General features: G+C 39.2%; 1 long non-coding RNA gene across 1 annotated transcript; it reads right to left on the reverse strand.

Annotated features, from left to right (window-relative positions):
* Positions 1-24,486: 24,486 nt before the first annotated feature.
* Positions 24,487-28,064, reverse strand: LOC145169247 (uncharacterized). Its single transcript, XR_013742388.1, has 5 exons — positions 27,679-28,064; positions 26,793-26,851; positions 25,088-26,699; positions 24,697-25,006; positions 24,487-24,598 (listed from the first exon to the last, which is right to left on the reverse strand). It is a non-coding gene; the product is annotated as an uncharacterized LOC145169247 (long non-coding RNA).
* Between the last annotated feature and the right edge of the window lie 44,025 nt (positions 28,065-72,089).

Here is a 72,089-nt window from a genome sequence, read left to right on the forward strand (position 1 = left end):
CCAGCCGGGTCAACCTAACCGAGTCAACTCATCCGGGCTGACCCAATATGAGTATGCGGGGCGTACACCGGAGGTATGCTGAGCGTACTCCAAACCCTTTGACCACCATCGGGGTGGTTGACCTCGTATGCAGGGCGTACACCTCGTATGCGGGGCATACTCTCGCATCCTTCAAAACTCAATAAGTGCTTAATGTCTTAAGCATTTACGTCCATATTTCAGATCCAAGGCTCAAATACATTCTAGAGTCATAAAGTTTCCAACTTTATGACTTTACATCCCCATTAATTGCTTAACTCAAGGTCTTAATGTAACACCTCGGTTTTCATGTATTTTCAAATTCATCTTTTGGTTTTACAGTATGTCATTTTGGCCCTTGTTTTGGAAGGAAGTAGTCGCAAGAAGCCCTAGTGGCAAGATCGTAATTTTGGGAGAAGGGGTGGTACGGTAAGCGTATATGTGAGTATGCTAAGTGTACTAGGGTGTTCCCTAGTACGCTGGGAGTACTCATGTCCAAAAGAAACCCTAAGTTTTAGGGTTTGAGGGGTATTTAAGCATCCTTATGGTCATTTATCCCCACCTTTTTTGCCTCGAAATCCTTAGAGTCGTTCTTGCAAAACCCTAAACCCCCTTGAGTGTGATTTTGATCCCTTAAGTGTGTTCTTGGTGTTTTAGAGGAAGGAAATGTGCATCAAGAAGCTTGGAAGCTTGAAGCAAGGATTGGATCTGGAAGTTTGGCTCTTTTCTTCATCATCTAAAGGTATAAAGTTCATACCTTTATGGTTCATTTGAAAGATCTCATGTTTGGGTCTTTTTATGCTTCTTTTTGGTCCCAAATGCTCCATCTTGAGAATGGAATGTTATGGATGTTTTGAGTCATCCTTTCAGACCCGTGGAGGGGTCCTTGGTCATAAAAATGAGGTCCCAATGGCTAGAAGTGTCTCATGCTTTTGGTAGAAGGGTCTTAATGGATTAAGACCTCGTATTAAGAGCTTTATAGATGTGTAAGGTCATAAAGTTGGAGATTTATGACCCTAGTATGCCTCAGGACCTTGGATCTGAAGTATGAGATTAAGTGCTAAAGCCATTAAGCACATATGAAGAAAATGGGATTTGCGAGGGTACGCATCGCGTAGGGAGGTGTACGCCCCGCATACCTAATCAACCACCTCGATGGTGGATTCTATGCAACCTCGTGTACGATGAGCGTACCTCCGGAGTACGCCCCGCGTACGCGACAATATTAGGCCTCTTCATTTTGGGCTCGGATTGTCTTGGGCCATGTTGTGCCATCTGGATTTTATGGTTTGGGCTTTTTGTCTTGTTGCACTTTCTTGGGTAAAGGCCCACAAAAGGAATTGGGCCCAATTTGGAAAATTGGGCCATATTTGGGCCTTATATGTTTATTTTGGATTTAGTCCTTTGGTCATCTGGTTGGGGCCTTAGCTTTAGGCCAAGCTTGAGAAGGGTAAAAAGGTCTTTTACCCTAATTTGAACTCATAGTGTGAGTTAGGGGATGGATGTTGATGGGTTGTCATCGTGGATTTGATAGCGCATTAATTTTAGCGGATCTGCAGTTTGTGGGATCAGCTGTTGGTGGGGTGTTGTCTTGATATTGGCAGTTCGGGGATCTGTCATCCAGCAGCCAGGGATCGTCTGTATTATTCGGCAGTGCGAGGTGAGTTGTACTCACTGTACTTGCGGGTCGAAGGAACCAATGTCGGCCCATTGGATTGATATCCTGTTATGCATGCTTTTGTGCTATTATGATCTGTTAGATCGATGTCCTTGTAGATAGGATGATGATATGCTTAGTGATCTGTAGATCTGCCTGATTGTCTGTTGACTTGTTATATGTTGATTGATGGTTGAGGTTTTACTGCTATGTACGTGAGCCAACAGACTGGGGGCATTCCAACCTGATAATTGATTGGACCCAAGGGTATTCCATCCCGAGGATGAATGGACCCGTTGTATATTGGCATTCCAACCTGATGGTTGATTGGGCCTGGGGTATTCTAACCCGATGGTTGATTGGATACGATATCATTGTATGACATATGGTGAGATTAGACTGCTTTGTGCATCAGTCAATAGGACAAGGGTATTCCATCCTGAGGATGATTGGACCCATACTATGTTGGCATTCCAACCTGATGGTTGAGGGCATGGGGTATTCCAACCCGATGGTTGATTGGACCCATAGTATATTGGCATTCCAACTCGGTGGTTGAGGGCCTAGGGTATTGCAACCCGATGGTTGATTGGACCCATAGTATGCTGTTATTTGTGATGTGTGTTATTTTTTGTGTGTTGGTACTTTGGGGAAAACTCACTAAGCTTTGTGCTTATAGTTTTGTTTATGGTTTCAGGTTCTTCAGATGATTCGTGACAAGGAGAAGGCGTGACCATACACATCCTTGGTTTTACAACAGGTTGGATCTTGGGAGACTCTAATTTTAAGTCATGTTTTGGAAAACAATGTTATTGTAAACACTTTTGTTAATAAATGGGTTGTTTTGAAAACTTTAAATTTTGCTGAAATTTTTGGGATGTTACAAGTTGGTATCAGAGCCTTGGTTTGAGTGAATTAGAGGAACACTCGTGTGAATCCAGTCTCAAACTAAGGAAAAAGGGTTTTAAAAAAATATTTTTCAAAGTAAAGGTTTTCAAAAAATAACTTTCAAAGTTGTTTTCAAAATAACCGAAAGAGGTTGCAATGTGTATGATCAGTCGGAGCCCGTAAGTTGACCCCAAATTACCACACTGTTCTTTGATATTGTGATATGTTAGAACAACATGCTAGTGATATGCTAGGGATCTTCAGGAATTGCATGATAGAATTTCCTGATTATATGATGCCTGATAGCCTATGGCTCTTCCTTATAAATGAAATTAACATCATTATTGTAGTTTCTTATTGTATGCATTATAGTTGTACATAAATAAGATTCTATAGATTGAGAATGTTTGGTTTGGCCTTATTTCCTGTTCTTGTTTGATGAAGGGCTTAGTGTAGGATCATATATTTGACTGTCTATAGGATCCAGTGTTATGTATGGCTAGCATACACGAGTGCTGCAGGGTTGGTGGGAGTTTCATGAGTGGGTGCAGTGTATAGCGGGTCAGCGTGAGGAATGATTAGCCACTCTGGGGAGAGTGAGAGCAGGGCGAAGGTGCACCCGTGGTGCGGGGAGTTTGAGATCGAGGATTTCGTATGAGGACCTGCCGATTTTATTGCGTTTTAGTTCTAGTCGGCTTCTCTGCTCGAATGTTGCTTGCTTTGTGCTTTGTGGGACCCATGTTGATGAAAGTTAACCATCAAATGAATACAATAAAATAACATGTTATGAAGGTTAAATAATCTTAGAATGAAGGACTCATACCTATTGCACAACTCTCGTTTGAATCCAACCGTTGTAGGGCTGGGCCCTTTAGTCGACTGATTATTTAAGCTTGGTAGCATGTAACTGTATTTGTGAAGTGATTAGCTGGCGTTGGTAGTGATTCTTCAACAGCTGATTGCAGAGGGGTGTGGGTGAGTCCTAGGAGAGCCTAGGAAGTATTTTAGTGCAGTTGTTTCGTTGTAGAGCGGGTATTGAGAGTATCTTCAAGACTAGGACTTAAAAGACTCGAGATGATTCTTGAGGAAAGTATGGATAGGTGTGGAAGGTAGTATTGGGCTCGTACTACTGGAAGCACATGATCCATACTCGAATCAAGGAAGGTTTTGGGGATTCTAAGGGCTGGTCAGGGGGGTTAGCATGGTTGGATACCATGATTTGTGGTAGTGTTTCTGTTCCTGTCAATCTTTTGGTTGTGGCTGCTCAGGTATGCGGATGGACCTGGTAAGTGTTCTTAGCCCTAGTGGCATTATCGATTTGGGTTGTGTGGTGCAGACCTAGTGAGCTTTGGTTTGAGGCCTCAGAGGTTTTGCTCAAGGTCGGGTATTCGAGTCGCGAGACTCAAGAAGGGGCCGATGATTATGATTGGTTTGGGTTTTGCAGCTGGAGGTGGGATGGTTGATTGATGGATTGGAATTTTGTTATCTATGGCGCGGATCATGCCCTCTTCAGTTTTCCGAGTTCGAAAGAGTGAACAGGCTTGTGACTTCCAGGGTTAGGATGCAACTCAGATTGGTGTCTGTTGGTCGCGGTGGTTGGTGACAGTATATTAGAGCCCGTGTGCACAGGTGGTTGATGTAGTATGGTGTAACGCCCGTAGATCCGGGCTAGTCAATTTAGAGATAATAGGGGTCGAAAACGACTTTTCGACAAAAGATTATTTAGAATAAATAATAGATTATTTAGAATAAATAATATTAACCAAGTTGTAGAATATGTCTCAAGGGTTCCGTACATATAAAGAACGCCGAAATCCGAGTTATAACGAAGAAGTTATGGCCCGTCGAAGTTTTACGGCAAAACTGGCACGACACCGGGAAGCGTAAATAGTGAATTTACGATAGAGCAACTTTTAGCCTTAATGATCTAAACAAGAGTTGTAGAATACGTTAAACCGAGAACATACAAAAAAAGAACGCCCAAATCTGACTTCGTATGAGGAAGTTATGAATTTTCTAAGATTTGACATAGCAGTGCACGACCCGAAACTCAAATTTTAGTTCGAGCGGTTTTTGGATTACGCGACCTAAATGAGAGTTGAAGATCTCATTAATAGGAACTCAACGGTAAAAAGACAGATGAAAACTGAGTCTGTATGAAGGAGTTACGAATTTTTCGCGGTCATTTAAGAGTCTAATCTCCTCCTACTGTTAAATTTAATATCGGTCGAGAATTAGCCAACGGAGTCAAAATGAACGTTGTAGATCTTGTTTTTACCTACGCGTGGATTTAAAAAACGTCGAAAACGGAGCTCGTATGCGAAAGATACGGGGTTTAGTAGTCGGCAGGGTGGTGTGCGAAATCGGGTGACGTGGTTGAATATGGGCCAAGGCTTTCTCCCCAAGGCAAGCCACCAGGTGGTGACACCTGGCCATGGACTCGACGAGTAGGACCCCCTACTCGACGAGTAGAGCAAGATTCCAGCCTATAAATAGAGGTGTCGGGTTCCCTCATTCTTCACACCATTCCAACTTCTTCTCTCTCTCTAAACTCTCTCTCTAGCCCCCAAACCCCCCCCCCCTAAAGTCTAGGTAAACCCCCTAGCTCCCGAAGGAAGCCCGGAGGCTCCCAAAGCCCCGAGAAAAGAGCCTTTCGGCTCAGAAACTCTGCTCCGGCGGAGCCCGGTTTTCGAGAAAACCCGTTGTAAGTGAGCTATGCCTTCCCTATCTTTAGTATAGCTTATGTTTTAATATAGTAACATTATTAGGACCTTAAAATAATTATTTGGGCTATTATTATGAGTTGTATAAGAGTATTGATTAACGTTTATATAATAGTAATAATAGTTAGACTATTAATTAGTCGCGGTTAACGTTAGACTAAACCCTAGTGGTATTGATACTAGGTTTTGTCAAGGGAAAATTGTTTTGAGATAACGAAGTGCTGTCCGAGTACCGAGTGACCACCTTACCAAGTGAGTGCATAGTTACTTTCATCTTACACATAGATATGAAGTATTTTATATAAACTACGTGTTATGTGTGAATATTATCTGTATACTTGCTATCTATGCTCGATGAACAATTTTATACATGTTTTAAATGATTTAAACTGTATATATATTTTATATCTACATAATATGTTGGGTAAAACATGGGTAGATGAAATATGAGTTGGATGATGAGTTGAGAGGTGATATAGACCATGAGGTAAGGGTGAGAGGTGGACGATGTGAGAAGCCTTGTTCCCAAATACTGGCCCTGTCATCTAGCAGAGTATGGATGACAGCCACCGACTATTCTAGACAGTCCAATGGAACACTAGCAGGCTCGCAACCTGTAGGTGTTGTGAACGATGTGTTCACCGGTGTACTCTAAAAACCCATTGACATGTATTGCGAGTGGACTCTCGAAAACGATACTGAAAATAAACGAGATAACCCTCGGCGACTATGGAGTTAGTGCCTGTTGAGTAAACCCCGACGACTATGGAGTTAGCGCCTGTTGAGCAAACCTTGGTAACTATGGATTTAGTGCCTGTTGAGAAAACCCTGGCAACGATGGATTTCATGCCGATTCCTTAGGATAATCCTTAGGAATAAATGAACGAGGAATAACTGATTTTTAGGGTAGATCCTTAAGAGTAAAGAAGATAATGGGGATGGGTAATTGGGTTGATTGTCTGATGTTTAAACATAATAACTATATTATTGTGGGTTGAAAACCCTATGTACTCACCAGGTTTCCCACCTGACCCACTCAGTTTATTTGAATCACAGGTGTCGATATGAAGTTACATTACACTGAGAGATTAAGGAGATATAAACCACTAGTGAAAATGAATGTAAGTTCTATTTATGCTTATGTTTCTGTATTGACAATGACATTCCAATGTTTTAAAACGAATAAATACATTTCTTCGGAAATGCATTGATAACGTATTTATCATGTTTTTCTGGGAACAAATTCCGCAACATTTTTATTAAAAAGGGTACTCTAATTTTTATAAAGTATAAACAAAATCGGTCTTTTCTGGCCGTGAAAATGGGGATGTCACAGTTGGTATCAGAGCATTAGTTTAAGCGAACTAGGAATAAGGATTTATTTCTAGACTTAAACTTAGAATGCTAAGAGATAATCGTGAGGAGTGTGTCTAATAAAATTTAGGTAATACACCTGAATTGACACAAGCACTAGCTTATTTAGGGAAAATGCCTAACATGGTTTATGTGCTAAATGATTTATGATATGCATTATATGATCGGATCTATGGTCTATTGCCGAACGGATCTGGAAACTTTATGTGTTCAGAATTCTAAACGTTTAATTACGGTATTAGAACTGTGTAACATCCCGAAATTCATGTACAACTATTTAGCCCTTCTTTTATTCAAAGTGTCAAGTTAAGCCCTTAAGAGGAATTGGTAGCAAATGAGTACGCTGGGCGTACTCAAGAGTACGCTGCGCGTACTCATGCGCTTATTTTGGACGCGGACTCGCCTGAGTACGCTGGGCGTACTCAGGGTTACGCTGGGCGTAATGTGTCCAGGTGCAAACCCTAATTTCTGACTTGTGCCCTATATATTGGATGCTAAGGCTCATTTCTCAGCCTCCATAGCAGTGAGTAAAACCCTAAGAGAGAACTTTTCATCGTTCTTAGTGAGTGTGTGTGATTTTGGAGCTAAAAGTGCCTTGGTGTGCTAGTGAAGAAGAAGGAGAGGAGTTTGTGGAGACTAGAGTTTGAAGTGCAAGTTTGGATCTGAGATCTACAGAGGAAGGAGCTGCATTTGGAGGTATAAAGTTCAAAACTTTCCTCTTCATTTGGTTCGTTGCTTCATGGACCATTTTAGGGTTAAAAGTCCCAAAGGTGGAGACTTTATGAGCGTAATGTGCTCCATGGACCTAGATCTGTCCCATTTCAGTGGTATTTGTGTTATAGATCCATAAAGTTCCCATCTTGGTCGTGGATATGAGATCATGCTTGAGTATTGGGCTTTCTAGTGTTAGGAAATGGTATATTTTGGGTGTTAGTGACTTGTTCAGCCATGCAAACGCTTAAAGTCATCGACTTTATGGATTAAGAGGCTTAAAAATGGTCAGATCTAAAAGCTGGACGTGAGTCTTAACTGTTTAAGACCTCAAGAGCTAAGGGACTGAAACTGGGATTTACGTCGGGCGTAATCCCAATACGCGCGGCGTACGGGGTGGCGTTCCCCGATTCTGAGAGACTGCCGGGTACGCCCAGCGTACACATCTGGTACGCGCAGCGTAACCCGGAGGGTTGACTTTTGGTTGACTTTTAGGGTTTGGTCTATAGTGGGGCCTTTGAGTTATGAGAGGGGTAAAATGGTCTTTTACCCTTCTGAGAGTACTAAGAGGAGGAATAGTCTAGCCTTGAGAGATGTATTGATTGAGAGTATTTATTTTACATGATTAGGCGGAGGCTAGACCTGATTTTACAGAGTTCGAGCTTTACCGAGTTACCCGAGGTGAGTCTTCTCACTATACTTTACCTAGAGTGGTAACAGAGTTATGTGTATTGTATGCTATCTATGTGATTTGTGGCACGACATTATTTCTATGTGATTTATGCTGTGTGTATACCAGAGTTAGGACCGGAAGGTCCAAAGAGCTAGGACCAGAGGGTCCACAGAGTTAGGGCCCAAGGGCCCACAGAGTTATAGCCTCGAGTGGCTAATGTGTGTTATGTTCTATAGTTATGTGCCAGTGTATTTGTATGCTATTTATGTGTTGAGATTTATTGTGATATGTGATATGCATGATCCAGAGTTATCAGAGTTAGGACCTTTGGGTCCATAGAGTTAGGGCTAGAGAGCCCACAGAGAGTTGGGACTGGAGGGTCCCACTGAGACACACTGACCAGAGGGTCAGCAGAGTCATAGCCTCGAGTGGCTAATATGTGTTAGAGTGGTATTTTGGGGAACTCACTAAGCTTTATGCTTACGGTGTTATGTGTTATGTGTTTCAGGTACCAGTGGTGATCGCGGGAAGGCGCCGGCATGATCTGTACACACACCCGCATAGTTTATTATGATTTGATCTTGAGATTTGTAGTGAGATAAAATTGATACATTGTTTTTGAAAGCAATTGTGGATGAATTTATATGGTTTTAAAAAGTGAAAAATTGTTTTGAAAATTTGGGTGTTACAAGTTGGTATCAGAGCCTTGGTTTGAGGGATTCAGATTCATCTTCGGGCGTATCTGAACTCAAACTGAGGATTTGAGAGAAATTTTGATGACTAAAAACTTTTTAAAAGAGTAAAAAGAGTTTTGAGACAAACAGAGCAGAGCCGTGTGTACGATCAGCCAGCGCCCGAACGGTGAATTCCCAAAATACCCTTGCAATTAGTGTTATGAGATATATTATGTTATGATATGCGATGAGTTATGCTATGCATGCTAGAGTAGACTAGGTATTCTTATTAGGACTAGAGTGGCCTGATATGTGATGCCTTAGTCTAGGAGTTTTGCTGCTAGGGATACTTGAGAGTGTTTAGATAGCAGCGAGGAGTTATGAGAGAGCTGCTAGTGAGTAGCATATGGTTAAAGAGAGTAGAGTACTTGGGACTTGGGATCCAAGGAGGAGGACTTAGAGTGAATACTGATGCGGTGTGGACGGTAGTATAGGGCCCGTACTACTGAAGACACCGGAGCAGCGCGCACCCTAAGTAAGAATCCATTGGGTACTCAGGAACAAGTAGGGTTGAGTTATCGAGTGCGAGTATACTCGATCGAGTCTCTGGTATCTTCATATTGTGTTTCAGAGACATCATGGTTGGAACACCGCACACGCCGGAGGGCAGCGGTATTAGCGATGAAGAGATTCGCAGTATGATTTTGACGAAATGACCGTGGCGATCCGGAGGATTGTGAGTAGCGGATCGAGGGGTGATGTCATGGTTCGAGTACCATGATTAGTAGCAGATCGAGAGGTGATGTCATGGTTCGAGTACCATGATTGGTGGCAAAATGAGAGGTGATGTCATGGTTCGAGTACCATGATTAGTAGCAGATCGAGAGGTGATGTCATGGTTCGAGTACCATGATTGGTGACAGATCGAGAGGTGATGTCATGGTTGGAGTACCATGATTAGTAGCAGATCGAGAGGTGATGTCATGGTTCGAGTACCATGATTGGTGACAGATCGAGAGGTGATGTCATGGTTGGAGTACCATGATTAGTAGCAGATCGAGAGGTGATATCATGGTTCGAGTACCATGATTGGTAACAGGTCGAGAAGTGATGTCATGGTTCGGGTACCATGATTGGTAGTAGATCAAGAGGTGATGTCATGGTTCGAGTACCATGATTGGTGGCAGATCGAGGGGTGATTTTGTGGTTTGAGTACCATGATTTGAGGCGGGTTGAGAAGAGAGGACATGGTTCGAGTACCATGAAATGTGGCGGTGAGTGCTTCTGGTTTTGCCGGTTATTCCGCAGCGATTATCTAGACCAAGGTCGGATGTGAAGGAGTATGGGCCCAGAAGGCCAGGAAGAACGAGTTTTAGTGGAGCATCCCATGATAACGAAACCGAGTTAGCTCCAAGGGATTGTTGGTGATATGTCATTCGAGTCGCAAGAATCAGAGTAGAGTAGGGACGGTGCGTTATGGAGGGATACGGTCTGAGCTGGAGAGCCGGCCGATAGTAGATATGTCACTTCCCGTGACCCGAGTGGTGCTATTTCCGTTTCTTGTGGGGGGCATAAGAGGTGTTGAGATTTCGGTTTCTGAGTTGGAGTGAACCCTGTGGGATCGCACTGATGGTGACTTTTCAATCAGAGTATCCGGCAGTAGGTCTTCCGCGAGGGAGTGATATAGTTTGAGCAGGTTGACAGTGGAGACTGAAATGGTCAAGGATCAGGATGCACCCTAATTGAGTATAATAGGGCAGGTGTTAGGTGCGGTATTGGGCGATCAAGAAGGGTATATCAGGGCAGTGACTCCTATTATTTCTGAGAGGTATAAGGGGTGGAAATGTGGTTTCGGCTCTTGTGATAAGGAGCATGTTGGAACGTTGGGCAAGGAGTCAAGGATGAGGAGTATGATGGTTCATTATTCCCAGATCCAGAGTTAGTGTTAACACGGGACAGTTGGGAGGTCCGGTGAGAGTATAGTGTGAGGTCCTGAATGACTAGAGGTAGTCACGATGGTAAGTTCTGAAGGTTGCATACGAGACCTTGGTATCTGGAGTTGTTTGATCCTTGTCAGAGAAATCATCAAGCGTTGCATAGCACCTTGCGGAATTAGGTGCGATGTTACTGGTGGAGACAGCATGAGGGATAGAGTGTTGGTGCACCAATTGGTGGTGGTTCGAACCCTAAGCGGGGAAGAACCGAGTATTTGAATTGAGGAATCCGCACCTGCTGCTAGAGTTACTGAGGTTCGGCCAGCGAAGGTCGAGGCACCGAAGGCTCGCGGGAGAGCTTTACAGTTGACAGCGAAGGAGTTCCGCGCATCGCCCGATGTTGTGGCTGGTACTTTTTTGTGGGTTCCGTACCTGTTTTGGTGATAATTGACTCGGGAGCGAGTCGATCATTTGTGTCAATAACGTTTGGTCGGCACATTAGTAGCCGACGAGAGGCGTTGAGTCGACCTCTACGAGTTTCCATAGCGGACGAGCGAGCAGAGTATGTTATGAATGTGAGTCGAGGATGTGTACTCGAGATCTTCGGTGTTGAGTCCCCGATAGATCTGGTCCCGATATCGATGGGGGACGTGTGTGTCATAGTGGGCATGGTTGGGTTAAGCCGATTTGGGGCTGTCATAGACTGCGAGCGACAGTTGGTGACGATACGAGACCCCAGTGGGGGAGTACTTACGGTGTACAACGAGGGTAACCGATGTGGGTCGGCGTTTTGTTCAACCGCCAGAGCGAGACAGAGTTTTCAGCAAGGCTGCAGCGGGTATGTGTCCCATGTGATGGACACACGAGAGGCCGCTGGGAGGCCAAGTTCGATGGATGACGTTCCGATAGTGCGAGAGTCCCCGGATGTTTTTCCCGAGGAGTTGCCGGGTGTGCCTCCCGAGAGGCAAGTAGAGTTTCGCATCGAGTTGGTTCCGGGGGCAGCGCCTATCGCCAAGGCGCCTTATCGCCTTGCGCCGCCAGAGACGCAATAGTTATCCTCGCAGCTTCAGGAGCTACTAGGGAAGGGTGTTGTGATGTTACGGGAAACCGTAGTACTCACTAGTCAGAGAGAGGTTGTTGTGATACTATGGGGAGCCGTAGTACTCACTAGTCAGAGAGAGGTTGTTGTGATACTATGGGGAGCCGTAGTACTCACTAGTCAGAGAGAGGTTGTTGTGATACTATGGGGAGCCGTAGTACTCACTAGTCAGAGAGAGGTTGTTGTGATACTATGGGGAGCCGTAGTACTCACTAGTCAGAGAGAGGTTGTTGTGATACTACGGGGAGTCGTAGTACTCACTAGTCAGAGAGAGGTTGTTGTGATACTACGGGGAGCCGTAGTACTCACTAGTCAGAGAGAGGTTGTTGTGATACTATGGGGAGCCGTAGTACTCACTAGTCAGTAGGAGGTTGTGGTGATGTTATGGGGAGCCGTAATACGCACTAATTAGCGAGAGGTTGTTATGAGGAAGCCTTCTTGATCTGAGCATGACACAGGAGGGTTTTAGGCTTGAAAAGCCCTACGTATGAGTTTTGGGAGCCTGGTGGTCGGACCAGGGGTGAGACCGGGGTCTCCTCAATGATTGGGAATCATTACATTCTGAGTAAGTGTGGACATCCAATCCGAAGGGATTGGATAAGTGAAGTACACATGGGTTGCGGGTCCCCAAGCTATGAGTTGAATGAGTCATTGGAACGAGCGATTCCAACTACGGGCGGACCAAACTCTTGAGTTGAGTTGAGTCCTGGTGATGTGTTGTACAGACCGGACCGAAGGGTCCAATGATATAGACCGGACCGAAGGGTCCAACGATGAGTATCAGATGATAGAGGTCGGGGTTGAGTCGATCTCCAGTTGGGTACGAGGTTGCATTTCAGTACCGCCTACCACCCACAGACAGACGGGCAGAGCGGGCGGACGATTCGGACGCTCGAGGACATGCTTCGGGTATGTGTATTGGACTTCGGAGGAAGTTGGGACACGTATTTACCCTTGGTTGAGTTTTCCTATAACAACAGCCATCATTTGAGCATCAGTATGCCACCCTTTGAGCTGTTGTATGGGAGGAGGTTCCGGACTCCCATTTGTTGGGGTGAGATCGGGCAGCGTGTCATGGGTAGTACAGAGATAGTACTTCAGACGACTGAGCAGATTCAGCGGGTCAGACAGAGGTTGTTGAACCACTCAGAGTCGCCAGAATAGTTATGCGGATAGGCGACGATCCGAGCTTGAGTTCCAGGTTGGTGATTTAGTACTCCTGAAGGTATCTCCTTGGAAGGGGGTGATCCGATTCAGGAAGAGGGGTAAGTTGGGACCTCGGTATATTGGTCCTTTCAGGGTGACTGCCATGGTGGGCAGGGTAGCGTATCGTTTGGAGCTACCTACGGAGTTGAGCCAGATTCACGATACCTTCCACGTGTCTCAGTTGAGGAAGTGTATCGCTGATGAGTCGGCAGTGGTTCCGTTAGAGGACATTCAGGTGGATGCAAGCCTGAATTATGTTGAGAGACCGGTTGCGATTGTGGATCGAAGGATCAAGACTTTGAGAAACAAGGAGGTGCCATTGGTTCAAGTCCAGTGGCAACATCGGAAGGGTTCTGAAATGACCTGGGAGCCGGAGTTAGAGATGCGCGAGCAGTATCCAGAGTTATTTGTTGAGTGAGACTTCGAGGGCGAAGTCTAGTTCTAGTGGGGGAGAATTGTAACATCCCGAAATTCAGGTACAACTATTTAGCCCTTCTTTTATTCAAAGTGTCAAGTTAAGCCCTTAAGAGGAATTGGTAGCAAATGAGTACGCTGGGCGTACTCAAGAGTACGCTGCGCGTACTCATGCGCTTATTTTGGACGCGGACTCGCCTGAGTACGCTGGGCGTACTCAGGGTTACGCTGGGCGTAATGTGTCCAGGTGCAAACCCTAATTTCTGACTTGTGCCCTATATATTGGATGCTAAGGCTCATTTCTCAGCCTCCATAGCAGTGAGTAAAACCCTAAGAGAGAACTTTTCATCGTTCTTAGTGAGTGTGTGTGATTTTGGAGCTAAAAGTGCCTTGGTGTGCTAGTGAAGAAGAAGGAGAGGAGTTTGTGGAGACTAGAGTTTGAAGTGCAAGTTTGGATCTGAGATCTACAGAAGAAGGAGCTGCATTTGGAGGTATAAAGTTCAAAACTTTCCTCTTCATTTGGTTTGTTGCTTCATGGACCATTTTAGGGTTAAAAGTCCCAAAGGTGGAGACTTTATGAGCGTAATGTGCTCCATGGACCTAGATCTGTCCCATTTCAGTGGTATTTGTGTTATAGATCCATAAAGTTCCCATCTTGGTCGTGGATATGAGATCATGCTTGAGCATTGGGCTTTCTAGTGTTAGGAAATGGTATATTTTGGGTGTTAGTGACTTGTTCAGCCATGCAAACGCTTAAAGTCATCGACTTTATGGATTAAGAGGCTTAAAAATGGTCAGATCTAAAAGTTGGACGTGAGTCTTAACTGTTTAAGACCTCAAGAGCTAAGGGACTGAAACTGGGATTTACGCCGGGCGTAATCCTAATACGCGCGGCGTACGGGGTGGCGTTCCCCGATTCTGAGAGACTGCCGGGTACGCCCAGCGTACACATCTGGTACGCGTAGCGTAACCCGGAGGGTTGACTTTTGGTTGACTTTTAGGGTTTGGTCTATAGTGGGGCCTTTGAGTTATGAGAGGGGTAAAATGGTCTTTTACTCTTCTGAGAGTACTAAGAGGAGGAATAGTCTAGCCTTGAGAGATGTATTGATTGAGAGTATTTATTTTACATGATTAGGCGGAGGCTAGACCTGATTTTACAGAGTTCGAGCTTTACCGAGTTACCCGAGGTGAGTCTTCTCACTATACTTTACCTAGAGTGGTAACAGAGTTATGTGACAGAGTTATTGTATGCTATCTATGTGATTTGTGGCACGACATTATTTCTATGTGATTTATGCTGTGTGTATACCAGAGTTAGGACCGGAAGGTCCAAAGAGCTAGGACCAGAGGGTCCACAGAGTTAGGGCCCAAGGGCCCACAGAGTTATAGCCTCGAGTGGCTAATGTGTGTTAGGTTCTATAGTTATGTGCCAATGTATTTGTATGCTATTTATCTGTTGAGATTTATTATGATATGTGATATGCATGATCCATAGTTATCAGAGTTAGGACCTTTGGGTCCATAGAGTTAGGGCTAGAGAGCCCACAGAGAGTTGGGACTGGAGGGTCCCACTGAGACACACTGACCAGAGGGTCAGCAGAGTCATAGCCTCGAGTGGCTAATATGTGTTAGAGTGGTATTTTGGGGAACTCACTAAGCTTTATGCTTACGGTGTTATGTGTTATGTGTTTCAGGTACCAGTGGTGATCGCGGGAAGGCGCCGGCATGATCTGTACACACACCCACAGAGTTTATTATGATTTGATCTTGGGATTTGTAGTGAGATAAAATTGATACATTGTTTTTGAAAGCAATTGTGGATGAATTTATATGGTTTTAAAAAGTGAAAATTTGTTTTGAAAATTTGGGTGTTACAAACTGGCATGTAACTTCGGAGTAATAAGGAGGATTATACGTCTAAATCTTCTCTGTCTATATTCTCGTCTCGATGCGCTGAACGCATGCTTCCGTGAACGTAACGTCATGGTGAAGGCTCGTAGCAAATTGAGTTAATGGAGGAAATGAAAAGGCTTATGATAGTGAATGACACCTATCGGAAGATATCATAAGAGTGGTATCTTGCCTTTAGAATATGTATGGTAAAATAACAGTGTGTTTAGAAGAGTACGGTACGTCCGAAGTACACCTTCGATCGGTGGGATGATGGAATGATTGGTGTAATTCCTGAGGTTATCCCATCGTATGGAGTTTCCACTGCCAACTGAGTTGAAGTAGAATTAATGATTGAACATACGCATGGAAGAAGTCCTAGTAGAGTCTAGGGAAAATTTTATGATTGTTTGGACACATTTATATGTGTTAAAAATTGTTTTTTTTTTGTGATAATGACTTGGAAAACTGCGAGACAATACTTTGGATGAGTATGAGTAGGTGTGAATGGTAGTAGAGGCCTATACTACCGGAAGCACAGGACTCACACTTGGATCAGGGAAAGTCACAAGGTTACCAAGAAGCTAGTAATTGATACCATTTTATTCAAGTATGTCGTTACCATTGTTTCGGTAATGACTAAGAAGATTGTTGTTATTCCGACCCTAATGGTCATATCGAATTGAATCCGACTAAGACGAGTATGTTACATGTTTCAGAGAACCAAGTCCGATGTAGCGCCTGACTTAAGTCGGAAGAATTAATCAAAGCGATTAGTAGAGGTATTGCGACAGTTACTTGTAGCTAGAAATGCTACCTTTTAAGATGATATTAGAACATGAAGGAAAGTATAGTCTGTTCTGGAAGACTCTAAGAGACCTGAGTCTAAGCGTTGCAACATACGATGATAGGTCATTACAATATGACACATCATTCCATGGTAGTAATTCTAAGATTGTTAAGAAGAAGAAGCAGTGTCCAATAAGGATCGAGATTGTGACTTGAAAGTCATAATTTGGAGTCCAACGTGAGATAGGGAGCAGGTGCAAGATCGAGCACCGCTTGTAGTTATAGAATCTGAAAGTTAGATACTCGTTTGAAGCAACATAGAAGATACGATTATTACTTGGGATGAAGAGATAACGTATGGAGTCATTATACAGCCCTGTTTCATTGATAATTCTGGGATGTAATCATCCTAAGGGGGAGATAATTGTAACGCCCGTAGATCCGGGCTAGTCAATTTAGAGATAATAGGGGTCGAAAACGACTTTTCGACAAAAGATTATTTAGAATAAATAATCTTAACCAAGTTGTAGAATATGTATCAAGGGTTCCGTACATATAAAGAACGCCGAAATCCGAGTTATAACGAAGAAGTTATGGCCCGTCGAAGTTTTACGGCAAAACCGACACGGCACCGGGAAGCGTAAATAGTGAATTTACGATAGAGCGACTTTTAGCCTTAGTGATCTAAACAATAGTTGTAGAATACGTTAAACCGAGAACATACAAAAAAAGAACGCCCAAATCTGACTTCGTATGAGGAAGTTATGAATTTTCTAAGATTTAGCATAGCAATGCACGACCCGAAACTCGAATTTTAGTTCGAGCGGTTTTTGGCTTACGCGACCTAAATGAGAGTTGAAGATCTCATTAATAGGAACTCAACGGTAAAAAAACAGACGAAAACTGAGTCCGTATGAAGGAGTTACGAATTTTTCGCGATCATTTAACAGTCTAATCTCCTCCTACTGTTAAATTTAAGATTGGTCGAGAATTAGCCGACGGAGTAAAACTGAAAGTTGTAGATCTTGTTTTTACCTACGCGTGGATATAAAGAACGTCAAAAACGAAGCTTGTATGCGAAAGATACGGGGTTTAGAAATCGGCACGGTGTTGGGCGAAATCGGGTGACGTGGCTGAATATGGGCCAATGCTTTCTCCCCAAGGCAAGCCACCAGGTGGTGACACCTGGCCATGGACTCGGTGAGTAGGACCCCCTACTCGACGAGTAGAGCAGGATTCCAGCCTATAAATAGAGGTGCCGAGTTCCCTCATTCTTCACACCATTCCAACTTATTCTCTCTCTCTAAACTCTCTCTCTAGCCCCCAAAACCCCCCTAAAGTCTAGGTAAACCCCCTAGCACCCGATGGAAGCCCCGAGACTCCCGAAGCCCCGAGAAAAGAGCCTTTCGGCTCAGAAACTCTGCTCCGGCGGAGCCCTGTTTTCGAGAAAACCCGTTGTAAGTGAGCTATGCCTACCCTATCTTTAGTATAGCTTATGTTTTAATATAGTAACATTATTAGGACCTTAAAATAATTACTTGGGCTATTATTATGAGTTATATAAGAGTATTTTTTAACGCTTATATAATAGTAATAATAGCTAGACTATTAATTAGTCGCGGTTAACGTTAGACTAAACCCTAGTGGTATTGATACTAGGTTTTGTCAAGGGAAAATTGTTTTGAGATAACGAAGTGCTGTCCGAGTACCGAGTCACCACCATACCAAGTGAGTGCATAGTTACTTTCATCTTACACATAGATATGAAGTATTTTATATAAACTACGTGCTATGTGTGAATATTATATGTATACTTGCTATCTATGCTGGATGAACAATTTTATACATGTTTTAAATGATTTAAACTGTATATATATTTTATATCTACATAATATGTTGGGTAAAACATGGGTAGATGAAATATGAGTTGGATGATGAGTTGAGAGGTGATATAGACCATGAGGTAAGGGTGAGAGGTGGACGATGTGAGAAGCCTTGTTCCCAAATGTTGGCCCCGTCATCTAGCAGAGTATGGATGACAACCACAGACTATTCTAGACAGTCCAGTGGAACACTAGCAGGCTCGCAACCTGTAGGTGTTGTGAACGATGTGTTCACCGGTGTACTCTAAAAACCCATTGACATGTATTGCGAGTGGACTCTCGAAAACGATATTGTCAATAAACGAGATAACCCTCGGCGACTATGGAGTTAGCGCCTGTTGAGTAAACCCCGACGACTATAGTTTTCTAATAATATTAAAAATAATATTAATAATATCTAATATCTAATATATAGTTTTCCAATCAACCATCTGGTTGGAATACCCCAGGCCCCTCAAGCATCGGGTTGGAACGCCAATACACTATGGGTCTAATCAACCATCTGTTGGAATACCCCAGGCCCCTCAATCATCGGGTTGGAATGCCAATACACAACGGGCCCTGTCATCCACAGGATGGAATACCCTCGGGTCCACTCAAGCATCGGGTTGGAATGCCCCCATTATGTTGGCTCACGCACAAAGCAGTAAAGCCTCAACCACCAACCAAACATATGCACATATAACAGATCATCATATAACAGTCTACAGATAGTCAGACAGATCTACTGATCATTAAGCATAGCATCATCCTATATATCAGGATACCGATCTAAAAGATCACTACATTATAATAGCATGCATAACAGGATATCAAATCCAAAGGGTCGGCCATGGTGCCTTCGACCTGCAATTACAGTGAGGAAAACTCACCTCTGAATCTGAATAACAGCTGAATAGGTCCCGACTCCGAATATCAGCTCTACTCGTCACGTATTCATCAAACAGTGACCAATCCTTAGATACAACTCAAAATACCCCAAATACCCCTTAGGTCAAACTTGGTTAAAGTCAAAAGTCAGCAGTCCATGTTGACCCAACACACCGTGTTGCCCCTCGGTCACACCGTGTTCCGCCAACATCTAATCAGTCGGGAAAAACCCCAGCCAACACGTCGTGTTGACTTGCAACCATGCCGTGGTTTCCTGAGTTTCAACAACTTAATACATTCAATTGCTTTCTTCGACTCCAAGAGCTCCAAAGCTCAGGTCTAGTCCAAAATGTGATCTAGAAGGATAAAGTTTCCAACTTTATCCATTGGGACTACCCAAAAAGGTCCAAAACCCAAACCATAAAGCATAGCAATGCAAAGGCTTAACCAATAAGTACTTAATCCTTAAAGTCCAAAGTTCATCCTTTCCAGAAGTGCTTCAAACACCTAAACCATCCCAAAGGTTGGTGCTTTATAGACATTCATGCCCAATGCATGTCTTGAATCCATATTAGGTCAAAATGAGGATTTATGCCCTAATCTCTACGCATGACATCAAAACTTGATTATAGTCCAGATCCAAGACACCACTAGATCACCTTGACCTGGAGATTCATAAAGTTGCAAACTTTATGAGGTCTAACCATTCCAACATTCAAGAACAAGAAACTAAAGAGACAAAACTCAAGATCTAACAACTTGTAATGATAAAAAATTAAGTATTGGACACTTACAAAGGTCCAGAAGAGTGCCAAGATGAAGAATGGGGACTTGTTTGCTTGATCTTTGCTTCCTTCCTCGTCCTTCTTTTTTCTTGAGCTTAAAAAAGCACCAAACTAGCTCAAAAATGGGGAAAGATGATTAGGGTTTGCAAGGAACGATTTGGGGGAATGGGGGATGATGTGAGGGAGGCTATGTTGGGGGGGGGGGGTTAATGATCCTTAAATAGGGCTCAACCCTTAAACTTTAGGGTTTTCTCCAATAGCTGCCACCACGCCGTGGTGGCCCATTAAACTTCGCGTTCCAAAGGCTTATCACCATGCTGTGGCCAAAAAAGAATTATGCACAATTCGGAAATAATTTCATACCTTATCATCAAGATGTTACAATACTACCCCACTTGATCTAGACATCGTCCTCGAAGTCTTCCGCGGCGAATAACTCAGGACAATGCCCCCGCATCTCCGCCTCCGGCTCCCAGGTCCACTCGGAGCCTCTCTGATGCTGCCACTGTACCTTTACCAAAGGTATCTCCTTATTGTGCATGACTTTCATCTTTTTCTCCAAAATGTCTATCGGTCTCTCAACATAATGCATGCGCTCATCGACCTAAATATTGTCCAAGGAAACAACTGCCTCATCATTCAATACACACTTCCGCAACTGCGAAACATGGAAAGTACTGTGAATCTGACTGAGCTCCTCAGGTAGATCTAACTTGAAGGCTACCTTGCCAACCCTGACAATCACCCGAAAAGGTCTAATATATCGGGGGCCCAACTTTCCCCTCTTCTTGAATCGTATCACCCCTTTCCAAGGTGAGACCTTCAGTAATACCATATCACCGACCTGAAATTCCAACTCGGATCAGTGCCGGTCAGCATAGCTCTTCTGCCGACTCTGTGTTATTTGCAACCTCTGCCTGATCTGATGGATAAGCTCCGTGGTCTGAAGGACTACTTCGGTCCTTCCCATCACCCTATGACCATCCTCGCCCCAACAAACCGGTGTACGACATCTCTGCCCATACAAGAGCTTATATGACGGAGCACCAATGCTTGAGTGATAACTATTATTGTAGGAGAACTCCGCAAGAGGTAGGTAGGAATCCTAACTCACAACAAAATCAATAACACATGCCCGCATACACAACTCCCTACCTAAAGACGCAACCGACTTGCGACTCAAAGCATCCGCTACCACATTCGCTTTACCCGGATGGTAAAGGATCTCATAGTCATAATCCTTGACTACGTCCAGCAACCTGCGCTGCCTCATGTTCAAGTTCGACTGATCCATAATATTCCCACAACTCTTGTGATCCGTGTATCCGTATAACAGACCCCATAAAGATAATGTCTCCAAATCTTGAGGGAAAAAACCACTGCCCCCAACTCCAGGTCATGTGGGATATCGCGTCTCATGCGGCTTCAGCTGCCGCGAAGCATATGCAATCACCCGACCTCTTTTCATGAAGACCGCCCCCAATCCGGTGATGGATGCATCACATAATACCACAAAATCCTCAACTCCTTCCGGAAGGGTCAATACCGGGGCCTCACATAACCTCTATTGAAGAGTCTCAAATGCCGACTGCTTCTCAGGGCCCCATCAGAAATCCACCCCCTTCCTTATCAGACGAGTGATGGGTACCACAATCTTGGAGAAGTCCTGAATGAATATTCGATAGTACCCTGTCAAACCCAAGAAACGCCTGATCTGTGAGGAAGATTTCGGAACCTCCCACTGCATCACAACCTCGATCTTGGCTGGATCGACCAAAATCTCATCTTGGTTAACGAGATGCCGAAGAAACTGGACCTCTCGTAACCAAAACTCACACTTTGAGAACTTGGCATAAAGCCGTTCTCGCCTCAAAACCCCCAAAAGTGCTCGAAGGTGCTCCTCATGCCGCTCTCTGGTCTTAGAATACACCAAGATATCATCAATAAACACAATAATGGATCGGTCGAGCATCAGCCTGCATACCCGATTCATCAAATCCGTGAACACAGCATGCGTATTGGTGAGCCCAAATGGCATCACCACGAACTCGTAATTCCCATAACGAGTCGGGAACGCAGTATTCTCTATGTCCTTCTCTCTCACTCTCACCTGATGATACCCAGACCTCAGATCGATCTTAGAGAACCAAGATGCACACTGCAACTGATCAAAGAGGTCGTCAATTCGTAGAAGGGGATAACGGTTCTTCACCTTTATAGGGAGGAAAGTTAGGAGGGAAAGTGATCATTCCATTTCTTTCCACTTCCTTCCTTTAGTGAAACTCGAGAACATCAATTTCTTTTACTTTCCTCTCACTTCCACCCATTTCCTTTCTTTTTTCTCCTTAAATTGAACTCGGGAATGGGGTGTAAAGCTATAAACCAAAAAAAACCTCCTAAATCCTCATACACTACTGGACCAATGGAAACCATCCGGCCGTATGCCGAAAACTTCTATATGTATTTGATTTGTACTCTACAACCACATATATGTACACTAAAGTCATCGGCCTGCTCCATCAATTTGCAACGTGAACTGCTGATATGCACCATCGTCGTCGTCGATCTGTCGGAAAAATACACCAAGAACATAATCAGAAACCTCGCCGAAAATTTAAACCCTAGCCTCTATTTCCTCTCTTTTTATTTCCTCTATTTCTGTTGCAGGAAGCATCACAAGAAAATTCATCAAATCTTGGTTCTCTTTTTCCCGCATCTAGCCTCGATGTGCTATCGGTGATGATGGATCTGCATAGTCAAAACACAGTCATTCCCATGACATTAAATCCCTAAATCGAGCCTTAGACATGCACAGTCGAATCAAGAACGGAAGAACACAATCCTAGCAAAAAGAAGTACTATCCCGATCTTTTCAACATCATCCTTCTCCAGTCTCGATCTCCTCCACCATGGCTTTTTTTTTTGCATCTGGTCTTTGAATTCTTTTGAGTTAGAAATTTAAATCCTTTAATAAATTAATTGATTTTATGAAATCGAGTTTCAAAACTCATATTTTCTATAAAACCCTCACCGCTTTCAAACAGGAAAACTCCCCAAATCGGCATTGAGTTTCAGATTGATTTGTTAAGTAAGCTTTAGAGTGCAGATTATGGTTTGGGGGCGAGTGGCTACTGGAGAGGGGAAATAGAGATGAGAGGATTTAGGTTGTTGCCTATCGGAGATGGTGGGTTTGATTTAGGGCCTTATCATTTGGTGGGATTAGTTCTTACTATATCATGAGAGAAGAAAGACAGATACATCAGCTTGGATGTTGGGTTTGGATTTGCTCAAACAATTTTCAAAAATGATTTCTTGCATCTGCCTAGACTAGCAGGTTGTAGAAATGTTTGGCGAGGGATGAAGAAGTATCATGGCCATCGAAGGAGAAAGAGTTAAGTGGTGGTGAGGGGCCTACATATTTAAAAAAAATATATATTAACAAACAATTAATCTATAAATAAAAAAACAATGAAAAAAATGATAGATAAATAGATAAGGGAACAATACTCTTTTTAGGTCAATAAGGACCGTGTAACAAAAATTCATCTTAGGGACCGTCCAAGTTAAAATAAAAAGTTAGGGACTAAATGTGTAGATTACACCAAACCATAGGGACCATTCATGTAATTTACTCTTTTTAATAAGATAAAAAAAATTAAAAATAAATTAATAAGGGCATAATAGTCTTTTTAGGTTAGTCAGGGACCAAACACATAACAAAAACAAATATTAGAGACGTTCTGAGTTCAAAAAAAAGTTAGAGACCAAACACGCAAATTACCCCAAACCACAGGGACCATCTGTAACGCCCGCAGATTCAGGCTAATCAATTTAGAGATAATAAACGTTAAAAATGACTTTTTGATAGAAGATTATTTAGAATAAATAATCTTAAACAAAATTATAGTAATTGTCACAAGGATTCCGTACATATAAAGAACGCTGAAATCCGACTAATAACGAAAAAGTTATGGCCCGTTAAAGTTTCGTGATTAAACCGACATGACTCCGCGTATCGTAAAAAGTAAATTTTTGACAAAATACTTTTTAGCTTTAGCGATCTAAACAAAGTCGTAGTAGACGTTAAACCGAGAGTGTGCATATAGAGAACGTCCAAATCTGACTTCGTTAAAAGAAGTTACAGCTCGGAAATCGAATTTTAGATCGATTGATTCTTAGCCTACACAATCTAAACGAGAAGATCCCGTCGATACCTACACATAGATGTTGAACGATATAAAGACAGCCGAAAACGGACGACGCACGACAAAGTTATGAATTTTTGATGGACTTTAACTGTCTAAGCCTGTTAAAATATAAGTTTAAAAATAAAGTCAAAATTAGCTGACGGAATCTAAACGAAAGTTGTAGATCTCGTCGATACCTACACATAGATATAAATAACGTCAAAAACGGAGCTCGTATGCAAAAGTTACGGATTTTAGAAGATAATTAATTTTTGGGATTAACCAGCGAGTGACACGTGGCAAGATCTGGGCCACTACTTCCCCACGGATTTGCACGACATCGCGACACGTGGAACATTACGCCCAACGTAATTTTGAGTACGCCCAACATAACCCTTAAAAAGCCATTACGCCTAGCGTAATTCTTGAGTACGCTCAGGTAGGCCTGTCAATTCGGGCAGTCGTTTCGTGTATATGCGTAAAACGACACGACACGAATTGTTTTTGCATAACCTGAAAACGACATGACACGACGTCATGTTTTTTTTTCCTAACACGAACACGAATCTATTAAAAAACCGACAAACACGACTTACACGACAACACGACAAAAGTAGCATAAAATTTTCTTTTGTTTAATTAATTAATGCTTAAAAAACGACAAACACAACAACACGATAAAATAACAAAAAAAATACTAATATCCTCAAATTAATACATGCTTAAAACGAAAAACACGACAAAAAAAACATAAAATGGTACTAAACGTCCTCAACTTGTATATCCTTGTTATCCATTTGCATGACATCATCGATAAGTTCTTCTAAAGACAAAATAAAAAACATAACATAAAATTAATAAAAAAAAAGTTAATTAATACACCAAATTCAAATTTTCAGAAAGTAAAAAAAAAACAAATACCTTTAGTTGCAAACAACCAATCTTTGGTACAAATTATAGCCTCAACAATGTCATGCTTCAAAGAACTTCGATATTGATTAAGAACACGACCACCATTACTAAAGGCAGATTCGTAGCTACAGTGGAGACCGGGATGCTTAAAATATCCCAAGCCATAAAAGCAAGCTCCGAATAACGATATTGATTTGCTTTCCAAAAAGATAGAACATCTAAATCCTCATCTATTGTCACTTCTTGGCTCATCTAAGTACATCTCCAACTGTGACTTTTGAGACAAAGCAAATTCTGTACTCTCGTAAGTTGTGAACTTCTGTGAAAAAAAAAATTATTAAGAGGAAAAAAATTATACATTAAGTTAAGATCACAAAATAATTAATAAGTAATTTCTTACCTTTAGCATGTCTCTCGTGCTTTTACTAAACACCGTGTCACTCTTCTTTTCATGCACAACCTTTCTTGAATCACCCCTTGATACTGTTGAAGTTTTACAAGACACGTGTGAATCAAGAACATACTCTTTAAAGAGATCAAATAATATCTCCCTTACACGATCAATGTGATAACAAGATTCGCTTCCGTATAGTTTTTTATAAATGAACTCAACGTACTGTATATTTTATAACACGGATCCAAAACTACAGATATTGCCAAAATCACACTGTACGCGGACCAATACTTTGGAAACTTCTCATACATTTTGGAAGCCATTTCCTTCATAAACTTATCTGAACTTACCATTTCTTCTTTTAAAGTTTTTTCAACCATAGAAACAGAGGAAAATATAAGTTTGTTGTGGAGTATTTGTTTCCAAAAAAGATGCACGTAACTTCATAAAATACCTCCAAGAATCTAAAAATCTTTTCTAATTTACCCCATTCATCATGACTTGGGCAATCCAAATAATTAGAGTCACTAAGTGCTAAATGAAAGAAAGCACGTCGATAAAATAAAGCACTTTCAATCATAAGATAAGTGGCATTCCATTGGGTAGGAACATCTTGACGCAAACCTGTTTTTGGATTCATATTAACATATTTCACACAATCGATAAATTTCTTTCTCCTTGCTTGAGAACCCTTCACATACTTGATAGACTCTCGTATTTTAACGATCCCTTCAACAATAGCTTTCAAACCATCTTGCACAACCAAATTTAGCACATGAGCACAACACCGAATATGAAAATAATTTCCATTACTACGAAGAGCACCTTCATTGCACAATTAACCTTTTAGTGGATTGACAAAAGTATTATTACTTGATGCATTGTCTAATGTGATAGTAAACAACTTTTTGTCAATAAAGTGGAAATCGTTTATGTTAAGCATATGCCACTATGTGGGGGTGGCATATATTGAAAGCTTAAAATTCTTTTTTGCAATTTCCACTCCTCATCAATGAAGTGACAAGTCACACACAAAAAAACCATTCGTGTTAGATGAAGACCACAAATCAGAAGTTAAAGAAATTCTACCCGGGTTTAACTCCAGTAATATCTTAAGTCTGATTTTTTCCCTGTTAAACAGGCTCACAACATCTGAATTAGCTGTGTTTCTAGTATACGTGATAACATTTTCATTTAAGTACCGAAATACTTCTCTAATCCCCTCATACTCCACAAATTTAAAAGGTAAATCATGCTTGACAATAGCTTCACTCACAAGCTCACGAAATCTTTCGTGTTTAAAAACTGTGGAATTCATAGACATTGAACCACCATATTTTAAAATAAGTAGTTGTGCTATGTCACTTGTATCTCTCCTAGCACACTTTCTTATGTGACCTGGCAAGCTTCATGTTCCATTTTTTGTTTCACAGATATATACTTTTGAGCATTTCTTACATTTTTCCCTTTCCTTCCCATCATTACCAATTGAAAGTCTTTCAAAAAACCTCCATACCTTCGACCATCGTTCTCTTTCTGATTTGACATGAACTTCTTCACCTTCTATTTTAACATCTACATCAACCACATTAATGTCATCTTCTTTGAGGTTAACATCCTTCAAAAGAAAATATAAGATTTAGGTATGTAATGAATTGCAAGAGTAGTAAACTTGCTGAAATGCAATAAGTTGAAATGGTAGTAAAAATACATGTGGAGCCACAACTACAACATGTTCTGTTGTTGAATCAAGCTTTGCCTTCTTCATAACTAGGATGCCAAAAGATTCAAAAAAGAATTAGAAAGTTAATCGGAAATAAACAAATGTATTACTATAAAGTCAGAAATAAGAAAGAAATCTGAACACATAGCAGTGAGTTTCGAAAAAATTTACAGTGAAGTTAAAAAGAAACAAATATATTACCATAAAGTCCAAAATAAGAAAAAAAATCTGAACACATAACATTAACTTTCGAGAGATACATACACTGATACTGCATCTTGTAACAGAGATATAAAAACAAGAAACAAAATCAGTGATACACTATACGTTATACATGATATATACACTGGTACTGTATCTAATCAGTGATACACTATTACAGTCAGAAAGAAAGAAACGTAAAGAGCATGTCGGGCAAGAAAAGATAAAACTGAAGTTGTACTCTGACTTTTATTATTATTACAATCACAGCCTTGAAACAACTTCTTTCAGAAAACACAACAATTAAAGCACAGGCAGTTGAGATTGAACAACTCAAACAGAAAGTAGCCAAGATTATAGAATCAAAAGAACACACAGCAAGGAATTTTGAAAAACATATATTCTGCAATCAGAAAGAAACATAAAGAAGGAATCAGCGTTGATGCCTTGTAACAATAAATCAGAGCATATTAGGCAAAAAAAACACAGAAGGAATCATCATTGATGTCTTATACTAATGAGTAAAGATAATAAGAGGAGATGAATTAGGGTTTGATACTTGTATGATGGCGGTAAAAGTCAAGCAGAAAATCAGAAAATATAGTTGTATGACCGATATGCTAAACTAAAAAAGAACACAAAGTAAGGAATTTTGATTGATGAAAAACATTACCGTGATGATTGATGAAGAACAAAAGAAATCGCCAAGATAGTTGTGATGAAGGAATCAGCCAGTCGCTATGTCGCTATGTTCTGAAGACTAAAGAGCTAAGTCGATGTGTTCTACAGTGTTCATGCTCGAAATTGATGTTAATTGATAATGTAGAGGATTGAAGAGATGGTAGAGACGATACTAGACAACATCAGAGCAACCATAATCTGCACTGCAATTACTCAAATTTATAATCGTGGATGGAAATTGAAGAGCCGATGGAATATGAATCGGAACTCGGAAGAGTGATGACTGAAGAGGCGTACGTGAAATCGTGAATCGTTTGATTGATTTTTGCCAGTGCCGAGGGAACTTTTCTTGGAATTTTATAAAGTTATTAAACCAAAGAGACGCTTCACTTCTAAACGTTTAAACGAATATATATACTTTAAAATAATTATAAATACATTTTCAAATATATTATTTGATAAAAGCATAAGTCGGTTGTATCTCGTTTCAAACTCGTTTTATTGTTGTGTTATATGTGGGCTTTTAATCATGTTTGAGTCGTGTTACTTTCGTGTCAATTTCGTGCTAATTTAGTGCCATTTTTTTAACCCGAACACGACACGACGTCGTGTTTTTTTTACTAACACGAACACGGCACGAACACGAATTCAAATTTCGATTCCGTCCCAATTTCGTTTCATGTCGTATATTCTTGTCGTGTCGTGGCATGTTTTGACAGGCCTACGCTCAGGAGCTGACAACTATAAATAGAGCTCATTTCTCACTCTTTTCTTCACACCTCTTCAACTAATTCTCTCCCAAACCTCCCAAGGTATTAAGAACTTTTCTATATCCCTCCCTAGGATTTAGTAGCAAGCCCCAGAGCGCCATAAGGCCTCGAGAAGAAGAGCTTTCGGCTTAGAAGTTCTGCCCACGCAGAGTCTGGTTCCTCGCTAAACCCCCTTGCAAGTGAGTTATGCTTACCATACTTTAAGTGTAACTTATGTTTAAGTTTATTATCGTTATTATGAACCTATAAACAAGATTTATCAGTGATTCCAAGTCATTATACTAATTGATCTACTTACGGGGATGACGTTTAGGCTGTCATTTAGTGAGGTGTTTAAAGTGAGATTTCCAAACAGTATACTTCGTATACCAAATGGTCCCTACCTCCGATATGATCCTACCTGGTTGTTCCTTACGTGATAGATCTTGAAGTAGACTTTGATTTAATGATGAATCTAGACTAATAATTAGTCGCAATAAATATTAGACTAAAAATTAGTAATAATAATACTAGGTTTCGTCAAAGGAAAAGACAATTGTTAGAAGTGAAGCGCTGCCCGAATTTCGAGTCGTCACTTTAACAAGTGAGTGCATAGTTTGTTGGAACCTGAAAGTGAACCTCTAGAAATCACAAGTTATGAAGATCCGAAGTCAATTTTGAGTCCAAGATGTGAAGTGGTCCGAGATAAGCTTTTGGGTTGAGATGAAGTTTAGTCCGAAGTAGAATGAAGATCTGAGATCAGTCATGTGTTTGAACATTTATTATACTTGTCTTTTATGTGATGTAACATTTCATAGGACTTAGCCTTTTTTGTAAGTTAGATAATCAGATGTCTGAAAGTGGTTATTATCCACTCCTATGTTAGTATCACAATTTTGTACGATGTACCTCCTTTTCCTATATAAGGAGTGTTTTGAATGACAAGAAAACAACGAATTGTTCTTCCAAAGATAGATAAAACTTCATTTACTTCACTTTCATTTTACTCTCACATCAAAATCTTTCATAACATTCTCATTGTTCATTTATTTTCTTTACATTTATCACACTCAAAGTTTCTTCATTAAACGCTTGTGTACTTTGTTGAACATTTACTTCAAGTCTCGACTTGTTTTACCAGACTTGACTGGAACCTCAATTAAGAGCATGCATCGACCTTTTGATTATCTCAAGGTTTGAGTTTTCAAACCTTGTCCTTGTGCATCGTTCCTTGAACTCACAATTAGTATCAGAGCTTGAGTGGTTGTCCTTTGAATCCATAAGAACAGATTATAGTTGATTTGAAATTACCTTGGTATTTTGATCATTTCTGTTATTAGGATAAAAGTTCTTTGTATATACCACTTCTGCTCTAATATCTAAGTTTCAATGGTTGATCCTAATTCTCAACAAATGTATTCAATGCAAATAGAAAATTGCATGGGTTGCCCTTCTCGTGCCCCATTGCTAGTTTTTGAAGAGTATGATCACTGGAAAGTCAGAATGGAAAGGTTTTTACTTGGAAAAGAAAAAGGTGAAGCTATCTGGAGATCCATTAAAGAAGGTCCACATGTTCCTGTGAGAATGAATGTGAGAGATGCTGCTGCAACTCTCATGGGACAGGAAGAACAACGCTAAACACCCCTTACTGCTGATGATATCGAGAAGCTGCATGCTGATCAAGTTGCATTCTTTGAAATGGTGTTTGGTGTCCCTCCTTTTCACTTTGAGCACATCAAGTTGTGAAAATCTGCTAAAGAGATTTGGGACACTCTTCAAGGCCTATTCGAAGGATCCAAGAACATGAAAGATAAGCGTTTGACTTCGGTTGTCAACGAGTTCAATACTTTCACCACAACTCCCAGTGAATCAGTTGCCTTGGCCTCCAACAGATACTGAATCGTTGTCAACAACATGATAGCTCATGGGATTGTCCGAACTCCTCTAGATTACAATCTCAAGTTCATTAACAGTCTCGGAAAGGGATGGGGGAATGTGAAATCTTGTCTTCAGAGTAATGGATATCTGAAGAAGCTGAAGCTCTACCAACTGTTCGATGAGCTTCAAGGTCATGAATCAAATGTTGCAGTCCTCAGAATCTCACAAGACTCTGAAGTCAGACAAACCAAAAATTGTTTGTCACAAGTATGGTCATGCAAACCCATTTGACAAAGACTGCTTGGCAGATGCTCCACAAAAACCAAATATTAAGGACTCTGCATACTGTGCACGTCGAGCTCAAGAGATGGCTGCTAGTGAGAAAGCTTTCGTTATCACTGTGTCAAGAGATGTTGAAGGGTATTGGTCATCTGGAGATGATGATGATGTGAGCACTGGGAGAAACATGTATCTTATGGCTAGACAAACCATCAAATGTGATGAAAACTACTGGTCATCTGGATCAGAGGGAGATGATGATGATGTTGAGCCAAACTACTGCTACATGGCAACCAACGACCCATCCGGTAGAAGCATCGTTCAACAGGTACAATCTATGATTTCTGATAATAATTTTGATTTATCTCCTTGTGAACCACATCTAACCCAGATCCAATCAGATATGAACATCATTTACAAAGCCTATGAGTCAGCCATAGAAGCCAGTGAGAAGATGGAGAGTGAATTAATTTGTCTTATATTACGTTTCAAGGATAAGAAGCTTAAAATAGAGTTTTTAGAACATGAACTTGTAATGTCAAAAGATGAATATATCATTCTTAAAGACTAATGTGAAATCACTTATTCTGAAAGAAAAGTTTTGATTTCTGATAACAAACGTCTCAATGCAAAAATAGATGCTTTACACAATTCCGTAGACATTCTTGAAGCAAATGAAAGGACGACTCATAATTTTCCTCATCCTTGGTCTAAAGCACCTGGTCTCAGAAGCGAGTTTCCGAAACCTATTGCTCGTCCCTTGAAGGACTTACAAAATCTAACTTTTATGGGAGACATTCTGAACCACAAACATTCAGATACCCCTGTCTCACCTTTGTCACCCCTTCATGAGACCATGGACAATTTTTCTTCTCTGATTTTTGAGTTTCAACCAATAGTTGTCAAATGCCCTAATTCCACGCTTCTTCCGCCTCTGACACCCCTGGACCTGAAACAGACCTCGGAATCTTCTCCCAACATTCCAAATACTGTAGTTCGCATTCCGAACCATGGTCCTCCTAACAATTGCCTTGTTGAGGAAATTATTTCGGAGACAACTGGACCTGACTCTGAAAAATCAAATTTTGTTTGGGCATCCTGAGATGATGACGTTGATGTAGAAACTAATTGGTTTTGAGCATATCTACATTCCTATGTGATAATGCAACCCTAATTGCTTTGGATCTAAGTTTTTCTCTATTGAACATACAAATATGAACACCAAAGCAATAACCCTGATATAGTATATATCATTTCGAAATTCATATATATATATATATATATATATATATATATTAGGGTTAGAAGATTACCTCACTTGTTATATTGTAATAACAAGAACAATCCTTATTTGATCTTGACTTCTGAAAGCTTAGTGCCCCAAGTGTTGCACCTCTAATGGAGTCACAAACACTCAATGCAAAGGATGAGTAGGAAAGATGAGGAAATCGGCTAGGGTTCTCTTATAATGCTTGCATAGGCCAAAAATGCCATAGTGGAGGGTTCCTTATATAACTGTGGGCTGCTAGGGTTTCTGGAGGAAACCCTAATTCCTGCTTAAGGCTTAAGCATCCAATGGACCTCCTCTTTAGAGCCCTTGGACGAAATCTTATGGTCCTACCCATAAATTTCGTCCACTCCACTCTATGGAGTCCATCAGCCCAGTTTTACAACTATCAATGATATGCAAAACAGCCCCTCCATTATTAATCAGTTCCTTTAATCCCAAAATTAATATCAAATTAATTCTGATTAAATACTAATTAATAATATGATTTCCAAATAATATATTAATCTTATAATATATTAATAAAATCATTCTGAGTACCAATTTATTATTCATATAACAAATTCTACTCTCTCTCTCTCTCTCTCTCTCTCTCCACTAGTTATCCTGTCAAGTTGCATGAGTGAAGGCAACCCAAAATGACCATGCTACAAATCAAATCAAGTACATACTAGTTATAGTTATGGGCTTAGAAACTTAATCCAACAGTCTCCCACTTAGATAAGTCTAATAACTATTATTGCAAGTATGACTTCAGAATATGACTAGCAATCGTAGCTTTCAGAAGTCGATGTCGAACTCTGATCTTATCAGTAATGTGTCCCTTAGATAAGGGATCAAGTATTCCTCCATTCTACAAGATATCGTATAGACATGAGACATGGATTATAATCATTCTCTTTGTCCAAGGTTTGTTTCCCGATTTCCGATTTATGACGATTGACTCAGACTACAATTGTGTTGGATTAATGTCTAAGTCCATAACTATATTTGGTATGTACTTGACCCGACCCGGCATGGTCCATTTGGGTTGCACTTCACCGACACAATTTATATGGATAGTATTTTGAGAATAGTATATTTATGATTTATATTAATATATTATAAGTTCTATTATATTAATATGGAATCATATTATTTAATTAGTAATGATCAAGAATTAATTTAGAATTAATTAAGTGATAAAAAAGAACTAATTAAATATGGACTCTTATATATATGGAATGGGCCAAGTTCATTTAGGTTGGGCTAAGCTTTCATGGATGGTCCATGGAGCTTGTAACCCGTGGATCCTATGTAAATGAAAGGTCATGGGTATTAGGGTTTACATGGATGTAACCCTAATCCTCCATAATATATAAAGGGGTCATTGGCTCACAAAATTGGCACAAGTGTGTGAAAATAAGAGTGGGCCGATTTTAGTGTGCATACATATTCTCTCAAGTTCTTCCAAGGTGTTTTGGTGATTTGTGATTCCATTTGAGGCTTCCACACTATTGGGGCTAAGCTCTTAAAGCTTGAAGACATCAAGCTACATCAAAAGGTATGTCATCTAACTAGAACTTTGTAGTATAGGTGCTTCATAATATGCTAGTTAGGATGAAACCTTGGAATAGTTAATATTTGCATGTATAATAGAGAAAACATAGATCCAAGGTTTATAGGGTTGCATGTACACCATAGGAGTGTTAGAATGCTCAAAAAACCAACAAATTGAACAAATCAAATCAGTCCAGGCTTGGCCAAGCGCTTAGGGTGTCATCACTAAATCATCAAGGGGCCCACAGATATCGCTTTTATCCCATTTAGGGTAAAAGGAACGGATAAAATTCGACTCATATGCTTCTACTATTTACTCATCAAATCACACACAACAATACGTTTTATAACATCAAGTTATTGATGCGTTTACATATTATCAATGCGCAACCGACTTGTAAACAACAACTATATGTCTCCGTTTCAAGAATATAAGATATTATCATCTCACAATCACTCATGATAAAATCCATGAAGTGATTCAAACGAGCGTAGGTTTAATCCAATACTCAAATTCTTATTTCAGGAGTACTCACGAACACTGCAGCAAACATTTGCTATGTCTAAGCACTTAGACAATCTACAGTTGAATTCATGACAGTCTTACCTCATTACTTACTTCCAAAGTATGATCGATTGTGGATGCTTGAACAATCTTATTATTCGGGAAGTAAAACATGCAAAGTGAAACACAAGAATAACCTAATCCAATATGGTCTCAAAAATTTTGAATATAAATAAAACACTTATTATTTAATCACCATATTAATTAGACCCTATTAATTGTTTACTGTTTCGAATAATCAACTCAATACTTGAATTAAAACAATAGTCATCCCATGCTCCAAGCATGCACACTATGTTTATCTATGGTCCCTTCCTTGTGAAATAGATCAACTGAGCACATTTCCAATGATGCTCATTTCACAATTCCAAATCCTTACCACAAGTGTAAGAATACCAAATTCTTGCCACTACTAGAATTTGTTAGAGTCTAAACTTAAATGCAATGATCCTTTTGTAATGTCTAGGCACCAAAGTCACAGAGACTCGGCCAATGATATTACAAAACATTCCATTGGAGATTTGTTACAAAAGAATTCCATGGAAATGAAGTCTCACATTCAATGAGTATTCCTTGAACATCCTTCTTGCATTAAAGTTACTAACTCACACATAGATCTTAACATCCACCTCCCATAATGGAAACATTTCCATATTTCCATATGACTATCAATTCTGAACAAGAGTTACCTCTATTCAGAACATGTTAATATGGTCCGTCCAAATTAATACTATACTTCCAACTGTCCACAAGCAACCAATCTTTGGTAAATCTTAGATTATCCTTGACAGTTGTTTAACAACTTTAGTCATATCCAGTTCCAATCCTTTTTCCTCTTAATGCCCTAGGCATTTGGAAAATTAGAACGAGTGAATATTATAGCATATTCAATCGATCCTATATCCGAAGCATATGAGATTTGATACATAATGTCTTACATAAAGACATGATACTTAATCAGTCTCTTGCTATAATATTTCCATATATTGGATTTCCTATGTCGAATCATTTCAACATGATATTCATATATGTCCATGACTACGTTTGATTAAAATTTCAATCTAAGCTTTTAGATTCAAAATGAAGTATAAATGCCCTCTCCTTTAAGCCTTACTATAGCGAAAAAATTTCCAAAATTTGCAACTTTGCAAATTTAGAACTTTGTTTCCTATAAATAGTATTGATAACTTGCAACACTTAACATAATAATCACGCTCCCACTAGCATAACAATTATGTTCTTACCAACATAACAATTATGCTCCCATTAGCTTTGACATGTACTCAGAAATCAGCTGGACTTCTAGAAATCAATACTTATTGACTTTCTTACCAAAGTTCAGATTTCTGATACGCGGTGCTTCAATAAGTCTTTATATGGACTTCTCAAGCTCATACACCTTTCATTAGACAGCTTATGTGTGTGTCTAAACCCTTTCAAAACTTATGGCAATAAGTCCCGAATGTTCAAACTATTTGCCATTTCTCACAATTCGAACTATGAAAAGGGATGCCGTAATCATATTCGAATTTGAGAACGCAATTATCACAACTGCTAACTTTAATCCTTTAAAATCTACTAGTGAAAGCGTTTCCTCACAATCATTTTCATGAAGTAGAGAGAAACCTATTGCCACTTAGATTTTATGGTGTATGTGTTCCTATCCACGTGAATTTTTTATTTCCAACCACTACCATAAGACAAGGTTTATGACAATTCCAAAATCATATGGACTGAACTTGCTTAATCTCAATTTCTTGCCATCCGGTGGCACAAGGGCCTACCATTTCTTCCAAGTTATTTAGCAGCTCACCCACACTAATCAATGTACTTTCACTGATCAATGTGCTTTGCCTTATGCAGTCAAATGAGAACTCATAGGACTCACATCCATAGTTAACTTAACTGGAATAGGCACAGAAATAAGAATATGTCAACACGATAGGTTGTTAACCTCAGGTCGTGTGCTAGTGATAACTAAAAGGTTTATTCTTGATTAGTTGTTGAAACTATTCAATACCATTAATACTCCCACTGACCTCTTGACATATAATATTCTCTGTCAAGAAACATTCCTTGACAAACAAATATTCAAGAGTTAGTGCTGGTTCTTATCAAGAAACACTTCATATAATTGGTCTTAGTTGGTCTTTATTTTAGCCAAAACATCACAACTACCAATTTCAAATGTGCAAGAGTAAGAAACATTTCTACTCCACATTTCATGAGGTGTTATAAACCTACTTAGAACATGTCACTCAAGGTACAACTTGAAGTAACTAGAGTATGGCTCTAAAATTTGATTCTGGAACGAAGTATGATTTATCCTTTTGATTTAACCATTTCAACAATTCCCGATATCTCTTCTTAGTCATGTAAATGTACTAAGGTGTCCTTAGAGGATCAATTGTGACATGGTTCCATAATCATTAGGATGATCATAAAACACGATACTAAAGTACTCTCCTTTCCTTTCAAATTGGAGAAACTTTTATCTTTCTGCCCAATTTGCATCTTCTTATTCGTTCTGCTATATATTGAAAATTTTCAATATATTAGAATTACACTTAAACTTGTAAGCATAACCATATATACTGAACTATCAGTAAATCATGACGAATAGACTTATTGTCGTTTGTGGTGGATATGACCCGTCCACATCAATGTGTACTAGATCCTTTAGTCTTTCACTTGACTCACATACATATGTGAACAAGGAATCAGTCCCAATTTCCTAAGGATCAAGATTCTCATACATCACGCAATTCAAATCGTATGATTCCAAGTTTCTGTCCAATTGAAACTTGGGTGATGAGAATCCTTCCATACTTGGAAAATTACGACACTACCACAAACGATATAACCAAGAATCAAATCCATTTTTAACATTGCCAATAATAGAAATATATAAACACCAATTTTCCATAAATGCCATTGCAAGGAAACATAAAATAAATAAAACAGTTTTATTAATAATGTGCGGAAAACTTGTCCTTACAACGCAAATACATATGAAAACTATGTTTCTAGATATTCCTAAGCAATCTATCATAACTCCTAAGCAGCAACTCAAAAATATGATCATCGAACCATGCGACCGAAATCCACTTCTTCATGATCAGACTCAACTTGCTTTTCTTTTAAGCTTCCTTCTTTCTCTTAGATTGTGCAAAATATCAAAATGTAACTTTACATCATGTAATAAGAATCTATAAATAGGAACTTAATAGAGTTAAATAGTGAATGTACCTGAAGTAGAGCCATACAATTTGACTTCACCATCTCTTAGATCTCTCAGGTAGTGAGGGCAGCTTCGCTTCCAATGCCCCTTCAATTGGCAGTAGAAACAAATGGACTCTTTAGGAGTGACATGTGGAACTATCTCAGAATCAACGTTTCTTTTACGGTCAAACTTTTTGACCTTGGCTAATTTCTCTCCCTTAGGAGAAGATATTTTTTATGGACTATAAATGTTGTCATTACCTATGTCCATGGAAATTTGGGAGGTAGATCTTCCAATCAATTTTGCTTTACCAGTGCGCCAAATCATTGCTGATTCAGCAACAATTAGCAAATATGTCAGATCAATAAGGGACACATCATGATCTGTCATATAGTAGTCCTTAACGAACTGACTATATAACTCAGGAAGTGATTGAAGAACCAAGTCAACAGCTAGCTTCCTTGGGAAAACGACACCCAACATTCCCAGTCTGTCAATGTGCAGCTTCATCTTCAGAACGTATGCACACACAGGACTTCCATCTCGATGCTTTCATGCCAATAGGGCTTGAGTGATCTTGAACTTTTCAAGTTGACGAAAACGTGGGTCAGGGAGAATCACTGGAGGAGGTGAAGGAAGAGAAGTATGATTTGCAGTTCCACCAATGCACAAAGAAGGTAATGACCTTTCACCTTGATCGACACGTGGAAGATCATCTTCAGATGGAAAGCCTTTTCCAAAAGGATGAGGAAGACCATAGTTGTCAAAACTAGACATCTACAAAAGGGAGAAATTCAAGTTAGTTGATTAATCCTTAATATAACACCCAAATGAAATAGTAAGGCTAGGACCCAACACAATAGTTCACAATTCGGAAGAGGGATGCCGTAATCCAATTGCAAATTATTTGAAGGTAGGTAAATGAAGATTTACCAATTCCACCATGAAAACGAAATTTTAAATGAACTAGGTTTTAAATGAAATTCCTAGATCTTTTGAGATTCATTGAACTTTTCAATGGCATGTGATGGGTCGAAATATTGTTTTATACTTTGCTTTTTCTAGTTGATTGTAATTTTCTGTAATATTTTATGAGTTTACAGTCAGGTTTATGGCCAAGGGGGTGTTTACGGCCGTAAACAGGTTTACGGCCGTAAACCTTGTTTACGACCCGGCCGTAAACCCATTTACGGCCCATGTTTCTCATGTATATATAAAGGGGTGAGGGGTGTGAGGAACAGATTGATGAACAGAAAAGGAGTGTACGGTCTAGAGGAGCTTATGTGTGTGTATTTGAAGGTGTTCTAAAGAGAGAGAAAAGAGAGTGTGTGTCAGTGTGTGTGAATCTTGTATCCGGATCTTCATTCATATCAATACATACAAGATTCATCATCTTCTTCTTATCCTTCTCTTCTATTTGATCTGACATCATCCGTTTGATTGGGATTCCGCACCATCAAACGGATCTGATTGATACACAAGCATTTTGGGGACTTACAAGTGGTATCAGAGCTTGGATTGTATCAGTCAATTTTGTCAGATCTGGAGCTTATTTGATCTTATTTTGGAAGGATTTTTGCGGTTTTGGATAGATCGTAGCAAAATAAGGGGGGGTTTGTTCTTCGCATTTTTGATAAAAACGAGTTTTCGATCGAGTTTTGGAGCAACAAGAGGTGAAAAACGCTGTTTTTCACGTAATATGCGAAGAGTTTACGACCGAAAACAGTTTACGGTCGCCGGAGTTTACAGTCGGCGGCAGCGGCGGCGTTTACGGTTAGGGTTTCCCGGAGTTTACGGTCGCCGGAGTTTGTGGTCGCCGGACTTTGTGGTCCGAGATTACGGCCCTCGGAGTTTACGGCTCGCACGTGTTCGGTCTCGTTTACGGTCAGCAGCATCCTTGCACCTCGTCCTCGCATCACTTCTCAGCCTCGCATAGGATACGAAGTTCGCACAACATCTTAATTAAAAAAACTGAAGCCAAATTGAGGGTGCAGGGTATCGAACCTGGGACCTCTGGTTCATAAACTCAGCGCGTTACCCAACTCCTCTAGCATCTGTGTTGTTCCATAACTCCCGTTTTTAATTCTTAAAGACTCCCTTCTCGGTTCATAATTTCGTAATTTGACATTTTTAACCCAAAAAATTCAAAAAAAAATTTTCAAAATTTTTTTTTTCAACCCAAAAATTTTAGTTTTTAATTTTTGACTTTTTACTTAAAATTTTGACTTTGACTTTTAAAGTTTGACCTTTGACTTTAAACTTTGACTTTCTCGTTTAACTTTTAAAATTTCAAATTTAGCTTTTCGTTTTGACTTTTCAAGTTTGACTTTTGAGTTTGACTTTTTAAATTTGACTTTTGAGGTTTATAGTCAAAGGACATTTTTAAATTTAAGTTTGACTTTTAAGTTTGATTTTGGCTTATAGTTGTGTTTTTAACGGCTTTTGAGGTCAACAAGGGAAATGAAGACATGAAAGAGAGTCAGGATATGTTAAGACAAAAATTCAACATGTTCAACTATATCCCTGGAGAAACCCTGGAAGCTCAGTTGCAGCGATTTAGTACACTTACTACTGAGATGAGTATAGCTGGGATTTTCTTGACTAAATCTGAGATAAATAAAAAGCTGCTGAATGCACTTCCAAAGTCATGGGATATGAACGTGGATGTCATCAAGAAGACAAAAGATCTCAATCGTCTTAGTCTTGCTGCTGTAATTGAAGAACTTGACGCTTTGAAGTGTGGAAAAACAATGAGTTCCGAAAACCTTCCGGTCAATGAAGTTTCATGTTCTCAATCATGTGAAGCTACGATTAAATTTCTTCGGGAACAAACTGATTTATTAAAAAGAGAAGTTGAGGACCTGAGATATGAAGGATATCAACTCAGGAAAGGACAGAAACCCCTAAAGGCCCAGTTAGAAACAAAAATAAAGGACTTTAGGAGAATTCAGGAAGACTACAGTGAAAAATGTGAAAATTATGATTATATCAAGAGACAGAATGATGAGTTAATTATTGAGCTTGATACATTAAAGAGACAATTTGAAACTGCAAATTTTGATTTTAAAAGGTTTGATGTATCAAGCGAGGTAGTTGCCAACAGGATTGACCATTGCATGCAGTTCAAACGAAACCAGCAAAAGGGTTTAGGATACGATAATGTACCTCCTCCTTTTAATCATACATATCAGTATCAAGCTTTGTCTAAAGAGGAGATTGCCAACGAACCATTCATGGTTTATGGCAAGCCATCTGGTTTTGTTTCAGGAGGATTTATTAATGTTGAAAGTACTAACGTTTCTACTTCCCCTGCAGATCAATCCTTAGATCAGTCAAAGCACGAAGTTGAAGGATCTGTTTCTAATAACAAAACTGAGTCTGAACATGATGTTTTTGTTTCAAATGATAACTCTTTTGTTTCCGATGTTAAAATTAATGATACATCTTGTGATGCTTCTGCTCCGGATCATGTTGAGTTAATTTTTTTTGACATATTTGATGATTTGTTTGAAAATACTGATGTTTCTGTTTCTAGCACATCTACTTCATGTGCAGGTAAAGTAGCAGAGGATGAGAACAAGGAGAACACCATTGAACAAACCAACATCTCCTTGAACTCTGAATCTGTTGCTCCGAACTCAGCTGCTTCTGATCAACGTGCCGTTGAGAAGTACAGGCCACCAAACCAAGTGAAACAACCGACTTGCTGTAATTGTGCTTGTGGGAATAATAAGAGACAAGGCATGGATACGCTACCAGGGGAAGGAAGAAACAACTTCCCAGTGAAGAAAAAGACTTGTTTTCACTGTGGAACACCTGGACACATTGCCAGAAATTGTCCTAATCGCGCATATGTTCCCTACTATGCACAAGGCTGGCAGAACGCGCCAAGAGGGAGATACTCCAAAAGAAATCCCTCAAGGTCACGTTCAGACAATGGCGACTGGAACGCGCAAAAGGCATAAAATCAAACTCCCAAGGCCAACAAATCAACTCCCAAGGGCAAGAAGGGAATGCCGGCCCAGAAGCCAATTTCAAGAAATGCTCCAACGAAACCAAACCGGCTAGGTGAAAGTCATATCGACAACAGACCTCAAGTTCAGAAGCAAGTACTGAGGCACCCATCGGATCGAAAAAGAAATGGGTTAAACCCAACTACAGATGGGTACCAAAGGTTCAATCTCCCAAATCTCCTAATGCTTCTAACGTTTCTTCATCTTCTGTTTGTGATAAACAGGACATGTCGTGGGAGAATGTTCCTTGCAAAGATGACAAAGGTCGACCCAGTTTCAAAATGGGCTGGGTTCCAAAGACCAACTGATCCCGCTCTGTGTCGAATCATCTATGGAGGCATATCATCAGACTTCGGTTTGTTGGTAGTGGCTGTTCCAGGCACATAATAGGGGACATCTCTCAACTGTACAACATTCAGACCTTTGTTTGAGAGTATGTGTCCTTTGCGGGAAAGGAAGAAAAGAAGGGATCACACATGGGGTTAGTGCTTAATGACATGAAGAATTTTCGGATCTGTTCTGAGATTATGCGTGCTGTTCTCAGACCTTCTGGATGCAAATTCAATCGGTGACTTACGGTTTGAGTTTTCTTCTCTATACTCCTGAGTTTTTTTTTCTTATGTTGATTCGCTTTAAAGACTAACTTTTGTTTTAGGATAGTTTAGTTTAAATTTACGCATTTACTTTCGTTTCTCTCCTATGCACAAATTTAGGGGGAGAAATAAAAACAAAATAAAAATTAAAATATTTAAAAAAAAATCCAAAAACATTAGAAATTCAGAAAATCCAAAAATATGGTGTTAATGAAATGTGCTTGAGGGAGATGTTTTGGGAAGTGATATCAAGAAAGTGATAACGGGCAGCCTAAACATGTGTAAGGGACTGAATCTGAATTGTCTAGGCTCTGTGATTCGATGCGCTGGTAGGCACGAAAGATTCTAAATGGACTTGACTAGGCATAGTTGAACTTAAGGAATTCAAAGACTTGACAAATCTTGACCTAGTTAAATTCGTTTAGCCTGACAATACGACGCTCGGATAGGTTGAGCAGGGAGATATACATGATAATCCACCGGTCACACTAAAATAATCTGTATCTAGAACCGTGGTTTAACTCTTCGTCGATGTACGGACTTTGTCCTTAATTCCGGTATTGATGGGGCGACTGGGGAATTCCGATAAAGTAGGTTTGTAGGAAATTATTTTCTTGCTTTCTTTCTGTTAGTCATATGTTGCCTCCTCTACGTGATTGAAATACATCCGACCTGGACTGCAACATATGCAATTCTATTTCTCTGCATCTTCTATCTATGTAATTCTTCCTGTCTGTTAGTCATATGATGTCTCCTTTGCGTGATTGAAATACATCCGACCTGGTACACAGCATATGCACCATTCTACTTCTCAATCCCTCTAAATCTGGTTAGTCATATGTTTCACCCTTTGTGAGATTGGAAGAGATCCGACCTGGGTGTATAGCATATGCACTCTAAATCTGACTTCTCTCATAATAATTGTCTGCTCACCTAAAGTAAGGAGTACTTTGGAAGTTCCTGATTATTGGGGTATGTCAGGAAGCGGGAAACATGTTCTAGTACATTTAAAATTGAACAGTCACTAGGTTGTCTGTAGATCTCGCTGCTCAATTTAGGTGGACAACAATATCTTTGGTCGTCGTCAGCTGAATGGTCCTTAAGGAATATTATCTAGTAACTTAGGATCACATTGTCTTGTCACTTATAGTATGTCCTAATTTTGTCACAATCTCTCGTGTTTAAGTGGACCACAATACCGGCGATTGACCAGATCTATTCATGAAGGGAGAGGTACTGATAAACGGATAAAGGCTGTCTAAAAACTTTGATCCCAAATCACTCTTAAAGTTAGATATCATTTTATTTTTGTTAAATTTGTTCATAGTTTCTTCTAATTTAAATATTAGGGGAGAATTAAAAATTTTAAAAACCAAACAAAAATCAGTTAATTAAAAATCCAAAAAAATAGTGTTATTTCTGTTTTATTTCTTTTTCAGAAAATATGAAAAATCCAAAAATATTTTTGTTTCTGTTTTAATTTGTGTGCTAAGTTTTCTTTTAGTTTTGTTTTGTCTTGAAAAGTGAATTCAGGTGAAGATGAAACTCATGGAGTTTGTGTCGAAGATTTCTGAGCCAAGGATCCGTGATCATCGAAGAATTCTCATTCGAAGGAGCAAGAAATGAAGATTATTCTTTCGACATTCAATCTTTCAACCCCAGAAGCAAGGTGAAGCTACACTTGAAGATTAGGTGACTAATTGCATTGAAGCCTCCTCAATCAGTCTGCTGCTATCTTGAACCTGCTGAAGTGATCCAAAAGATTTTTTCTCTCTGATATTCTCTCTGAATATTCTTAAGCTGAAAGCGCTATATTTCAAGAATCAGTACAAGAATCCTCCTCACCCAATGTGCGTTCAATGTCAAATTCTGCAGAAAAGCCCAAATGTTCAAGATGAAGTCATTCATTGAAGATTCATCAAGTTCATCTTGAAGTTGTGAAGAAGTTGAAGATTAATGCTGAAGCCAAGCTCTCGATGAAGATTGACAAGAAAAGCCAGCTACTTTTTAGGGGGAGCTTGTTGGGTCAATTAAGAAAAGAAAGCTATAAACCAAGGGGGAGATTGTTGGGTCAAAATATTGGTTTATACTTCGCTTTTCTAGTTGATTGTAATTTTCTGTAATATTTTATGAGTTTACGGTCAGGTTTATGGCCAAGGGGGTGTTTCCGGCCGTAAACCCATTTACGGCCCATGTTTCTCATGTATATATAGGGGTGAGGGGTGTGAGGAACAGATTGATGAACAGAAAAGGAGTGTACGGTCTAGAGGAGCTTATGTGTGTGTATTTGAAGGTGTTCTAGAGAGAGAGAAAAGAGAGTGTGTGTTAGTGTGTGTGAATCTTGTATCCGGATCTTCATTCATATCAATACATACAAGATTCATCATCTTCTTCTTCTCCTTCTCTTCAATTTGATATGACATCATCCGTTTGATTGGGATTCCGCACCATCAAACGGATCTGATTGATACACAAGCATTTTGGGGACTTGCAAGTGGTATCAGAGCTTGGATTGTATCAGTCAATTTTGTCAGATCTGGAGCTTATTTGATCTTATTGTGGAAGGATTTTTGCGGTTTTGGATAGATCGTAGCAAAATAAGGGGGGTTTGTTCTTCGCATTTTTGATAAAAACGAGTTTTCGATCGAGTTTTGGAGCAACAAGAGGTGAAAAACGCTGTTTTTCACGTAATATGCGAAGAGTTTACGGCCGGAAACAGTTTACGGTCGCCGGAGTTTACGGTCGGCGGCGGCGGCGTTTACGGTTAGGGTTTCCCGGAGTTTACGGTCGCCGGAGTTTGCGGTCGCCGGACTTTGTGGTCCGAGATTACGGCCCTCGGAGTTTACGGCTCGCATGTGTTCGGTCTCGTTTACGGTCAGCAGCATCCTTGCACCTCGTCCTCGCATCGCTTCTCAGCCTCGCATAGGATACGAAGTTCGCACAACATCTTAATTAAAAAAACTGAAGCCAAATTGAGGGTGCAGGGTATCGAACCCGGGACCTTTGGTTCATAAACTCAGCGCGTTACCCAACTCCTCTAGCATCTGTGTTGTTCCATAACTTCCGTTTTTAATTCTTAAAGACTCCCTTCTGGGTTCATAATTTCGTAATTTGACATTTTTAACCCAAAAAATTCAAATTTTTTTTTTAAAATCCTTTTTTTCAACCCAAAAATTTTAGTTTTTATGTTTTGACTTTTATTTTTGACTTTTTACTTAAAATTTTGACTTTGACTTTTAAAGTTTGACCTTTGACTTTAAACTTTGACTTTCTCGTTTAACTTTTAAATTTTCAAATTTAGCTTTTCGTTTTGACTTTTCAAGTTTGACTTTTGAGTTTGACTTTTTAAATTTGACTTTTGAGGTTTATAGTCAAAGGACATTTTTAAATTTAAGTTTGACTTTTAAGTTTGATTTTGGCTTATAGTTGTGTTTTTAATGGCTTTTGAGGTCAACAAGGGAAATGAAGACATGAAAGAGAGTCAGGATATGTTAAGACAAAAATTCAACATGTTCAACTATATCCCTGGAGAAACCCTGGAAGCTCAGTTGCAGCGATTTACTACACTTACTACTGAGATGAGTATAGCTGGGATTTTCTTGACTAAATCTGAGATAAATAAAAAGCTGCTGAATGCACTTCCAAAGTCGTGGGATATGAACGTGGATGTCATCAAGAAGACAAAAGATCTCAATCGTCTTAGTCTTGCTGCTGTAATTGAAGAACTTGACGCTTTGAAGTGTGGAAAAACAATGAGTTCCGCAAACCTTCCGGTCAATGAAGTTTCATGTTCTCAATAATGTGAAGCTACGATTAAATTTCTTCGGGAACAAACTGATTTATTAAAAAGAGAAGTTGAGGACCTGAGATATGAAGGATATCAACTCAGGAAAGGACAGAAACCCCTAAAGGCCCAGTTAGAAACAAAAATAAAGGACTTTAGGAGAATTCAGGAAGACTACAGTGAAAAATGTGAAAATTATGATTATATCAAGAGACAGAATGATGAGTTAATTACTGAGCTTGATACATTAAAGAGACAATTTGAAACTGCAAATTTTGATTTTAAAAGGTTTGATGTATCAAGCGAGGTAGTTGCCAACAGGATTGACCATTGCATGCAGTTCAAACGAAACCAGCAAAAGGGTTTAGGATACGATAATGTACCTCCTCCTTTTAATCATACATATCAGTATCAAGCTTTGTCTAAAGAGGAGATTTCCAACGAACCATTCATGGTTTATGGCAAGCCATCTGGTTTTGTTTCAGGAGGATTTATTAATGTTGAAAGTACTAACGTTTCTACTTCCCCTGCAGATCAATCCTTAGATCAGTCAAAGCACGAAGTTGAAGGATCTGTTTCTAATAACAAAACTGAGTCTGAACATGATGTTTTTGTTTCAAATGATAACTCTTTTGTTTCCGATGTTAAAATTAATGATACATCTTGTGATGCTTCTGCTCCGGATCATGTTGAGTTAATTTTTTTTTGACATATTTGATGATTTGTTTGAAAATACTGATGTTCCTGTTTCTAGCACATCTACTTCATGTGCAGGTAAAGTAGCAGAGGATGAGAACAAGGAGAACACCATTGAACAAACCAACATCTCCTTGAACTCTGAATCTGTTGCTCCGAACTCAGCTGCTTCTGATCAACGTGCCGTTGAGAAGTACATGCCACCAAACCAAGTGAAACAACCGACTTGCTGTAATTGTGCTTGTGGGAATAATAAGAGACAAGGCATGGATACGCTACCAGGAGAAGGAAGAAACAACTTCCCAGTGAAGAAAAAGACTTGTTTTCACTGTGGAACACCTGGACACATTGCCAGAAATTGTCCTAATCGCGCATATGTTCCCTACTATGCACAAGGCTGGCAGAACGCGCCAAGAGGGAGATACTCCAAAAGAAATCCCTCAAGGTCACGTTCAGACTATGGCGACTGGAACGCGCAAAAGGCATAAAATCAAACTCCCAAGGCCAACAAATCAACTCCCAAGGGCAAGAAGGGAATGCCGGCCCAGAAGCCAATTTCAAGAAATGCTCCAACGAAACCAAACCGGCTAGGTGAAAGTCATCTCGACAACAGACCTCAAGTTTAGAAGCAAGTACTGAGGCACCCATCGGATCGAAAAATAAATGGGTTAAACCCAACTACAGATGGGTACCAAAGGTTCAATCTCCCAAATCTCCTAATGCTTCTAACGTTTCTTCATCTTCTGTTTGTGATAAACAGGACATGTCGTGGGAGAATGTTCCTTGCAAAGATGACAAAGGTCGACCCAGTTTCAAAATGGGCTGGGTTCCAAAGACCAATTGATCCCGCTCTGTGTCGAATCATCTATGGAGGCATATCATCAGACTTCGGTTTGTTGGTAGTGGCTGTTCCAGGCACATAATAGGGGACATCTCTCAACTGTACAACATTCAGACCTTTGTTTGAGAGTATGTGTCCTTTGCGGGAAAGGAAGAAAAGAAGGGATCACACATGGGGTTAGTGCTTAATGACATGAAGAATTTTCGGATCTGTTCTGAGATTATGCGTGCTGTTCTCAGACCTTCTGGATGCAAATTCAATCGGTGACTTACGGTTTGAGTTTTCTTCTCTATACTCCTGAGTTTTTTTTCTTATGTTGATTCGCTTTAAAGACTAATTTTTGTTTTAGGATAGTTTAGTTTAAATTTGCGCATTTACTTTCGTTTCTCTCCTATGCACAAATTTAGGGGGAGAAATAAAAACAAAATAAAAATTAAAATATTTAAAAAAAAATCCAAAAACATTAGAAATTCAGAAAATCCAAAAATATGGTGTTAATGAAATGTGCTTGAGGGAGATGTTTTGGGAAGTGATATCAAGAAAGTGATAACGGGCAGCCTAAACATGTGTAAGGGACTGAATCTGAATTGTCTAGGCTCTGTGATTCGATGCGCTGGTAGGCACGAAAGATTCTAAATGGACTTGACTAGGCATAGTTGAACTTAAGGAATTCAAAGACTTGACAAATCTTGACCTAGTTAAATTCGTTTAGCCTGACAATACGACGCTCGGATAGGTTGAGCAGGGAGATATACATGATAATCCACCGGTCACACTAAAATAATCTGTATCTAGAACCGTGGTTTAACTCTTCGTCGATGTACGGACTTTGTCCTTAATTCCGGTATTGATGGGGCGACTGGGGAATTCCGATAAAGTAGGTTTGTAGGAAATTATTTTCTTGCTTTCTTTCTGTTAGTCATATGTTGCCTCCTCTACGTGATTGAAATACATCCGACCTGGACTGCAACATATGCAATTCTATTTCTCTGCATCTTCTATCTATGTAATTCTTCCTGTCTGTTAGTCATATGATGTCTCCTTTGCATGACTGAAATACATCCGACCTGGTACACAGCATATGCACCATTCTACTTCTCAATCCCTCTAAATCTGGTTAGTCATATGTTTCACCCTTTGTGAGAGTGGAAGAGATCCGACCTGGGTGTATAGCATATGCACTCTAAATCTGACTTCTCTCATAATAATTGTCTGCTCACCTAAAGTAAGGAGTACTTTGGAAGTTCCTGATTATTGGGGTATGTCAGGAAGCGGGAAACATGTTCTAGTACATTTAAAATTGAACAATCACTAGGTTGTCTGTAGATCTCGCTGCTTAATTTAGGTGGACAACAATATCTTTGGTCGTCGTCAGCTGAATGGTCCTTAAGGAATATTATCTAGTAACTTAGGATCACATTGTCTTGTCACTTATAGTATGTCCTAATTTTGTCACAATCTCTCGTGTTTAAGTGGACCACAATACCGGCGATTGACCATATCTATTCATGAAGGGAGAGGTACTGATAAACGGATAAAGGTTGTCTAAAAACTTTGATCCCAAATCACTCTTAAAGTTAGATATCATTTTATTTTTGTTAAATTTGTTCATAGTTTCTTCTAATTTAAATATTAGGGGAGAATTAAAAATTTTAAAAACCAAACAAAAATCAGTTAATTAAAAATCCAAAAAAATAGTGTTATTTCTGTTTTATTTCTTTTTCAGAAAATATGAAAAATCCAAAAATATTTTTGTTTCTGTTTTAATTTGTGTGCTAAGTTTTCTTTTAGTTTTGTTTTGTCTTGAAAAGTGAATTCAGGTGAAGATGAAACTCATGGAGTTTGTGTCGAAGATTTCTGAGCCAAGGATCCGTGATCATCGAAGAATTCTCATTCGAAGGAGCAAGAAATGAAGATTATTCTTTCGACATTCAATCTTTCAACCCCAGAAGCAAGGTGAAGCTACACTTGAAGATTAGGTGACTAATTGCATTGAAGCCTCCTCAATCAGTCTGCTGCTATCTTGAACCTGCTGAAGTGATCCAAAAGATTTTTTCTCTCTGATATTCTCTCTGAAGATTCTTAAGCTGAAAGCGCTATCTTTCAAGAATCAGTACAAGAAGCCTCCTCACCCAATGTGCGTTCAATGTCAAATTCTGCAGAAAAGCCCAAATGTTCAAGATGAAGTCATTCATTGAAGATTCATCAAGTTCATCTTGAAGTTGTGAAGAAGTTGAAGATTAATGCTGAAGCCAAGCTCTCGATGAAGATTGACAAGAAAAGCCAGCTACTTTTTAGGGGGAGCTTGTTGGGTCAATTAAGAAAAGAAAGCTATAAACCAAGGGGGAGATTGTTGGGTCAAAATATTGGTTTATACTTCGCTTTTCTAGTTGATTGTAATTTTCTGTAATATTTTATGAGTTTACGGTCAGGTTTATGGCCAAGGGGGTGTTTCCGGCCGTAAACCCATTTACGGCCCATGTTTCTCATGTATATATAGGGGTGAGGGGTGTGAGGAACAGATTGATGAACAGAAAAGGAGTGTACGGTCTAGAGGAGCTTATGTGTGTGTATTTGAAGGTGTTCTAGAGAGAGAGAAAAGAGAGTGTGTGTTAGTGTGTGTGAATCTTGTATCCGGATCTTCATTCATATCAATACATACAAGATTCATCATCTTCTTCTTCTACTTCTCTTCAATTTGATATGACATCATCCGTTTGATTGGGATTCCGCACCATCAAACGGATCTGATTGATACACAAGCATTTTGGGGACTTACAAGTGGTATCAGAGCTTGGATTGTATCAGTCAATTTTGTCAGATCTGGAGCTTATTTGATCTTATTGTGGAAGGATTTTTGCGGTTTTGGATAGATCGTAGCAAAATAAGGGGGGTTTGTTCTTCACATTTTTGATAAAAACGAGTTTTCGATCGAGTTTTGGAGCAACAAGAGGTGAAAAACGCTGTTTTTCACGTAATATGCGAAGAGTTTACGGCCGGAAACAGTTTACGGTCGCCGGAGTTTACGGTTCGGGTTTCCCGGAGTTTACGGTCGCCGGAGTTTGCGGTCGCCGGACTTTGTGGTCCGAGATTACGGCCCTCGGAGTTTACGGCTCGCACGTGTTCGGTCTCGTTTACGGTCAGCAGCATCCTTGCACCTCGTCCTCGGATCGCTTCTCAGCCTCGCATAGGATACGAAGTTCGCACAGCATCTTAATTAAAAAAACTGAAGCCAAATTGAGGGTGCAGGGTATCGAACCCGGGACCTCTGGTTCATAAACTCAGCGCGTTACCCAACTCCTCTAGCATCTGTGTTGTTCCATAACTCCCGTTTTTAATTCTTAAAGACTCCCTTCTCGGTTCATAATTTCGTAATTTGACATTTTTAACCCAAAAAATTCAAAATTTTTTTTTTTAAAATCCTTTTTTTCAACCCAAAAATTTTAGTTTTTAATTTTTGACTTTTATTTTTGACTTTTTACTTAAAATTTTGACTTTGACTTTTAAAGTTTGACCTTTGACTTTAAACTTTGACTTTCTCGTTTAACTTTTAAATTTTCAAATTTAGCTTTTCGTTTTGACTTTTCAAGTTTGACTTTTGAGTTTGACTTTTTAAATTTGACTTTTGAGGTTTATAGTCAAAGGACATTTTTAAATTTAAGTTTGACTTTTAAGTTTGATTTTGGCTTATAGTTGTGTTTTTAACGGCTTTTGAGGTCAACAAGGGAAATGAAGACATGAAAGAGAGTCAGGATATGTTAAGACAAAAATTCAACATGTTCAACTATATCCCTGGAGAAACCCTGGAAGCTCAGTTGCAGCGATTTACTACACTTACTACTGAGATGAGTATAGCTGGGATTTTCTTGACTAAATCTGAGATAAATAAAAAGCTGCTGAATGCACTTCCAAAGTCGTGGGATATGAACGTGGATGTCATCAAGAAGACAAAAGATCTCAATCGTCTTAGTCTTGCTGCTGTAATTAAAGAACTTGACGCTTTGAAGTGTGGAAAAACAATGAGTTCCGCAAACCTTCCGGTCAATGAAGTTTCATGTTCTCAATCATGTGAAGCTACGATTAAATTTCTTCGGGAACAAACTGATTTATTAAAAAGAGAAGTTGAGGACCTGAGATATGAAGGATATCAACTCAGGAAAGGACAGAAACCCCTAAAGGCCCAGTTAGAAACAAAAATAAAGGACTTTAGGAGAATTCAGGAAGACTACAGTGAAAAATGTGAAAATTATGATTATATCAAGAGACAGAATGATGAGTTAATTACTGAGCTTGATACATTAAAGAGACAATTTGAAACTGCAAATTTTGATTTTAAAAGGTTTGATGTATCAAGCGAGGTAGTTGCCAACAGGATTGACCATTGCATGCAGTTCAAACGAAACCAGCAAAAGGGTTTAGGATACGATATTGTACCTCCTCCTTTTAATCATACATATCAGTATCAAGCTTTGTCTAAAGAGGAGATTGCCAACGAACCATTCATGGTTTATGGCAAGCCATCTGGTTTTGTTTCAGGAGGATTTATTAATGTTGAAAGTACTAACGTTTCTACTTCCCCTGCAGATCAATCCTTAGATCAGTCAAAGCACGAAGTTGAAGGATCTGTTTCTAATAACAAAACTGAGTCTGAACATGATGTTTTTGTTTCAAATGATAACTCTTTTGTTGCCGATGTTAAAATTAATGATACATCTTGTGATGCTTCTGCTCCGGATCATGTTGAGTTAATTTTTTTTGACATATTTGATGATTTGTTTGAAAATACTGATGTTTCTGTTTCTAGCACATCTACTTCATGTGCAGGTAAAGTAGCAGAGGATGAGAACAAGGAGAACACCATTGAACAAACCAACATCTCCTTGAACTCTGAATCTGTTGCTCCGAACTCAGCTGCTTCTGATCAACGTGCCGTTGAGAAGTACAGGCCACCAAACCAAGTGAAACAACCGACTTGCTGTAATTGTGCTTGTGGGAATAATAAGAGACAAGGCATGGATACGCTACCAGGAGAAGGAAGAAACAACTTCCCAGTGAAGAAAAAGACTTGTTTTCACTGTGGAACACCTGGACACATTGCCAGAAATTGTCCTAATCGCGCATATGTTCCCTACTATGCACAAGGCTGGCAGAACGCGCCAAGAGGGAGATACTCCAAAAGAAATCCCTCAAGGTCACGTTCAGACAATGGCGACTGGAACGCGCAAAAGGCATAAAATCAAACTCCCAAGGCCAACAAATCAACTCCCAAGGGCAAGAAGGGAATGCCGGCCCAGAAGCCAATTTCAAGAAATGCTCCAACGAAACCAAACCGGCTAGGTGAAAGTCATCTCGACAACAGACCTCAAGTTCAGAAGCAAGTACTGAGGCACCCATCGGATCGAAAAAGAAATGTGTTAAACCCAACTACAGATGGGTACCAAAGGTTCAATCTCCCAAATCTCCTAATGCTTCTAACGTTTCTTCATCTTCTGTTTGTGATAAACAGGACATGTCGTGGGAGAATTTTCCTTGCAAAGATGACAAAGGTCGACCCAGTTTCAAAATGGGCTGGGTTCCAAAGACCAACTGATCCCGCTCTGTGTCGAAGCATCTATGGAGGCATATCATCAGACTTCGGTTTGTTGGTAGTGGCTGTTCCAGGCACATAATAGGGGACATCTCTCAACTGTACAACATTCAGACCTTTGTTTGAGAGTATGTGTCCTTTGCGGGAAAGGAAGAAAAGAAGGGATCACACATGGGGTTAGTGCTTAATGACATGAAGAATTTTCGGATCTGTTCTGAGATTATGCGTGCTGTTCTCAGACCTTCTGGATGCAAATTCAATCGGTGACTTACGGTTTGAGTTTTCTTCTCTATACTCCTGAGTTTTTTTTCTTATGTTGATTCGCTTTAAAGACTAATTTTTGTTTTAGGATAGTTTAGTTTAAATTTGCGCATTTACTTTCGTTTCTCTCCTATGCAAAAATTTAGGGGGAGAAATAAAAACAAAATAAAAATTAAAATATTTAAAAAAAAATCCAAAAACATTAGAAATTCAGAAAATCCAAAAATATGGTGTTAATGAAATGTGCTTGAGGGAGATGTTTTGGGAAGTGATATCAAGAAAGTGATAACGGGCAGCCTAAACATGTGTAAGGGACTGAATCTGAATTGTCTAGGCTCTGTGATTCGATGCGCTGGTAGGCACGAAAGATTCTAAATGGACTTGACTAGGCATAGTTGAACTTAAGGAATTCAAAGACTTGACAAATCTTGACCTAGTTAAATTCGTTTAGCCTGACAATACGACGCTCGGATAGGTTGAGCAGGGAGATATACATGATAATCCACCGGTCACACTAAAATAATCTGTATCTAGAACCGTGGTTTAACTCTTCGTCGATGTACGGACTTTGTCCTTAATTCCGGTATTGATGGGGCGACTGGGGAATTCCGATAAAGTAGGTTTGTAGGAAATTATTTTCTTGCTTTCTTTCTGTTAGTCATATGTTGCCTCCTCTACGTGATTGAAATACATCCGACCTGGACTGCAACATATGCAATTCTATTTCTCTGCATCTTCTATCTATGTAATTCTTCCTGTCTGTTAGTCATATGATGTCTCCTTTGCATGACTGAAATACATCCGACCTGGTACACAGCATATGCACCATTCTACTTCTCAATCCCTCTAAATCTGGTTAGTCATATGTTTCACCCTTTGTGAGAGTGGAAGAGATCCGACCTGGGTGTATAGCATATGCACTCTAAATCTGACTTCTCTCATAATAATTGTCTGCTCACCTAAAGTAAGGAGTACTTTGGAAGTTCCTGATTATTGGGGTATGTCAGGAAGCGGGAAACATGTTCTAGTACATTTAAAATTGAACAATCACTAGGTTGTCTGTAGATCTCGCTGCTCAATTTAGGTGGACAACAATATCTTTGGTCGTCGTCAGCTGAATGGTCCTTAAGGAATATTATCTAGTAACTTAGGATCACATTGTCTTGTCACTTATAGTATGTCCTAATTTTGTCACAATCTCTCGTGTTTAAGTGGACCACAATACCGGCGATTGACCAGATCTATTCATGAAGGGAGAGGTACTGATAAACGGATAAAGGCTGTCTAAAAACTTTGATCCCAAATCACTCTTAAAGTTAGATATCATTTTATTTTTGTTAAATTTGTTCATAGTTTCTTCTAATTTAAATATTAGGGGAGAATTAAAAATTTTAAAAACCAAACAAAAATCAGTTAATTAAAAATCCAAAAAAATAGTGTTATTTCTGTTTTATTTCTTTTTCAGAAAATATGAAAAATCCAAAAATATTTTTGTTTCTGTTTTAATTTGTGTGCTAAGTTTTCTTTTAGTTTTGTTTTGTCTTGAAAAGTGAATTCAGGTGAAGATGAAACTCATGGAGTTTGTGTCGAAGATTTCTGAGCCAAGGATCCGTGATCATCGAAGAATTCTTATTCGAAGGAGCAGGAAATGAAGATTATTCTTTCGACATTCAATCTTTCAACCCCAGAAGCAAGGTGAAGCTACACTTGAAGATTAGGTGACTAATTGCATTGAAGCCTCCTCAATCAGTCTGCTGCTATCTTGAACCTGCTGAAGTGATCCAAAAGATTTTTTCTCTCTGATATTCTCTCTGAAGATTCTTAAGCTGAAAGCGCTATCTTTCAAGAATCAGTACAAGAAGCCTCCTCACCCAATGTGCGTTCAATGTCAAATTCTGCAGAAAAGCCCAAATGTTTAAGATGAAGTCATTCATTGAAGATTCATCAAGTTCCTCTTGAAGTTGTGAAGAATTTGAAGATTAATGCTGAAGCCAAGCTCTCGATGAAGATTGACAAGAAAAGCCAGCTACTTTTTAGGGGGAGCTTGTTGGGTCAATTAAGAAAAGAAAGCTATAAACCAAGGGGGAGATTGTTGGATCAAAATATTGGTTTATACTTCGCTTTTCTAGTTGATTGTAATTTTCTGTAATATTTTATGAGTTTACGGTCAGGTTTATGGCCAAGGGGGTGTTTACGACCGTAAACCCATTTACGGCCCATGTTTCTCATGTATATATAGGGGTGAGGGGTGTGAGGAACAGATTGATGAACAGAAAAGGAGTGTACGGTCTAGAGGAGCTTATGTGTGTGTATTTGAAGGTGTTCTAGAGAGAGAGAAAAGAGAGTGTGTGTTAGTGTGTGTGAATCTTGTATCCGGATCTTCATTCATATCAATACATACAAGATTCATCATCTTCTTCTTCTCATTCTCTTCTATTTGATCTGACATCATCCGGTTGATTGGGATTCCGCACCATCAAACGGATCTGATTGATACACAAGCATTTTGGGGACTTGCAAGTGGTATGAGAGCTTCGATTGTATCAGTCAATTTTGTCAGATCTGGAGCTTATTTGATCTTATTGTGGAAGGATTTTTGTGGTTTTGGATAGATCGTAGCAAAATAAGGGGGGTTTGTTCTTCGCATTTTTGATAAAAACGAGTTTTCGATCGAGTTTTGGAGCAACAAGAGGTGAAAAACACTGTTTTTCACGTAATATGCGAAGAGTTTACGGCCGGAAACAGTTTACGGTCGCCGGAGTTTACGGTCGGCGTAGTTTGCGGTCGCCGGACTTTGTGGTCCGAGATTACGGCCCTCGGAGTTTACGGCTCGCACGTGTTCGGTCTCGTTTACGGTCAGCAGCATCCTTGCACCTCGTCCTCGCATCGCTTCTCAGCCTCGCATAGGATACGAAGTTCGCACAACATCTTAATTAAAAAAAGTGAAGCCACATTGAGGGTGCAGGGTATCGAACCCGGGACCTCTGGTTCAAAAACTCAGTGCGTTACCCAACTCCTCTAGCGTCTGTGTTGTTCCATAACTCCCGTTTTTAATTCTTAAAGACTCACTTCTCGGTTCATAATTTCGTAATTTGACATTTTTAACCCAAAAAATTCAAAATTTTTTTTTTTAAAATCCTTTTTTTCAACCCAAAAATTTTAGTTTTTAATTTTTGACTTTTATTTTTGACTTTTTACTTAAAATTTTGACTTTGACTTTTAAAGTTTGACCTTTGACTTTAAACTTTGACTTTCTCGTTTAACTTTTAAAATTTCAAATTTAGCTTTTCGTTTTGACTTTTCAAGTTTGACTTTTGAGTTTGACTTTTTAAATTTGACTTTTGAGGTTTATAGTCAAAGGACATTTTTAAATTTAAGTTTGACTTTTAAGTTTGATTTTGGCTTATAGTTGTGTTTTTAACGGCTTTTGAGGTCAACAAGGGAAATGAAGACATGAAAGAGAGTCAGGATATGTTAAGACAAAAATTCAACATGTTCAACTATATCCCTTGAGAAACCCTGGAAGCTCAGTTGCAGCGATTTACTACACTTACTACTGAGATGAGTATAGCTGGGATTTTCTTGACTAAATCTGAGATAAATAAAAAGCTGCTGAATGCACTTCCAAAGTCGTGGGATATGAACGTGGATGTCATCAAGAAGACAAAAGATCTCCTTGAACAAGGAGAACACCATTGAACAAACCAACATCTCCTTGAACTCTGAATCTGTTGCTCCGAACTCAGCTGCTTCTGATCAACGTGCCGTTGAGAAGTACAGGCCACCAAACCAAGTGAAACAACCGACTTGCTGTAATTGTGCTTGTGGGAATAATAAGAGACAAGGCATGGATACGCTACCAGGGGAAGGAAGAAACAACTTCCCAGTGAAGAAAAAGACTTGTTTTCACTGTGGAACACCTGGACACATTGCCAGAAATTGTCCTAATCGCGCATATGTTCCCTACTATGCACAAGGCTGGCAGAACGCGCCAAGAGGGAGATACTCCAAAAGAAATCCCTCAAGGTCACGTTCAGACAATGGCGACTGGAACGCGCAAAAGGCATAAAATCAAACTCCCAAGGCCAACAAATCAACTCCCAAGGGCAAGAAGGGAATGCCGGCCCAGAAGCCAATTTCAAGAAATGCTCCAACGAAACCAAACCGGCTAGGTGAAAGTCATCTCGACAACAGACCTCAAGTTCAGAAGCAAGTACTGAGGCACCCATCGGATCGAAAAAGAAATGGGTTAAACCCAACTACAGATGGGTACCAAAGGTTCAATCTCCCAAATCTCCTAATGCTTCTAACGTTTCTTCATCTTCTGTTTGTGATAAACAATACATGTCGTGGGAGAATGTTCCTTACAAAGGTCGACGCAGTTTCAAAATGGACTGGGTTCCAAAGACCAACTGATCCCGCTCTGTGTCGGAGCAGCTATGGAGGCATATCATCAGACTTCGGTTTGTTGGTAGTGGCTGTTCCAGGCACATGATAGGGGACATCTCTCAACTGTACAACATTCAGACCTTTGTTTGAGAGTATGTGTCCTTTGCGGGAAAGGAAGAAAAGAAGGGATCACACATGGGGTTAGTGCTTAATGACATGAAGAATTTTCGGATCTGTTCTGAGATTATGCGTGCTGTTCTCAGACCTTCTGGATGCAAATTCAATCGGTGACTTACGGTTTGAGTTTTCTTCTCTATACTCCTGAGTTTTTTTTCTTAAGCTGATTCGCTTTAAAGACTAATTTTTGTTTTAGGATAGTTTAGTTTAAATTTGCGCATTTACTTTCGTTTCTCTCCTATGCACAAATTTAGGGGGAGAAATAAAAACAAAACAAAAATTAGAATATTTAAAAAAAAATCCAAAAACATTAGAAATTCAGAAAATCCAAAAATATGGTGTTAATGAAATGTGCTTGAGGGAGATGTTTTGGGAAGTGATATCAAGAAAGTGATAACGGGCAGCCTAAACATGTGTAAGGGACTGAATCTGAATTGTCTAGGCTCTGTGATTCGATGCGCTGGTAGGCACGAAAGATTCTAAATGGACTTGACTAGGCATAGTTGAACTTAAGGAATTCAAAGACTTGACAAATCTTGACCTAGATAAATTCGTTTAGCCTGACAATACGACGCTCGGATAGGTTGAGCAGGGAGATATACATGATAATCCACAGGTTTATGGCCAAGGGGGTGTTTACGGCCGTAAACAGGTTTACGGCCGTAAACCTTGTTTACAGCCCGGCCGTTAACCCATTTACGGCCCATGTTTCTCATGTATATATATATATATATATATATATATATATATATATATATATATATATATATATATATATATATATATATATAGGGGTGAGGGGTGTGAGGAACAGATTGATGAACATAAAAGGAGTGTACGGTCTAGAGGAGCTTATGTGTGTGTATTTGAAGGTGTTCTAGAGAGAGAGAAAAAAGAGTGTGTGTTAGTGTGTGTGAATCTTGTATCCGGATCTTCATTCATATCAATACATACAAGATTCATCATCTTCTTCTTCTCCCTCTCTTCTATTTGATCTGACATCATCCGTTTGATTGGGATTCCGCACCATCAAACGGATCTGATTGATACACAAGCATTTTGGGGACTTACAGCATGTTTAATCTCGATTATGCCCTTCAAGTTTGTGACTGGGATACCGAGGATCACAAACAAGGTGTGAATAACCATACAAAGTAGCTTGGTACTCTCGATGTCATTTATCATCTAATCAATGTGTCGGTTAACCAGACACGCTCCATTGATCAACGATAATTTACGAGCTACCCATTGCCATCCTTCATTAGTCCCATATTAGTGTGCCCATTAACCACACACCCTCCACTAACGACCAATAAGGTGCAATGTGCAATTTCATGGGTTAGCATCAAATTCACATTTTCCTAAAGTAACTAAGATTGGGAATTTATAAAAGCGTTTAGTTACTTCATAATTCATTATACTTTTAATGAGGATTTAATGTCATATCCTACCTGTTCGGCTAACGACCCTCCACTGGTCAAGAGTACGGTGGGTAAGAGTGGATACCCAATGGCGGTCATTTTACATGCCACTTCCTTAAACACCCCTTATAGACCAGCTTCGTGAATGAGGCCTACTAACGGTAAGACTGACCTTTATATATATATATATATATATATATATATATATATATATATATATATATATATATATATATACACACACACATATATATATATTTAAACTTTTAATCTGATATAGAATAAGGGTGTATTTTATACATTTAAAATACTAAATGGTTTAATCTTTCAATAAATTAATCTTTTAATTTAATTAACTTTGAACCTATCTATGGATTTGTTAATAGTCTTTTAATTAAAACACTTAATTAACTAATTAATAAAATCCATGAGGGTGTATTTTTAAACTATTAAAAATATTAGGGTTTTACCATTTAAATTTCCAAAAATTAAAACTTTTAATTTCAAATTCAAACTATAAAACCAAAGGGTGTAATTTGAAACTTTTCAAAATCTAGGTTAAATCTTTGAATCAAAATAATCTTATATTATCCAAAATTAACCAAATCCTTTAATTTTGATAAGGATATGATGATACCAATCAGAAAAATCGATTTTAGGCAATAAAAACGAATTATGGTAATTATCCAAATCAAAATCTGCTCAAAAAATCGAAAAATCAGGAAACTGACGAGTCAACTTGTCGAGTTGGATTCTGAACTCGTCGAGTTCATCTAACTCGTTGAGTTCCAGCTCTGGACAACAAAAATTTCGATTTCTTGTTCTTTTGGCAGTTCACTCTTGCATCAATTCAATTGAAAAACATCGTAGGCTCTGATACCACTGATGGGTTTTGAGCATATCTACATTCCTATGTGATCATGCAACCCTAATTGCTTTGGATCTAAGTTTTTCTCTATTGAACATACAAATATGAACACCAAAGCAATAACGCTAGATCTAGTATATATAATTTCGAAATTCACATATATATTAGGGTTAGAAGATTACCTCACTTGTTATATTGTAATAACAAGAACAATCCTTGCTTGATCTTGACTTCTGAAAGCTTAGTCCCCCAAGTGTTGCACCTCTAATGGAGTCACAAACACTCAATGCAAAGGATGAGTAGGAGAGATGAGGAAATCGGCTAGGGTTCTCTTAGAATGCTTGCATAGGCCGAAAATCCCATAGTGGAGGGTTCCTTATATAGTTGTGGGCTGCTAGGGTTTCTGAAGGAAACCCTAATTCCTGCTTAAGGCTTAAGCAGCCAATGGGCCTCCTCTTTAGAGCCCTTAGACGAAATCTTATGGTCTTACCCATAAATTTCGTCCACTCCACTCTATGGAGTCTATCAGCCCAGTTTTGCAACTATCAATGATTTGCAAAACAACCCCTCCGTTATTAATCAGTTCCTTTAATCCCAAAATTAATATCAAATTAATTTCTGATTAAATACGAATTAATAATATGATTTCCAAATAGTATATTAATCTTATAATATATTAATAAAATCATTCTGAGTACCAATTTATTCTTCATATAACAAATTTTACTCTCTCTCTCCACTAGTCATCCTGTCAAGTTGCATGAGTGAAGGCAACCCAAAAGGACCATGCTACAAATCAAATCAAGTACATACCAATTATAGTTATGAGCTTAGACACTTAATCCAACAGAAACCATAAGTGATAATTCATCCGACTCATGTGTTTCGGACTCTCAAGTGATTTCCAAAACCACCTTAGTGCCAATCAAACCCAAGTTTAACAATCCATCCATTGGCCAAACTTCCAAGTCAACATCTGACTCCAGGAAAAAACGTTCGTTGAATAGAAAATATGTCATTGATCCTAAGTTAGAAGCCAAGAATGCTCTCAAAAAGGAAATCAGGTCTAGACAGAATTCCAGATTCATTAAGAATTCTAAGAAGAAAGCATCTCGGAGTATGAGCTTGGAACCTAGGAACCATAAAACATGTGCGCCTGTTAAAATCCTCAAAAGGCCATCAATCCTTCCTAGTTCAGTTGTTCAAATCAAAGCTTTCAGTCCCATTCCGAAAAAGACTGTTGATACTTGTTCCACAAGAAATAACTCTCCTCGGACTGTTTCCTCTATTTTCATTGCTAAATCTAATGGTATAATTTTTAAACCTCAACATCTTTCAAAGAATTCAAAACAAAAATTTGAGTGGAGAGTCAAAAGTGTCGAAAAAGATTTTGCAACTTCAAGTAATACTGTGATTCCTACAACTTCAAAAATAGTTGGTCCGAGAAAAGTTGTTCTGAAACAAACTGTTGTTGAATATGATTTATGGATTAACAAAAAGACCTTAGCATTTTTCTTCTTTCCCAGAGACTCTCGGAACAAGCATTCCATGAAACCTGTTGCTCAAAAGTCACTGCCAAATTCGAAAGCTCGTGCCCAAGTCCCAAAACCTAACTCGGAGCCTAAAAACTCCAAAATTCACTAATTTTGTAGGCACTTTGTGCTTCAGAACAATTTACAGTATGGTATATTGATAGTGCTTGTTCCATGCACATGACGGGGCAGAAAGATTTTATGCGTGATCTCAAACTTTCACCTAATGTTGGCTACATGACGTATGGAAACAACTCCAACTCTCAAATTTGAGGTTATGGCATCCTCACCAATGGAAACTTCTCTGTATCAAACGTGGCATATGTAGCTGACCTGAAGCATAATCTAATCAGTATAGCTCAACTTACTGATGCAAATCGACGAGTTGAATTCTGCAAGAAACACAACTATGTCATGTCAGAAGACCGGAAAGAATGTATGATCAAGTCAAATCGCAACAAGAACATGTACCCTCTTGACATTAACATGATCGTTGGCAAGCCTCAACTCTGTCTTCTCTCAAAAACAGTTCCTGATGTAAGTTGGTTATGGCATCGAAGGCTTGATCATCTAAACTTTCGATATATGAAAGATCTTGTTTCTGGTGAAATGTTCAGAGGTTTGCCTCTCCTCAAGTTCGAAAACGACCATATATGTGCTGCCTGTGAGTGTGGAAAGCAATCAAAGAAGGTCATCCTGTCATCATTGAAAAATCAATCTCGTAACCATTAGTACTGCTACAAATTGATCTATGTGGACCCTCCACTATAGAAAGTCTACATCATAAGAAATACATTATTGTGAGTGTGGATGATTTTACAACGTTCACCTGGGTTTTCTTCCTCGGGCTAAAGTCAGAAACCGCCTCGGAACTTATTACCTTCATTAAGGGTATTGAAGTTCTTGTGGAACTGCCTGTTCGTCGAATCCGAAGTGATAATGGCTCAAAGTTTACCAATGTCACCATTGAGAAATTCCTATCCGAGAAAGGAATTGACCACAACTTCTCAACTCCTTATGCTTCACTACAAAATGGTGTAGTTGAAAGACGCAACAAAACACTAGTTGAAGCTGCTCGATCCATGCTTAACTTTGCAAATCTTCCACTCTATCTCTGGGCCGAAGCCGTGTCAACAACTTGCTTCACTCATAATCGGAGTATCTTCAATCGACGCCTCAATATGACACCGTACGAAGCCATGAACGGTCGTAAGCCAAGTATCTACTTTCTTCATGTTTTTGGATGCAGATGCTTCATCAAAAACAACCGTGATCAGCTTACAAAGTTTCAACCCAAAGCCGATGAAGCAATCTTTCTTGGATACTCAGCCAAATCAAAAGCTTACCGAGTTCTGAATCGTCGAACTCGTGTTCTAGAAGAAATCTTTGATGTCACCTTTGATGACAACCATGTTCGGAATTCTGACCCATCCCATGTCATAACCCATATTATGGAGTCCGATGCTCCAGACCCAGGATGTCCGAACCAATAAACAATTTATGAAGTTGACTTTGAAACCCTGTTCGGACCTTTAGAAACAGCTCTTGATTCTGAATCTCAAACAAGACAAACCTCATCAACTGAAGCTCATGTTTGTCAAAATGTTTCACGTCCGACACCCAGTTTTCCTCCATTTGATTCCGAACCGTTTCAACCTTCTCAGGTTGAGGGGGAGAATGGTCAACCTTCCCTTGAATCAAATGTGGATGGATTCCAAGATGCAGCGGATCAATTTGTTGAATTTGATTCCACTCCGATCAACAACGACGATGATGCCAATTTCTTTGATTTCCCACCTGATGATGATGTAAATTTATCTGGTTCAGAAGTTCAGGGGGAGCATCATCCTCAAGTTCAAATAATTTAAGAGGATCAACAGAACCCCATCGTTGATGTCGGATCATCTGTTGCAGAAGAGCTTCCAAGACTACACATCTGGACAAAGGATCATCATCTAAACCAAGTGATTGGAAATCTAAATGCCGGTGTTCAAACTCGTTCTGCCACAAATATTCAAAACGAATGTCATTTCTCGGCATTTATCTCAATGGTTGAACCCAAATCCATCAAGGAAGCATTAGAACATGCTAACTGGATTACATACATGCAGGAAGATTAGGCAGAATTTGATCGAAATAAAGTGTGGATTCTCGTTCCTCCCCCTCAGGATCATCCCATTTTTGGTAGAAGATGGGTGTTCCGAAATAAGCTAGACGATGCAGGAGTTATCATTAGGAATAAAGCAAGATTGGTGGCCAAAGGATTCACATAGATTAAAGGACTTGATTATGACGAGACATTTGCTCCTGTTGCCCATCTTGAAGCCATCAGAATCTTTCTTGCTTATGCAGCTTATAAAGGCTTTAAAGTTAACCAAATGGATGTTAAGAGTGCTTTTCTTAATGGTGAACTTGATACTGAAGTGTATCTCTAACATCCTACCAGTTTTGTCAATCTTTCGTATCCGAACTACTACTACAAACTCCGAAAAGCTGTTTACGGCCTCAAGCAAGATCCTCGTGCATAGTACGAGACTCTCACCAACTTTCTCAAGCGTTATGGTTTTCAAAGAGGAATTCTCGATCCTACCCTATTTCGACGATCAAATGGAAAGCATCTCATGTTGGTTCAAATCTATGTCGATGATATCATATTTGGATCCACGGATTCATCAATGGTTGTTGATTTTGAAAAGTTAATGGCTAGCCGATTCCAAATGAGCATGAATATTGAACTAAGTTTCTTCCTAGGTCTTCAAGTAAAACATACCAATAGAGGAATCTTTATTCACCAAGAAAAATACATTTCCGCGCTTCTCAAAAAATATTCGATGGACACTTGTGCCTCAGCCAAGGTTCCCATGGGTTTCGGACACATGATCTTCTCAGACCCATCAGGTATTGCTGTTGATGAAAAGAAGTATAGAGGAATGATTGGATCGCTACTCTACCTAACAGCAACTCGTCCGGACATCATGTTCTCCACATGTTTGTGTGCCAGATTTCAAGTCAATCCAAAAATGTCTCATCTTTTAGCATTGAAGCAAATATTTCGATACCTCAATGGTATAAAGAGTCTCGGAATCTGGTACCCAGCAAATGAGAGTTTCCTCCTTCAAGCATATTCTGATTCGAACTATGGTGGTCTTGAATTGGACAGAAAAAACACCTCTGGTGGCTGTCAATTTTTGGGTGGAAGAATGGTTAGCTGGTCATCTAAGAAGAAGAACTACATTACTCTATCAACAGTCGAAGCTGAATACAACGTTGCTGCTAGTTGCACCTCTCAAGTTCTTTGGATGAAATCACAACTCATGGATTATGGTTACCGGTTTCAACAATTTCCCATCTATTGTGATTCACGAACTGCCATTGCGATTTCACACAATCTAATTCAACACTCCATGATGAAGCACATCGATATATGGTACCATTTCACTAAAGATCATGTTTTAAAAGAAAACATTGAAATAATTTTTGTTCCATCTGACGATGAGATTGCTGATGTCTTTACTAAGGCATTAGACGAAACCAAATTCAATGGCTTTCTGAACAAAATGGGTATGATGTTGCCTGATCCTCAATTCTTTCAAGAGGTTTGCACTCACTGATGTTATCATCAGGAAGTGAAATCATTCCGAAGTCAAATGTTTTTATCTCAGAATTATTGCCTCTCGGAATAAATAGGATCGTTATACGTCTCTTTTTATCTAATCTTTTCTTCTAGTCGTAACTTGTATAGTTCACTTAATCTTTGGAAGTTCATGACCAATATAGTCACATTAGTATTGTTGTCCGATCGCATCTCGGAATCTGTATCATAAAGAGTGTTATAAAGTTCATCTCGGAATTCAATTCTGAAATGGTATTGTATTCTCATCTCTTGCCTTGTCCGAGATCAGTTCCTTCTCATCTCGGACCTTCAAAATTTGTTTAAATGTTTCCTCTGAGATTTTCCTTCCTTTTACCTCTGATATTCAGCCTGAGCCTGTGCAATCTCGTACTCTATATCATGTACAAGTATTTCTCTCTTTCATCTCGGAAGTATCTCATGACAATTCATCTCAGAACTCTTATGCTCCGAGATCTCACTGCAAAGTCATCTCGGATATTTCTTGGTGCGAGATTTATGGTCAAAACATCTCGAAACTCTCTGGTTCCGAGATCAGTTCTTTCAAAAGACGTTCAAAAGGTTTTTCATCATTTTTTTGAAACGTTTTCTTAAGAACTCAAACAGTTATTTTTTTTAATGATGATTATATTTAATCCTTGGAAAATGCACCTTTTTCACACACGTCTCCGTAAAAGCAAACATCCTGTCAATCAAATGACGGTTTCCATTTTACACGTACCGTCCGTGCTTTTTTTTGTCCTTGCAGGTCAATTCATCCCAAATTTGGCAACACCTTAAATGTGGTCCATTCCCTCATCCGGTTTTCATCATTAACTTTTCTAACCTGACCCACTTTATTCCAACCTATATAAACCCCATTGAAACCCATTTGCACTTTACGCTCTCAAAACTTTTCCCCCTTTTACTCTCTCTGCAAATTGTGTTCTTCAAGATCTCATTACCTGCAACAATGGCCCCCTCTCCATCCGCTCCCAAAATCACGAAAACCACTCCCAAGAAGAAATCATCCAAGGGGTCTGCTTCCACTTCATCGACTGAACCTTTTCTCCGGGATACCACACAACATTTCTCTTTGGATCCCATGGACTACGACGAGTCCATCAGGGTCATGATCGAGTTCATTGCTCGCCACCCATTTTCGTCCCTCTCATAAAGATCCCTGATCCACCCCTTCCTCTTCATCTTCTTCACACAATATTTGAACGCGTCAAAATTGATGACGATGTGCTAGAAACCGTAATTTTTGGAGATCGAATTGTCCCAGTTCGTAAGAAGACCTTCCTTGCTGCAATTGGGATGCCTGAAAACCCTAAAGGTTTTAAAGTTAAAGAACCTACTCCTGAAGAGTTTCAGTCATTTCTTAATGACATTGGCTATGCTGGCAAGTTCAAGGCCAAAAAGTTCAAAAAATCAGAGGTTCCTGGGTTATGGACTGTTCTAATGCACCTCATCCTTCGAGGTCTCTCCGGCAAGCACGACGGTACAAACACTATGAGTAAAGACTGGCTTTATGTTGTCTACAACATATACTCCGGAAAACCAAACACCGTCGATATCACATAAGTCTTATGGCAGGACTTTAAGATGTTCTCTATCAACAGAAAGCCACTAGAAATTTCGAGTCCGAGGTTCTGGGCTCTCACCATTCAACAACTCTACAAGGACTGGATGGAACCCATCCTAGTCGGCACTTTTTTGAACGAGGTATTTCTTTCATTTAAGGCTATTAAAACTTATAGACTTCCGAACCAATCTGCTTTTGGTCCCATACGAAGACTGCCACAACATATGTTTGCCACACTACCATCCGAGTCCCTTCATTTGAAACATCACTTGGCGACTTTGATTATGTATAGCCCTACACAGTCTACCCCGGTCACTGTTGAGCCCACCTCGGATGTGGCCAAACCTGTCTTGTCTGGTGGAAAGAAGAAGAAAGTCGCCAAAAGAAGGACCTCTCCCTCGAAACCTAAAGCCAAAAAGAGAACCAAAGTCGACACTTCCTCTCAAAAGGAATTTGTCAAAGACACGCCGACCGACTCTAGTCATCCACTCACCCCTCCTACCCACTCTTCCGAAGTATCCTTTGGAGTTTCAAAAAACACTACACACACTCACGGGGAATCTCCTTATAATCCACCCTCACATTCCCAACAAGGTGATGCCGGTGTTGAACATAGTTCCTTGCCCCCTGGAACAAACCCACGAGTCATCTCGGAATTCCCCCTTCTTTTACACAAGCACGATGTCAAAGTCTGACAACTATGGTCTGACAACTATGGTCTTCCTGAATTTGCTGGAACAAACCCACGAGTCATCTCGGAATTCCCCCCCGTTTTGTAGATGTCAAATTCTGACAACTATGGTCTTCCTGAATCTGTTGGAAAAAGTTTTCAACATGAAGATGATGTTCCACGATTGGATTGTGGAAATTGAAATCATGCTTCACTTCCTCCACCTCCTCCAATAATTCTCCCTTCCCCACGTGTTCGAAGACTTGAAAAGTTGAAGGTCACTCAAGCCCTATTGGCAAAAAGACACAAAGATGGAAAGTCTGAAGTTGCATATTGATAGATTGGGAATGTTGGGCGATGTCTCAAGGAAGTTGGATGTTGACTTGGTTCTTCAGTCACTTCCCGAATCATATGGTGAGTTCATTAGAGAGTACTATATGATGGACCACGACGTGACCCTCATTGATTTGACTTATTTGCTTATTGCTACTGAATCAAAAATGATTTGGCTCACTGGTCGAGAAATTTTGTCTGGTAAATTAATATCCCATCCTTCTATGGGAAATGGCAACATTGGAACTCCAGGAAAGTTTTCTCTACGCAAGAGAAAGGCTGAATCTGAGATAGTCCCGTGTACCATCCCAGAAGAATCCATATGTTTCTACTGCCAAGAGAAGGGGCGTTTGTTGCGAAGCTGCCCTGACTACCTGAGAGATCTAAGAGATGGGAGAGTCAAGATGTATGACTTTACTTCAGGTAAAATCCACTATCTAACTCTGTTAAGTTCCTTTTTAGATTCTTAATACATGATGTGATAAGATTACATTTGGTGTTTTGTAGGATCGAAGAAAAAGGAAGCTTAAAAAGAAAGAAGTGAGCTGAATCTGGTCATGAAGAAATGGATTTCGATCGCATGATTTAAAGATCGGATTCTTTAGCTGCTTCTTTAGAGTTAGGACAGATTGCTAAATAATATTTACATAGTTTTCATTTGTAATCGCATTGTAAGGACAATATTTTTCCGCAATAAAATAAATTTTGATTTGTCTTATTTATGTTTCCTTGCGATGGATTTTATGGAAATTGGTGTTTGAATGTTTCTATTGTTAGCAATATTGTGAATGGATTTGATTCTTAGTTATGTTATTTGTAGTAATGTCAGAAATTTACCAAATAAGGAAAGATTCTCATCGCCCAAGTTTCAATTAGATATAAACTTGGAATCATGCAACTGGTATTGTATGATGAATGAGAAACTTCGTATTTGGGAAATTAAGACTAATTCCTTGTTCACATAAGTATGTGAGTCAAGTGATGGACTAGGAGATTTAGTACGCATTGTTGTGCACTAGGTCAAGTCCGCCACAAAGAACGATAAAATATTCGTCATGATTTGCTAAAAGATTAGTAAATATGGTTATACTTAAAAGTTTAAGTATGATTCTGAATCGTTGAAAAGGTTTCAATAAATAGCAGAACGAATAAGAAGAATCAATTAGGCAGAAAGATAAAAGTTTCTCCAATCTGAAAAGATGGGAGAGTACTTAAGTATCTATTTTATGATTAACTTAATGATTTGAAACCGTATCACAAATGATCCTCTAAGGACACCTTAGTGCACTAGTATGGCTAAGAAGAGGAGTCAGGAATTGTCAAAATGGGTTAAGTCAATAAGATGAATCGTACTTCGTTCCAAAATCAAGTCTTAGAGTCAAACTCCAAGATTGTGACCTGAGTGGCATAATCTGTTCTTACATTTGCACATTTTGGTAAGTTGTGATGTCTTGAATAAGACAAAGACCAGCTAGTACCAAATTGTGTGTAGGTTTGTCTTGATAAAGACACACACTAACTCTTGAGTATTTGTTTGTCAAGAAATGTTTCTTGACAAGAGAATCTTATATGTCAAGAGGTCAGTGGGAGTCTAAATGATCTTGAAAAGGTTCAAGAACTAATCAAGAGTAAACCTATGGTTAAACACTAGCACACAAACATTATCTTGTGATTGTGGTTATGACAAATTCATATGGATAGGAAACATACACCACAAAATCGAAGTGTCATAAGGTTTCTCTCCTTCAAGAAAATGATTGTGAGGAAACACTTTCACTAAGAAAGATTTTGGAGATAGCATTGTGTAATTTGCATTTCTCGAATTCGATTATGACTACGGCATCCCTCTTCATAGTTCGAATTGTGAGATTTGGCAATTAGTTCAAACATTTAAGACTTACTTCTATAAGTGATGAAATTGTTTAGACACACATATAAGCTATCTAAGGAAAGGTGTATGAGTTTGAGAAGCTTAGATAAAGTCTTATCGAAGCATCTAGTATTAGAAATATGAACTTAAGAAACTCAATAAGCATTGTTTTCTAGAAGTTCAGCTGATTTCTGAATACATGTCAAAGCTAGTGGGAGCATAAGTGTTATGCTAGTAAGGAGATAATCATCATGTTAGTGGGAGCATGATTATTATTTTAAGTGTTGCAAGTTAGCAATATTAATTATATAAAACAAAAGCTTCAATTTGCAAAATTGTAAAAAGTTGAAAAGTTGTTTTGCTATAATTAAGGGAGAGAATATTATACTTCGTTTCGAAATCTAAGAGCTTAGATCGAGAGATTTTAATAAAATCTAGTCAAATATATGAATTGTGTTCTCAAAATTCGATTATGATTACGACATCCCTTTTCATAGTTCGAATTGTGAGAACATGGCAAATAGAAATATTATGGCAAAAGACTGGTAAAGTATCACGTCTTTATGTAAGACATTATGCGTCGTGTTCCATACGCTTCGGGTATAGGATCGATCGCATATGCTATATTATTTGGCCATTCTAAAATTTTCCAAATGCCTAGGGCATTAAGAGGGAAAAAGGACTAGAACATGACATGACTAAATTAATTAAACAACTGTCTAGAGGACAATCTAAGGTTCGCCAAGGATTGGTCGCTTATGAGCAGTTGGAAGTATAGTAACAAATGGACCATGCTGACATTATTATTATTATTAATAATGAGTTGTCATATGGCAAATATAGAAGTGTTTCCATATTGGGAGTTGGACGTTAAGAATCTATATGTCTAGATTAGAAACTTTTATGCAAGAAGGATGTTCAAAGGAATGTACTTTGAATGTGAGACTTCGTGTCTATGGAATTGTCTTGCAACAATATCCAATAAAGGACTTTGTAATTTCATTGGCAATAGTCTTTGTGACTTTGGTGCTACAACATTATGAAATGATCATTGCATAAAATGTTAGAATCTAACATATCCTATAAGTGGCAAGAATTTGGTATTCTTACACTTGTGGTAAGGATTGGGAATTGTGAAATAAGTGTGATTGAAAATGTTATTCAATTATACTATTTCACAAAGTAAGGACCATATGAAAACATAGTGTGCATGCTAAGAGCATGGGACAATTGTTGTTATAATTCAAGTAATAAGTTGATTACTCGAAACCTTATACAATGAATAATGTGTAATCAATATGGTGACTAAATAAGAGGAGTTTTATTTATACTCAAAAGTTTGGGGCCATATTGGATTCGATTATTATTGTGTTTCACTTTGCATGTTTTGACTTCCTGAATAATAAGATTATTCGAACGTTCCACAGTTGCTCATACTTTGGGAAGTATGTATGAAAGAAGATTGTCATGAATTGGTTGTAGATTGTCTAAAGTGTATTAGACATAGCAAAGGTTTGCTGCAACGTTCATGAGTGCTTACGAATATGATTTGAGCATTGTAATAAACCCACACTCACTTGGACCGGTTCATGGATTTTATCACGAGTGATTGGTGAGACGATAATATCTTATATTCTTGAAACCAAGATGTGTGAGTTGTATCTTGCGAGTCGGTTACACATTGATAATATGTAAACGCACCAGTAACTTGGTGTTATAAAACGTATTGTTGTGTGTGATTCAGTGAGTAAGTACAAGCGAGCATTGAGTCGAAGTTTATCCGTTCCTTTTACCCAGGAGTAGGATAAAAGCGATATATGTGGGCCCCTCGATGATTTAGTGATGACAAACGAAAGTGCTCGGCCGAGCCAGGACTAATTTGATTTGTTCAATTAGTCAGTCGTCGTAAATCGGAAATCGGGAAACAACACATAGACTGAGAGAATGATTTCAATCCATGTCTCATGTATATACGATATCTAGAATAGAGGAATATATGATCCCTTATCTAAAGGATGCGTATCTGATAAGATCAGAGTTGACAGCGGCTTTTGAAAGCTACGATTGCTGATCAGGATCTGAAGTCATACGTAGAATAGTTATTAGACTTATCCAATTGGGAGACTGTTGGATTAGTGTCTAAGCCCATAACTATTTTGGTATGTACTTGACCCGATTGCGAGCATGGTCCTTTTGGGTTGCCTTCACCAAAGCAACTTGATAGGATGATTTGTGAAGAAAGAGATTAATTATGATTTATTAATATATTATATGAATAATATATTAAAAGAGAAATCATATTGTTTAATTAATATTATTGGTCAAGAATTAATGAGAATTAATTTTGTGGCTAAAAGACATTAATTAAATAAAGGGGACTAGAACTGTCAATTGTGTGATAGTTAAATATTGGGCTAATGGACTCCATAGAGGATGGAGTGGACGAAATCTATGGGGAAACCCATAAGAATTCGTCCAAGACTTCTAAGGAGGGAGTCCATGGGCTGCTTAGGGCCTAAGCAGTCAGATTAGGGTTTCCTAGTTCAAAACCCTAATAGCCTCACATATATAAGGACCCCTAGGGCACCAAAAACGTGGCTAAGCATTCCTTAGGGTTCTTGGACGTTTTTTGGTGCCTCCTTCTCTTCT

The sequence above is a fragment of the Lactuca virosa genome, chromosome 4 (assembly GCF_052849685.1).
Source record: "Lactuca virosa cultivar CGN04683 chromosome 4, Lactuca_virosa_CGN04683_v6, whole genome shotgun sequence".
Lineage (NCBI taxonomy): Eukaryota > Viridiplantae > Streptophyta > Magnoliopsida > Asterales > Asteraceae > Lactuca > Lactuca virosa.